The sequence below is a fragment of the Pristis pectinata genome, chromosome 2 (genome assembly GCF_009764475.1).
Source record: "Pristis pectinata isolate sPriPec2 chromosome 2, sPriPec2.1.pri, whole genome shotgun sequence".
Taxonomy (NCBI): domain Eukaryota; kingdom Metazoa; phylum Chordata; class Chondrichthyes; order Rhinopristiformes; family Pristidae; genus Pristis; species Pristis pectinata.
The window spans coordinates 13,366,133-13,438,221 of record NC_067406.1 but is presented as its reverse complement, the minus strand read 5'-3'; the positions used below and the strand labels follow the sequence as shown (position 1 = coordinate 13,438,221).

At 44.2% G+C, this 72,089-nt stretch overlaps 1 protein-coding gene across 1 annotated transcript; it reads left to right on the top strand.

Moving 5' to 3' along the window:
- The first annotated feature begins 28,347 nt into the window (after nucleotides 1-28,347).
- Nucleotides 28,348-60,428, top strand: LOC127585183 (UDP-glucuronosyltransferase 3A1-like). Its single transcript, XM_052042411.1, has 7 exons — nucleotides 28,348-28,485; nucleotides 33,374-33,472; nucleotides 45,363-45,477; nucleotides 50,316-50,847; nucleotides 54,397-54,622; nucleotides 57,238-57,457; nucleotides 58,852-60,428. Exons 1-7 carry the CDS (start codon nucleotides 28,404-28,406, stop codon nucleotides 59,147-59,149), a joined length of 1,572 nt encoding a protein of 523 aa, XP_051898371.1. The 5' UTR covers nucleotides 28,348-28,403; the 3' UTR covers nucleotides 59,150-60,428.
- The last annotated feature ends 11,661 nt before the right edge of the window (nucleotides 60,429-72,089 follow it).

Here is a 72,089-nt window from a genome sequence, read left to right as displayed (position 1 = left end):
CTGTGTAATGAACTGACCTATATGAGCGGTTTGTAAGACAAGTTTTTCACTGTACCTCGGTACGAGTGACAATAATAAACTAATACCAATATGAAGAATGTCATTCAGCTGGAAAGGGCGCAGAAAAGATTCATGAGGATGCTACCAGGACTGGAGGGCTTGAGTTATAAGTAGAGACTGGATAGGTTGGGACTTTTTTCCCTGAAGCATGGGAGGTTGAGGGGTGACATTATAGACATGTATAAAATAATGAGGGGAATAAAGTGAATAGTCACTGTCTTTTTCCCAGGTAGGGGAGTCTAAAACTAGAGGGCATAGATATAAGGTGAGAGGGGAAACATTTAAAGGGGATCTGAGAGGCAACTTTTTCACACAGATGGTGGTGGGGATATGGAACAAACCACCAGAGCAAGTGGTAGAGGCAAGTACAATCACAATGTTTAAAAGACATTTAGACAGGTACATGGATAGGAAAGATTTAGAGGGATATGGGCTAAATGGGGGGAATTGGGACTAGCTTGGGTAGACAACTTGGTCAACATCGACGAGTGGGCCTGAAGGATCTGTTTCCCTGCTGTATAATTCTATGACTCTATGATCCAGAGGTCAGAATTGAAGGATTTTAGATATCTCAAAGGGATATAAGGCTGGAAAAAGTTACAGAGTTAAGGAAGTGTGGGGACAGGGAAGGCTATAAAACTGAAATTTGAGAATTTTAAAATCAAGAGTGAACTGGGGACACGTGACTCGATAAGGACAGCGATGGTGGACAAATGGTCCTTTGTTTGAACTGGGACATGGACATGAGAATTTTGGTTCAAAGTTACAGAGGGATGCTGGCCAGGAGTGGACTGGAATGGTCAAGTCCAGAGGAAGCAAAGGTACACATGAGGTTTTCAGCAGCATTTGAGGGGTGGGGTTGCCAGAAGGTATGAACTTGTGTTAATGTAAAAGTAAACTGGATCTGATATAAGCACAAGTTGCTTTACTCCAAACCTAATGAAGAAACAGTCTGCAAGATTTAATAGCAAAGGCAAAACACAATAAAAAGTGAGGCAGAGTGGTGCAACAGAACAACATGGGGATGAGATTCGATGGATTTTTTCACATTGTATTCAATGTTTCCTAATTAAAAATTGTTGAAAAAAACAGAAATGAGTGCATTTGGTAATCAGAATTTTGTGAAATTTAACAAAGGACAATACCAATATTAAAGGACATTCTGTTTCAGAGATTTCCTGTTTAGATAGAACTACATCAGACTCTAATCACCATAGAGACCCAACAAGGGGTACTGGCTGGGGCGATCTTTAGAGTTGTTCCTACTTTGCTCCATAATTTTTTCAAGCAAGTCTTATTACGTGGGCAAGCAGGCTTTTCCCGGCACCCTTGACAGAGCTGGAATTGCCATGATTACTTTTGGTAGTTATGAATGAGGTGAAAGATTTTGAAGGAAGGCTTCAAATTCTCATTCCATTAGGCTGCCTAGTGACCAGATTCAGCAACAACAGGGAGTCAGCAGAAGGAGGCTGTTTAGCCCAACATGTCTGGGCTGGTTCTTTCAAATGTGGTTTTGCACCCTGGTTTTTACTCTATAACTCATCAATTTAATTATCTTTGAATGCATTTCTAATTACCTTTTGAAAGTTCCTATGAAATTCATTCCATCAGCCTTTCAGGTAGTCCATCATCTCGTACTAGGGGATGATCCAATAGTCTTATAACAGTGGAATAGAAACTGTCTTTGAGCCTGGTGGTACGTGTTCTCGGGCTTTTGTATCTTCTGCCTGATGGGAGGGGGGAGAAGAGAGAATGACCCTGGTGAATGGGGTATTTGATTATGTTGGCTGCTTTACCGAGGCAGCGAGAAGTGTAGACAGTCCATGGAGGTGAGGCCAGTTTCCATGATGTACTGAGCTGTGTCCACAACTCTCTGCAGTTTCTTGCGGTCTCGGGCAGACCAGTTGCCATACCAAGCCATGATGCATCTGGATAGGATGCTTTCTATGGTGCATCTATAAAAATTTGCGAGTGTCAAAGGGGTCATGCCAAAATTTCTTCAGCCTCCTGAGGAAGTAGAGGCACTGGTGCACTTTCTTGGCCGTGAAAACCATCTTTATTTCCAGTCCTTCCTAACCTTCCCTGTTCTATGCTTATGATGAGGAGACATAAAGAAGTGAGAGTGATCAGCTGGTTGAGTCGTAACAACAACCTTGCACTCAATGTCAGCAAGACCAAAGAACTGATGGTTGACTTTAGGATGGGGAAGTCGGGAGAACACACACCAGTCCTCATTGAAGGGTCTGTGGTGGAAATGGTGAGCAGCTTCAAGTTCCTGGGTATCAACATCTCGGAGTATCTATTCTGGGCCCAGCACATAGATGCAACCATGTCATGCCAGTGAATCTACTTTCTTAGGAGTTCAAGTAGATTCGGCATGTCATTGAAGACTCTGACAGACTCTCACAGATGTTTAGTGGACAGCATTCTGACTAGTTGCATCATAGTCTGGTATGGAAACTCCAATGCACAGGAACACAAGGGGCTACAGAGAGTGGTGGACTCAGCCAGTTCCATCATGGGTACAGCTCTCTCCACCATCAAGGACATCTACAAGAGTTGATACCTCAGGAAGGTGACATGCATCATTAAAGACCTCCACCATCCGGGCCATGCTATCTTCTCATCGCTGCGATTAGGCAGCATGTATAGGAACCTGAAGGCCGTCATCTCAAGGTTCATTAACAGCTTCTTTCCCACTGCCATCAGATTTTTGAACGGACCTGAGAAACCCTAATTATACCTTGGACTATACTTCCCTCAACTTACACTCATGTCATTATGTTCATTTTTGTTTATTTTGTCATGTAAGTTACGTGTAATTTATGTTAATTTATGTTTATGTAATATATGTTTGTAACGTATTGTGCTGCTGCTGCAAAAAGCAACTTTTCATGGCATTTATACTCTGGGTATGTATGTCCATGACAATAATACTTTCACCAATATACTACATGCATCCATCCCAGCAAGATCTTGTTAAAAAATGCTTTTGTCCTCTCTGCAGTGCCTCAGCTGGGGCATTGTGTCCATCACAAATTGTGGTGCCAGAGATGGACACAAAACTCCATCTGAGATTTATAATTTACTATGACCTTCTTGCCTTTGTACTCAATGTCCCTGTCTGTAAAGTCACGCTCTTTTAAATTAGCCTTGTCAGCCCAGTCCACCTGACATGGCAAAGCTGAGCTTGGAGAGGAATGTGACAAACAAAATTCTAAAGAACCAAGAACCTGGGCAGAAAATGCATCACTATTGCAGGTCATAAGAAACAGGAGTGGGAATAGGCTACAAGGCTCCTCAAACCTATTTAGATTCACAGTCGGATTCAGATTAGTTTATTGCCATATATACCAGGGTGCAATGAAATTCCTTGCTTGCGAGAAGCTCACAGAGTAAATTGTATACATGGTAATAATAAATACAGCAATAAGTACAGTGACGAGTGCAGAAGAACTAAATGGTGCGAGGATTGTAGTGCAACGATTCAGGAACAGCTTCTTCCCCTCCACCATCAGATTTCTGAATGGTCCATGAACCCATGAACACTACCTCGTTATTCCTTTTTTTTCAGACTATTTATTTATTTTTGTAATTTATAGGTTTTTCTGTTTTTGCACTGTACTGTGCTGCAAAACAACAAATTTCACCTCATATGTTAGTGATAATAAACCTGATTCTGATTCTGAATCTGAAGCAGTGCAAAAAGAAATGCTGAAGTGACAATAATGGAATAACTGAGAGAGGTAGAGTTAAGATGGGGGCGACACGGTAGCATAGTGGTTAGTGCAACGTTATTACAGCGCCAGCGATCGGGGTTCGATTCCCGTTGCTGTCCCTAAGGAGTTTGTACGTTCTCCCCGTGTCTGCGTGGGTTTCCTCCGGGTGCTCCGGTTTCCTCCCACATTCCAAAGATGTAGGGGTAGGTTAATTTGGGTTTTAAAATGGGCGGCGCGTACTCGTTGGACCGGAAGGGCCTGTTACCACGCTGTAAAACAAACAAACAAACAAACACATAAATAAATAAATAAATAAATAGATAAGAGTAGGAGAACCTGGCAGCTCCACCGGGAAGGGGATGTGAAAGAGGCGATTGGCTCAGAAGACCTATAACAGTGACTATGCGCCTTTTGAACAAAAGGGAAGTGGATTGTCACCATCCATCCTGACATCCACCAATGCAGCTGAACCCATGATCACAGTGGAGGATGTAAGGTCAGTCTTCCGGAGAGTGAACACGAGGAAAGCACCTGGCCCAGATCATGTCCCGGGCCGCGTGCTCAGATCTTGTGCTGATCAGCTGGTAGAAGTATTTGTGGATATATTCAACCTCTCCCTGCTTCAACCTCAGGTTCCCTCCTGTTTTAAGAAGACCACAATCATCCCGGTGCCAAGAAAAGCAAGGTAACATGCCTCAATGACTACCAACCAGTGGCTCTGACATCCACCATCATGAAGTGCTTTGAGAGGTAGGTCATGGCACGCATCAACTCCAGCCTACCAGACAACCTGGACCGATTGCAATTCGCCTATCGCCGAAACAGGTCTACAGTGGATGCCATCACCCTGGCCCTACGCTCAGCTCTGGAGCATTTTGACAGTAAAGACATATGTGTTAGACTATTGTTTATTGACTACAGCTCTGCCTTCAATACAATAATTCCAAGCAAGCTTGTCACCAAACTCCAAGACCTAGGACTCAATACCTCCCTCTGTAACTGGATCCTTGACTTTCTGACAAACAGACCGCAATCAGTGAGGGTAGGCAGCAATACCTCCGGCACGATTATTCTCAACACTGGTGCCCCACAAGGCTGCGTCCTCGGCCCTGTACTCTACTCCCTATACAATCATGACTGTGTGGCCAGATTCTGTTCTAACTCCATCTACGAGTTTGCAGATGATACCACCGTTGTAGGCCGTATCTCAAACAGCCATGAGTCAGAGTACAGGAAGGAGATAGAGAGCTCAGTGGAATGATGTCATGACAACAACCTTTCCCTCAATGTCAACAAAACAAAAGAGCTGGTCATTGACTTCAGGAAAGGGGGCAGTGTACATACACCTGTCTACATCAATGGTGCTGAGGTCGAGAGGGTTGACAGCTTCAAGTTCCTGGGAATGAACATCACCAACAACCTGTCCTGGACAAACCACGTGGATGCCATGGCCAAGAAAGCTCACCAGCACCTCTACTTCCTTAGGAGGCTAAAGAAATTTGGTTTGTCCCCTTTGACTCTCACCAACTTTTACTGATGCACCATAGAAAGCATCCTATCTGGATGTATCACAGCTTGGTATGGCAACTGCTCTGCCCAGGACCACAAGAAACTGCAGAGAGTTGTGGACACAGCTCAACGCATCACGGACACCAGCCTCCCCTCCTTGGCCTCCGTCTTTACCTCTTGTTGTCTTGGTGTAGCAGCCAGCATAATCAAAGACCCCACCCACCTGGGACATTCTCTCTTCTCTCCTCTTCCATCAGGTAGAAGATACAGGAGCCTGAGGGCACGTACCACCAGACTTAAGGACAGCTTCTACCCCACTGTGATAAGACTATTGAAAAGTTCCCTTATACAATGAGATGGACTATGACCTCATGATCTACCTTGTTGTGACCTTGCACCTTATTGCACTGCACTTTCTCTGTAGCTGTGACACTTTACTCTGTACTGTTATTGTTTTTACCTGTACTACATCAATGCACTCTGTACTAACTCAATGTAACTGCACTGTGTAATGAATTGACCTGTATGATCGGTATGCAAGACAAGTTTTTCACTGTACCTCGGTACAAGTGACAATAATAAACCAGTACCAATACCAGTGGGGAAGAAGCTGTTCTTGAGTCTGGTCATCCATGCTTTCAAGCTCCTGTACCTTCTCCCAGAAGGTAGAAGAGAGAAAAAGGAACAGACAGGGTGGCAGGCATCCTTGACGATACCATTAACCTTCCTGAAGCAATGTGAAGATGGAAGGAAGTGATGAACCTGTGATAGACCGGACAGTGTTTACCACTGCAGATTCCATTGGTCCACGTCAGAGCAGTTGTCATACCAAGCTGAGATGCAACCCATCAGGATGCCTTCTACAGAGCATCTGTAAAAGTTCGAAAAAATTCTCGTCGACAAGCTGACCTAGGCAAAAGAAATTCAGTATGTTCCCTTTGACACTCACCGATTTTTATCGATGCACCATAGAAAGCATCCTACCTGGCTGCATCATGGCTTGGTATGGCAACTGCTCTGCCCAGGACCGCAAGAAACTGCAGAGAGTTGTGGACACAGCCCAGTGCATCACGGACACCAGCCTCCCCTCCTTGGACTCTGTCTTTACCTCTCGCTGCCTTGGTGAAGCAGCCAGCATAATCAAGACCCCACCCACCTGGGTCATTCTTTCTTCTCTCCTCTCCCAGCAGGTAGAAGATACAGGAGCCTGAGGGCACATTCCACCAGCTGTATGGACAGCTTCTACTCCACTGTGATAAGACTATTGAACGGTTCCCTTATATGATGAGATGGACTCTGACCTCACAATCTACCTTGTTGTGACCTTGCACCTTATTGCACTGCACTTTCTCTGTAGCTGTGACACTTTACTCTCTGCTGTTATTGTTTTTACCTGTACTACCTCAATGCACTCTGTACTAACTCAATATAACTGCACTGTGTAATGAATTGACCTGCATGATCGGTATGTAAGACAAGTTTTTTCCACTGTACCTCGGCACAAGTGACAATAATAAACCAATACCAATACCAATAATAAATCTTCTCATTCACCTAAGAAAGTAAATATGTTGATGCGTTTCCTTGATCACCACATCAGTATGGGGGACCAGGTGAGGTTGCTGTTGATACAGAGGCCTGGAAACTTGAAGATGTCAACCATCTCTGCAGCATCTCCTTAGTGGGATCCAATTCACTTTTTGCCTCAAGCCTGTTTTATGCCTAATTCCCATTTATCCTAATTCCCTTAAAATACAAAAATCTTTTATGTCAACCTTGAACATACTCAACAATTGAGCAACTGCAGTCAAAGATTTTCACTGCTCTAAATGAAGATTTTTTGCTCATCTCAGTAACAAATGGCTGATCCCTTATTCTGAAGACCATGTTGATGGATGCAGAGTTTCGTGGCATGACGGACCAATCCCTTGACATCTACCCTATCAGCCCCTTTCAGGATCTTGTCACTTCTTATTCTTCTAAATTCCAGTGAGTTAAAGCTAATCTTCCACAATCTGTCCTCAGAACACATTTCCCTCATCTCAGAAAACTGGTACGTTTGTGGAACAAACTGCCAGAGAAAGTGGTTGAAGCAGGTACAGTAATAACATTTAAAAGACGCTTGAATAGATGCATAGATAGGAAAGGTTTAGAGGGATATGGGCCGAATGTGGGCAAACGGAATGAGCTTAGATGGGCATCTTGGTCAGCATGGATGAGTTGGGCTGAAGGGCCCTTTTCCACACCATATTACTCCATGACTCAATGACTCGAATTGTTCACTGAATAGAAATCAAAATAATAATGAATAACATGTGGAGAAATTGATAGAATTTAGAAGCAGACCACTTGGCCCACATAGAGATTGCCAGCTCAGCATGAAACTCCAGGAGTGTTAGTGAGGAAGATAGTGGAGGAGGTCCTACCTATCTTATCCTGACTAGATTTTATAGTGCGGAGATAATTTAGGTTTCGTTTTATGAGGAGCTTGTTCTAAATGGGCCTTAAGGATATTCGTTTATGTTTTTACAACATAAGAGGAAGCCATTCAGCCCATTGAGTCGATACCAGCTCTTAGAGCAAATTCTGCACTTCAGTGAGAGCATATATAGTTAAGAAAAAGACTTAAGGATGGTATTGTGTGGAATGTGTCCCAGTATCTAATGTGATATCACTATATTAAGATACTAAGCAACTGTGATCAATATGGGACTGTGGCCAATCACTGTGAAATGTCTGGTATCCTGGAGACGAAAGCCCAACTGCCCCAGCCTACACGCTTGCATCAAAGGCAGGCAATGCAATTAGCTCTCGCTTCTCATTCTGCCCTTTCTCTGACCTTATACAGATTTTCATCAGCTTTACCACGTCATAATTGAAGCCTCTCTACCTAAGCTTTCTGCCATTTACTTCGGACAGCACAATCAGAACCTAAGCAGCTCTTTCCTCTCCTGTCATCACAAAGCATAAAGGAAATGCTCAATGGTAGATGCAGTCAATCTATTAGCACTATTTCTTCAAGCTCTGGAAATAAAGGATTATTTTCAGGAAGAAAAGCCATCTCAGTCCTTTTTTAACTAAATTCAACCCTTTCTGTCCAGTATCACAAAAGAACCCAAAGTGAAGAAAGCTTTCTGATTTATCTGGCTCACCCATTCTTGGACACTGCTCAGATTGGCATTGAAGAAGATGCATCAAAGAATTTCAAGAATAATACCAGAACCGAGGAGTTATAACTATTCCTGATATAGTCATTTCTAGTAGTGCTGATGTAAATCAATCTTACACCTTCTCGAGCACTGATATATCTTTTACATAGAACATAGAACATTGCTTCTCCAAATGCCCATAAATCCTGTCTCTAAGAATCTTCTCCAGTAATTTGCCCACCATTGAAGTAAGACTCACTGACCTATAATTCCCAGGGTTATCCCTACTCCCTTTCTTGAACAGAGGAACAACATTTTCCATGCTCCAATCATCTGGCATTACTCCTGTGGCCAGTGAGGATGCAAAGATCATCACCAAAGGTGCAGCAATCTCTTTTCTCGCTTCCCGTAATAACCTTGGATATACCCCGTCCAGCCCTGGTGACTTAGAACATCGAACATTACAGCACGGTAGAGGCCATTCAGCCCACGATGTTGTGCCGACATTTTAACCTGCTCTAATTTCTATCTAACCTTCCCCTCCCATATAGCCCTCTGTTTCTCTATCATTCATGTGTTTATCTAAGAGTCTCTTAAATGTCCCTGATATATCTGTCCCCACAACCTCTGCCGGCAGTTCGTTCCACACACCCTCCACACTCTGTGTAAAAAATTACCTCTGACATCCCGCCATACCTTCCTCCAATCACCTTAAAATTATGCCCCTTCATGTTAGCCATTTTCGCCCTGGGAAAAAATCTCTGACTGTCCACTCAACCTATGCCTCTTATCATTTTGTGCACCTCTATCAAGTCACCTCTCATCCTCCTTCTCTCTAAAGAGAAAAGCCCTAGCTCACTCAACCTATCCCCATAAGGCATGCTCTCCAATCCAGGCAGCATCCTGGTAAATCTCCTCTGCACCCTCTCTAAAGCTTCCACATCCTTCCTATAATGAGGCAACCAGAACTGAACACAATACTCCGTCTGACCAGAATTCTATAGAGCTGCAACATTACCTTGCTGCTCTTGAACTCAATATCCAGACTAATGAAGGCCAACACACCATATGCCTTCTTAACAACCCTACCGACCTGTGCGACCTTGAGGGATCTATGGACGTGGACCACAAGATCCCTCTGTTCCTCCACACTGCTAAGAGTCCTGCCATTAACCTTGTATTCTGCCTTCAAATTCTACCTCCAAAGTGTATCATTTCACACTTTTCTGGGTTGAACTCCATCTGTCACTTCTCAGCCCAGCTCTGCATTCTATCAATGTCCTGTTATAACCTACAGCAAACTTCTACACTATCCACTACACCACCAACCTTCCTGTTATCTGCCAACTTACTAACCCACCCTTCCACATCCTCATCCAAGTCATTGATAAAAATCACAAAGAGCAGGGGTCCCAGAACAGATCCCTGCGGAACACCACTGGTCACCGACCTCCAGGCAGAATACGCTCCACCTACCACCACCCTCTGTCTTCTATGGGCGAGCCAATTCTGAATCCACACAGCCAAGTTTTCCTGGATCCCATGCCTCCTGACTTTCTGAATAAGCCTTCCATGAGGAACCTTATGAAACGCCTTACTAAGATCCATGTACACCACATCCACTGCTCTACCTTCATCAATGTGCTTTTTCACATCCTCAAAGAATTCAATCAGGCTTGTAAGGCACGACCTGCCCCTCACAAAGCCATGCTGACTGTCCCTAATCAGCCTATGCTTTTCTAAATGCCATAAATCCTGTCTCTAAGAATCTTCTCCAGTAATTTTCCCACCACTGAAGTAAGACTCACTGGTCTGTCATTCCCAGGGTTATCCCTACTCCCTTTCTTAAACAAAGGATCAACATTTGTCACCCTCCAATCATCTGACACTACTCCTGTGGCCAGTGAGGACACAAAGATCGTCGCCAAAGGTGCAGCAATCTCTTCCCCAGCTTCCCGTAACAACCTTGGATATATCCCGTCTGGCCCCGGTGACTTATCTATCCTAATGTTTTTCAAAAGTTCCAGCAAATCCTCTTTCCTCACATCGACATGCCCCAGCATATCAGTCTGTCGTACACCATCCTCACAAACGTCGTCTCTCTCGCTGGTGAATACCGAAGCAAAGTATTCATTAAGGACCTCCCCTTCCTCTTCCAACTCCAGGCACATGTTTCCTCTTTTATTCCTGATCGGTCCTACCCTCACTCTAGTCATCCTCTTATTCTTCACATATGTGTAGAACGCCTTGGGGTTTTCCTTGATCCTATTCACCAAGGACTTCTCATACCCCTTCTAGCTCTCCTAAGTCCATTCTTAAGCTCTCTCCTGGCTACCTTGTAACTCTGGAGAGTTACATCCTGTCTGATCCATGCTTTCTAAACCTTAGGTATGCTTCTTTATTTGATTAAATACACTTCTGTATTTGCAGGGAGTGTGGAAACGGGGCCAGTGTGTTTACAGGAAGTGTGGAAACGGGGCCAGTGCATTTACAGGGAGTGTGGAAATGAGGCTGGTGATCCAGATGCCAAACTATTACTGTTTCTGGACAATGAGATAGTGGATTCTCGGAGTTTTACTGTAATATGCCTGCGCTGTCTCATTCACGTGCTTCTTCTTTATTTTGTACCCCCAACTCTATCTCTTTCTACTCTAACTGACATTATTTGGCCAATTGCCACTCTGTGATTTGCTGTTTCTGGAAGCATTTGAATCTGCTGGTTTAGTTGCCCAGGTTCTTGATGGATTAGGTCAAATTTATTTCATCCAGCTCTTGTTTCAGACACTCTTATAAGTACTATTGTACGTTTTAGCTCCTATTATTCCCTGACCTAGTTAAGTTCTTTTACTTTTGAAGATAATACTGTTAGATAATTATTGGTTAGCCAAGTGTTTTGAATCACTCCAGGACCCATGAAGTCTCACTGCACTACTTGAGTTAAAACCTGTGCATGTTTGCATCCATGCTGATATCTCCGATATCTTTGTGTGTGTCTCCCTCTATGGGCTTAAAATCAAGTTCTAGTAAAGGTCAGAAAGAAATTTAGAGCAATAGCCAGTTCAGCATCACCTCCCTCCTCAGAAATCACAAGGGCACATTCTCTCCTAACACAAGCTCACCTTGGAGACACAGAGACTGCAGATGCTGGAACCTGGAATAAATCAAACTGCCGGAGGAACTGAGTGGGTCAGGCAGCACCTGTGGAGGCAAAGGGATGGTTGATATTTTGGATCGAAACTCTGCATCAGGTTTTGACCCAGAACGTGGACCATCCCTCTCCCCCCCACAGATGCTGTTTGACCAGCTGAGTTCCTCCATCTGTTTGCTTTTTGTACTCACTCACTTTCTGTTTGCACCTTTGCTGCTGACACCACTTTCACCATTTTCTTGCCAGCCACACCCAGCTGCAAAATGTACATCTCCTCCCGTGTCCTTGCTCAGTTAACCCCTAACACACGTAACTCTTGCTGTTCTATTACCAGCTTTTTATCATGTACCTGGTGACGTCCCCTACACATGCACTTAACTCAACTCTTTCATTCTCCTCATAGAGCAAGTTTTTCACACAGTGAGTGGCGGATGCCTGGAATGTGCTGCCAGGGGTGGTGGTGGAGGCAGATACGATTAGTTTAGTTAGGCATTTAATCACTAGTTTAATTAGTTCGGCACAACATTGTGGGCTGAAGGTCCTGTTCCTGTGCTGTGCTGTTCTCTGTTCTAAGTTCCTTTTGCAGAAGACAGTGTACAATGTGAGAGAGGATGATGGAGAGGTCGCCTTTCATCTTGGCATCACCCATATGGAGCATAGGGATGTGGTTCAGCGGAGGTCATGGCACTGGAGATGGGGAGTCTGATACTTCCACTGAGTTGATGGATCACAGATCTCTTGAGGTCCTGCCCAACTCACAAATTCAGACAACTTCAGACTAGTGTAGATATTCTTCCCCTCTGCCATCAGATTTCTAAACAGTCCATGAATGTATGAACACCACCTTGTTATTCTTTTTCCTTGTACTATTTATGTCTTGCACTGTATTGCTGCCACAAAACAACAAATTTCACATCATACAAGTCAGTGATAATAAAGCTGATTCTGATTCTTTGAGAGCTGCCTCAAATAACCTCTCACTGCCATCCTAACTCTTGCTTCTTAGTTCTTTTCTTCAGCCCCCTCACATCAGCAGTGCTCTGCTGGGCTGGCAGGTATGACGCAGGAGTTTATGTCCTCTGAGGGACCGCAGTAGTGCAGCTTATCCCTCCCAGGCATTAGCACAGAAAATGACCTGTTAGAACATGGAAAGGGATTGCCAGCATTTCACCAGCACCACTCAGAAATGCCACCTGAGATTTTGTGCTCTGGTCTCTGGAGTGGGGCTTGAACCCATAAACATAGAACATAGAACAGTACAGCACAGAACAGGCCCTTCGGCCCACAATGTTGTGCCGACATAGCTATTCCCTCCTACCTACAGAATGCTCATATATCTCTCTATTTTCTTCTCATTCATGTGCCCATCCAAGCCCCTCTTAAAAGCCCCCAGTGAATTTGCCTCCACCACCCTATCAGGCAAAGCATTCCAGGCATCCAGCACTCTCTCAGTAAAAAACGTGCCCCTCGCATCTGTTCTGAACCTACCCCCTCGCACCTTAAATGCATGCCGTCTGGTATTGGATCGCTCCTTTGACATTTGACTTATAGACTACAACAACCAAACTACAATTCATCCATAATTGCAACCCTGTGCTTGCTAACCAGCATTGATTCATAGTTAACCAATGCTTTGATTTTAAGTCCTTGTTTTCAAATTTCTCCATACTCTCACTCATCCTTCTCTTTACAACTATATCCAGGCCTATAACCTTCCCAACATCTTCTCTGCACTTTCCTACCTCTCTCAAGTATGTTCTGTTTTAATCACTTCACCATTGACACCATGCCTTCAGCTGTTAAGCTTTTTCAAAGCCTCTCCGGCATTTTTACCTCCCCTTTTTGCACTCTGAGGTCCCAATTGAGAGCTTGGGACTTATAAATATAAAAAAGTTCCTACGCTTATGAAAGTTGGTGTTATTCCAAATAGAGGCAACTTTAGGAAAAACAAATTATGTTAGTTCAACCTTGTTACGGAACAAATTGAGATTAGCTTTTTAAAGACATTTCTATGGAATTTAATAGCTTTGTCGCTATTGAATTTTACGAAATTTTGACCAATAGCCACAATCACAATGGTGGCATCTTAAGTTTGAGGCAAACATTTGCTGGCTCTTTTCCAACACTGTGGCCTTAGCTGTTACCTGTTGCATGGCAACAGAATTTGCCAGCCTGTTGGTTAAGAATGGTTACTTTGCATATTGCTTTCACTGCAATGATTTGATTTGGATCCTAAGGCATAGACTTCTGGGACATCTGAACCCTGAAATGGAATGTAAACCCACCACTCAGTGAGTGTCTCATCCCCACCCTAACCCCACAACCATGAGTCTGAAGCCTCTTCTCTTGCTTAAGCCCTATACAGATGTACACCACAGCTGCCCACTGATAGGTCTGGACTGAATGTTGTGAAAGTACGTGCTGAGGGATGCCCTGAAGCTCAGGGCAGCTGCTTCAAGGACTGTGTGGGGAGAGACCACAGTCTAGGGTCCTCTCACAACTGGACACTGAATGACTAGGTCCTGTGTAACAACCTCTCAAACGTTTCATTGATGAAATGTTTGGGAATAAAACATGACTGGTATTGGTTTATTATTGCCACTTGCACTGGGGTACAGTGAAAAACTTGTCTTGCATACCGTTCATACAGATCAATTCATTACACAGTGCATTGAGGTATACAGTGTAAAAACAATGACAGTACAGAGTAAAGTGTCATAGCTACAGGGAAGTGCATTGCAGGTAGACAATAAGGTGCAAGGTCACAACAAGGTAGATTGTGAGGTCAGAGTCCATCTCATCATATAAGGGAACCGTTCAATAGTCTTATCACAGTGGGATAGAAGCTGTCCTTGAGCCTGGTGGTATGTGCCCTCAGGCTCCTGTATCTCCTGCCTGATGGGAGAGGAGAGAAGAGAGAATGACCTGGATGGGTGGGGTCTTTGATTATGCTGGCTGCTTCACCAAGGCAGCGAGAGGTATAGACAGAGTCCATGGAGGGGAGGCTGGTTTCCGTGATGTGCTGGGCTGTGTCCACAACTCTCCGCAGTTTCTTGCGGTCCTGGGCAAAGTTGTTGCCACACCAAGCCGTGATACATCCAGATAGGATGCTTCCTATGGTGCATCGATAAAAGTTGGTGAGTGTCAAAGGGAACATGCTTAATTCCTTTAGCCTCCTGAGGATATAGAGGCGCTGGTGAGCTTTCTTGGCTGTGGCATCTACGTGGTTGGACCAGGACAGGCTATTGGTGATGTTCACTTCTGGGAACTTGAAGGTCTCAACCCTCTCAAATATAACGTTATGATCAGTATATTAAAGAAAATGATACCATGACCATTTGTCTAATTGTGTATTTTATGAAAATATAATTCATGAAAAATTACTGAGCTGCTTTGTGTTCCTCATGTAGCTCTACTGAAGATGGGATCATCTACATAGGTGTTCATGCAATGAATAGGCTGGCACTGCAGCCACTGGAAACGGCTTATCATCCAATGCTGCCCCTTAGATTCACTTGGGTCTGAATCCACAGAACTGGCCATGTTTGGACACATTCACAGAACTTGCCCTCAGTGTTGGCAATGGTTCTACAAAGCTACAACCCTAGCATGTTGTCCTGCTGTGGGAAGCAAGGGTCACAGAACTGCGCATTTTTCTCTAGTTGCCAATTTCCTGGCCCTTATTGCTATCTGCTGTTCATTCAATTCAACCTAAAGGGAGGACCTTCACCAGAAGGCCACAGTGGTGCAAAAATACCAACTTCTCAGGTGCAATTGGAAAGGAAATACATATCCATCTTGTCACCAAACATAACATCTGAAAAAAATTAATGCAGCCCGGTCTCTATTGACTCTGTCTACACATAATTGCCTTGGGAAAGCAGCCAATATAATCAACCATCCCTCCCACCCCGGTCATTCTCTCTTCTCCCCCCTTCCCATTGGGCAGAAGATACAAAAGCTTGAGAACACGCACCACCAGGATCAAGGACAGCTGCTATCCTGCTATTGTCAGACTCTTGAATGGACATCTTATATGATAAAGGTGAATTCTTGATCTCTCAATCTACCTCATCATGGCCCTTACACTTTATTTGTCTCCGTGCACTGCACTTTCTCTGTAACTGTAAAACTATATTCTGCACTCTGTTTTTTTGTCCTTTTGTACTACTTCAATGTACTCATGTATGGAATGATCTGCCTGGATGGCATGCAGACAAAAGCTTTTCACAGTATCCAGATATACGTGACAATAATAAACCAACTAATTACCAATCCTGTAAATGTATAAACCAAAAAGTACCCTTTGCCTACAGCCCTGTAAACCTTTTAAATATTTATCCAAGTTTTCTTTGAAAGCTATTATTGAGTGTGCTTTCTCTTCCCTTTCAGGTGATACATTCTAGATCAATCTTTCTTATGAAATGTTTCTCTCTCACACATCACCTCAGTATTTTTGGCAATTATCTTAAATTTCTAAATCATTTCAGCAAACCAGACAGAGTAATTTTCAGGGAACATTTCACATTAAATATAGTTCTTGGAGGTATATCAACTTTCGTCAGTGGTTTGACAAATTAACATGTTGCTCTTTATTAAGCACCAACTTTGATGCCTCCAGAATATAAAATAACAAGTGCTCCCAAGAGCTTTTGTTATAATCCTTTCATGCTTGGAGAGACTAGATTCAGGCAGGACTAACATTTTGCCCCTGTTCATTGTTGTGTTTTCCATTTTGTTCACAGCAGGTCAGACTTCCCTGAAGATTTCTATCAAGATATCTCTTTACGCAGATGACCTGTTACTTTATATTTCTAATCCAGAGGAATCTATCCCCGCAGTACTATCACTACTAGATCAGTTTAGTGTTTTTTCTGGCTATAGATTAAATCTTAATAAGAACGAACTTTTTCCATTAAATATGCAAACCCCAATTTATAGGCAATTACCTTTTAGATTGGTAACTGACTATTTTATATACTTAGGTGTTAAAATTACCAAGAAACATAAGGACTTATTTAAAGCTAATCTATTGCCTTTAATTGACTATGTTAAACAATTATTTACTAAATGGTCCCCATTATCTTTATCATTGGTAGGCTGAATTAATGCGGTTAAGATGAATATTTTACCAAAATTTTTATATTTATTTCAAGTGATTCCAACGTTCGTCCCGAAATCCTTTTTTGACACTGTTGATTCTAAAATTCTTTCATATATTTGGCAGAATAAAAACCCAATATTAAGTAAGAAATATTTACAAAAACTAAAAAAGGATGGTGGTATGGCCCTGCCTAACTTTAGATTATATTATTGGGCAATTAATATCAGATATTTAATTTTTTGGATACAAGATTCAGATGTAATTCAATGCCCCAAATGGGTACACCTTGAGCATCAATCAATACTTGGATTTTCATTAGTTTCTATTTTAGGAGCTTCACTCCCTTTTGCACTTACCAAATTAAGTAAACATATGATTAACCCAATTGTTAAACATACAATACCAATATGGTTTCAATTTCATAAACTTTTTGGATTGAATAAATTTAACCTGTCAAGTCCCATTCAATCTAATTATTTCTTTCACCCATCCAGAGTTGACTCAGCTTTTTCCATATGGAAAAGGAAGGGAATAGTATGTTTTCATGATTTATTCATTGATAACTGTTTCTCATCTTTTGAACAATTGTCTAACAAATACAATTTGCCTAGATCACACGTTTTTCGATATTTGCAGATTAGAAACTTTTTAAGAGCTACTATACCCTCTTTTCTGACACCTTACAAAACTGAAATTACGGAAAAAATTTAAGGTCTTAATCCTTATCAGAAGAGCTTGATAGCAATAATCTATGATTTAATTATGAAAATACGTCCAGAATCACTGGACAAAATTAAGAATGAATGGGAAAGTGAACTCCAGACATCTTTACCTACAGAGACTTGGAAGAAAATTCTTCATTTAGTTAAAATATCTTCAATGTGTGCCAGACACTCGTTGATACAGTTTAAGGTAGTTCACAGGACCCATATGTTGAAAGATAAGCTAGTTCATTTTTATCAACATATAAATCCTATATGTGACAGATGTAAATCGAATGTGGCTTCTTTGACACATATGTTTTGGTCCTGTCCTCTTTTGGAAAAATATTGGAAAGACATTTTCAACATTATTTCAAATGTATTGAAGATTGATTTACAACCTCACCTTATCAATGCAATTTTTGGATTACCAAGGATAGAGTCTGGCCATTTATCTGCTTCTGCTAACCGTATGATTGCCTTTGTTACATTAATGGCCAAACGATCCATTTTGCTTAAATCGAAGGATCCAATACCCCCTACTACTTTTCAATGGTTCTCTCAAACTATATCATGTTTAAACTTAGAAAAAATCAGGAGTGGTACTGTTGATCCTTCGCTTAAATTTGAAGATATTCGGAGTCCATTTATTCAATATTTTCACATGATATAGATCCCCTTTCAATAACCTTCCAACTTGAGAGGAACGGAGTTGATGACATAATATTGCTTTGTTTCTACTGAGAAATTTTAGTCCAGTCTTTTCTTTTGTTGTTTTTTGCAATTTTTCTGTTTAGCTTAGTTTGGTTTGATATATTGTTTATAATTTTTCTTATTGATTTGGGTTTATTTTTCTTTTTTTATTTATATAATAAGTCTTTTTCTTTCCTTTCTTTCATATTATATTCATTTACTAAGGGATCGTGGGATCTACAGATTTTTTTATATTTTATTGTTCCTTATGATTATCTATGCCATGATTGTTCTCCTGATCTCTTTGTATTACATCTACAAACATCGATGTTATATATTAATCTGTATTAATTTGAAAACTAATAAAAAGATTGAAAAAGAAAAGAAAGATTTCTGTCAGTGGTGTCTCTGTCTTGGAGTGCTGTGTGCATTTTTGGTCACCATATTATAGAAAGGATATGGAGCCAGAGGATTGGCGGCATGGTAGTGTAGCGGTTAGCAAAACGCCATTACAGCGCCAGCGAGCCGGGTTCAATTCCTGCCGCTGCCTGTAAGGAGCTTGTACGTTCTCCCCATGTCTGAGTGGGTTTTCTCCAGGTACTCCGATCTTTTCCCACATCCCAAAGACGTATGGGTTAGGAAATTGTGGGCATGCTACGTTGGCGCCGGAAGAGTGGTGACACTTGCGAGCTGCCCCAAGCACGTTCTCAGTAATGCAAAAAGATGCATTTCACTGTGTGTTTCGATGTATATGTGACTAATAAATAAATATCTTATCTTAAAACTACTTCCAAGGTTGATTAAGGGGAGTGCCAGAGTAGTAGTCAGAGATGAAATTACTGAAGAATCTTCCAATGAGGCTTTATGGGTGGAGCTGAGAGATAAGAAGGTGATGATTACATCATTGGGATTGCACTGTAGGACCCCAAATGGTCAATGGGAATTAACAGAACAAATACGCAGGGAAATTATGCAGCGTTGTAAGAATAATAGGGTTGTCATAGTAGGGGATTTTAACTTTGCTAATATAGACTGGGACTGCCATACTGTTAAGGGCTTAGATGGCGTGGAATTTGTTAAGTGTGTTTGGGAAAGTTTCCTTGGGCAATATATAGAGGGCCCTACTAGGGAGAGGGCAATGCTCGAACTACTCTTGGGTAACAGTGTGGGGCAAGTGACTGAGTTGACAGTGGGGGAGCACCTTGGGGCCAGTGACCATAGTTCTATTAGTTTTAAAATAGTTATGGAAAGGGACGGAAATGGTCCACAAGTTCAAGTTCTAAACTGGGGCAAGGCAAATTTTGACAGTATGAGACAGGAGCTTGCAAAGGTTGATTGGAGTAGGATGTTTGCGGGCAAATGGACCACAGGCAAGTGGGAAGCTTTTAAAGATGAGGAGTAGGGAACCTGGGATGATGAGGGATATTGAGACCCTGACCAGGAAAAAGAGGGACGCATGGGTCAGGTACGGGCAGCTGGGATCAAGTGAATCCCTGGAGGAGTATAAGAGATGCAGAAGTGTACTCAAGAAGGAAATTAGGAGAGCAAAAAGGGGGCATGAGATAACTTTGGCAAAGGGAAATCCAAAGAGATTTTCTAAGTATATTAAGGGAAAAAGAGTAACTGGAGACAGAATAGATCCCTCAAAGACCAAAGGGGACATCTTTGTGTGGAGCCACAGGAGATGGGCAAGGTCCTTAATGAATATTTCTCCTCTGTTTTTACCGTGGAGAAAGACATTAAGGCTTTGGAACTAGGAAAAGTAAAATGGGGAGGTCTTGTGGACAGTCCGCATTACAGCAGAGGAGGTGCTGGATGTCTTAAAAGGTTAGAAGGCAGACAAATCTTCAGGGCCTGACCAGCTATATCCAAGAACACTGTGCAAGGCTAGAGAAGAAATTGCAGGAGCCCTGGCTGAGATGTTTGTATCATCGTTAGCCATAGGTGAGGTGCCAGTAGACTGGAGGGTAGCGAATGGTGTGCCTTTATTTAAGAAGGGTGGCAAAGAAAAACCTGGAAACTATAGGCCAGTAAGTCTAACATCTGTGGTAGGTAAGTTACTGGAGAGGATTCTGAGGGATAAGATATACGTGTGTCTGGAAAGACAGGGGTTGATTAGGGGTAGTCAGCATGGCCTTGTGCATGGGAGATCATGTCTTACAAACTTGACTGAGTTTTGATGATATACCCAAGAAAGTTGATGAGGGCAGGGTGGTAGGCGTGGTTTATATGGACTTCAGTAAGGTCTTTGATAAGGTTCCACATGGTAGGCTGCTATGGAAGGATAGATCGCATGGAATCCAGGGAGAGCCGGCTAATTGGATTCACAATTGGTTTGATAGTAGAGAGTAGAGAGTGATGGTGGACGGGAGGCCCGTGACTAGTGGTGTGCCTCAGGGGTCAGCGTTGGGCCCGTTGTTGTTTCTCATCTATATCAATGACTTGGATAAGAATGTACAAGGCATGGTTAGTAAGTTTGAAGATGATACTAAAATAGTTGGTATAGTGGACAATGAAGACGGTTATCAAAAATTACATGGGGATCTTGATCAGCTGAGTAAGTGGCTCAAGGAATGGCAAAAGGAGTTTAATTCAGGTAAGTGCGAGCTGTTGCATTTTGGAAAGTCAAATCCAGGTGGGCCTTTCATAGTGAACAGCAGGGCCCTGGGGAGTGTTGTAGACCAGAGGAACCTTGGAGTACAGATACATGGTTCACTGAAAGTGGAGTCACAGGTAGACAGGGTGGTGAAGAAGGCTTTTGGCATGCTGGTCTTCATAGGTCAGGGTTGTGCAGGACCCTGGTGAGGCCACACTTGGAGTATTGTATTCTGTTTTGGTCACTCTGCTATAGGAAAGACGTTATTAAACTGGAAAGTGTGCAGAAAAGATTTACAAGGATGCTTCCAGGACTTGAGGGACTGAGTTATAGGGAGAGGTTGGTCAGGCTAGAACTTTATTCCTTGGAGTTTAGGAGATTGAGTGATGACCTTATAGAGGTGTATAAAATCATGAGGGGTATAGATATGGTGAATGCATTGTCTTTTTCCCAGAACTGTGGTATCAAAAACTAGAGGGCATAGGTTTAAGGTAAGAGGTGAAAGATTTAAGAGGAACTTGAGGGGCAACTTTTTTACACAAAGTGTTGTATGTATGTGGAATGAGCTGCCAGAGTAAGTGGTTGAGGCAGGTATAATAACAACTTTTAAAAGGCAGTTGCACAGGTACATGGATTACAAAGGTTTAGAAGGTTATAGGCCAAATACTGGCGAATGGGACTAGCTTGGGTGGGTATTTTGGTCGGCATGGACCAGTTGGGCCAAAGGGCCTGTTCCATGCTGTATGACTCTATGACTATGACAAAACCATAATTGTAAACAGATGGTTGTCATGAAAAATGAAAGGGCTTTTTACTCCCAAAAAGAAATAGATTTATTATCACTGACATATGATGTGAAATTTGTTGTTTTGCAGCAGCAGTACAGTGCAAGACATAAAATTACTATAAATTACAAAATAAATAAGTAGCGCAAAACAAAAGGAATAACAAAGTAGTGTTCATGGGTTCATGGACCATTCAGAAATCTGATGGTGGAGGGGAAAAAGCTGTTTCTGAATTATTGTGTGTGAGTCTTCAGGCTCCTGTACCTCCTCCTTGATGGTAGTAATGAGAAGAGGGCATGTCCTCTTCCCACTACAATTTGCCTACAGCCGAAATAGGTCTACAGCAGACACCATCTCCCTGGCCCTGCACTCATCTCTGGAGCATCTGGACAGTAAAGACACCTACGTTAGACTATTGTTTATTGACTACAGCTCCGCCTTCAATACTGTAATTCCAAGCAAACATCTCCAAACTCCTAGACCTGGGACTCAACACCTCCATTTGCAAATGGATCCTTGACTTCCTGACCAACAGACCGCAATCAGTAATGATAGGCAGCAACACCTCTGCCACAATTATTCTCAACACTGGTGCCCCACAAGGCTGCGTCCTCAGCCCTGTACTCTACTCCCTATACACTCATGACTGTGTGGCCAGATTCTGCTCTAACTCCATCTACAAGTTTACAGATGATGCCACCAGGCCAAACTTCAAACAACGATGAGTCAGAGTACAGGAAGGGGATAGAGAGTTTAGTGAGTTTAGAGAGTTTAGAGAGTTTAGTCTTAACATCAATCTTTCCCTCAATATCAACAAAACAAAAGAGCTGGTCATTGACTTCAGGAAAGGGGGCGGAATACATGCACCTCTCTACATCAACAGTGCTGAGGTTGAGAGGGTTGAGAGCTTCAAGTTCCTAGGAGTGAACATCACCAATAGCCTGTACTGGTCCAACCATGTAGTTGCCATGGCCAAGAAAGCTCATCAGTGCCTCTACTTTCTCTGAAGGCTAAAGAAATTCGATATGTCCCCTTTGACACTCACCTATTTTTATCGATGCACCATAGAAAACATCCTATCTGGCTGCATCGTGTCTTAGTATGGCAACTGCTCTGCCTGTGACCACAAGAAACTGCAGAGAGTTGTGGGCACAGCTTAGCACATCATGGAAACCAGCCTCCCCTCCATGGACTCTGTCTATACTTCTCGCTGCCTCAGTAAAGCAGCCAGCATAATCAAAGACCCCACCCACCTCGGACATTCTCTCTTCTCCCCCCTCCCATTAGGCAGAAGATGCAAAAGCTTGAAAGCACGTACCACCAGGCTCAAGGACAGCTTCTGTCCTGCTGTTATAAGACTATTGAATGGTTACCTAGTATGATAAGATGGATTCTTGACCTCACAATTTACCGTGTTATGACCTTGCACTTTATTGTCTACCTGCACTGCACTTTCTCTCTAAATGTTACACCCTATTATGCATTCTGTTATTGTTTTACTTTATATTACTTCAATGCACTGTTGTAATGAATTGATCGGTATAAATGATATGCAAAGCATGTTTTTCACTGTACCTAGATACATGTGACAATAATAAATGAATTTACCAATTTATCCTGGATGGTTGAGGGTCCGTAGTGATGGATGCCACCTTCTTGAGGTTCCCCTCTTGAAGATGTCCTCGATGGCGGGGAGGGTTGTACTTGTGATGGAGCTGGCTGAGTCTGCAGCCCTCTGCAGCCTCTTGCGATCCCGCACACTGGTGCCTCCATTGCTGAGGAGTTATCAAGTTGAGGAGGTATCTTAAAATGTTTTGATAGAACAAACTCCTCAGCTGGCAGTAATAAATATGATGTGTCAGGAACCAGCAACAAAAGAAACACACTGAGCATGATTCAGTGTTAATAACTATTTTATTAATTACTACTTATGATAAAACGTAAAATAAAAGTAAAAATGTTAGTATGTTAGAATTCAAAAATGTTAAACCTCGAACGTTAACCCCAAAACTAAACTCGTCGTGTGTGTGTGTGACAAAGTCCAAAACTCCCAGTTCCAGAATGGTTCTTAAAGTTCAGTTCCGCAAGCCATAAGGTGAAACATGAGCAAGGGCTTCTTCAACAACCACCGTTGTCTGAAGATAAGACATAGACGTAGAGAAACATAGGGAGAGTAAATACGAAATCCAAATGTTCCATGATGGAACCCAAATGACACTCCAGCGTTTACTCGGTAGTGACTTCCTCACCCCGAAAAGCATCCAAATCGTGGTCATCCATACACAAATACCTGTTTCCTTTGTTATGGACTCAGTGAAAGTCCCTTTAAGATAGAGCGTGTGTGTGTATGTGTGTGTGGGGCGTGCTTACGTCAATAGAAGATAAAGGACGTAATGACGTTGTTGAAGTAAGAAGAAGAAGAAGGAGAGAGAGAGAGAAGGGAGAGAGACACCAGCCTGCTTGTTTTCTCTATCGATGGATGAGAAACAATAACTGTGTTTGCCACTGAAATCCATGTATGGAAGTTGGAAGTAATCCGGTGGAGTTCACTTTGTTGCTGACCTGTAGAAGGAAACAGGTATTTGTGTGTGGACGACCACGGTTCGGATGCTTTTCGGGGTGAGGAAGTCACTACTGAGTAAACACTGAAGTGTCGTTTGGGTTCCATCGTGGAACATTTGGATTTCGTATGTACTCTCTCTATGTTTTTCTACATCTACATCTTATCTTCAGACAACGGTGGTTGTTGAAGAAGCCCTTGCTCATGTTTCACCTTATGGCTTGCGGAACTGAACTTTAAGAACCATTCAGGAACTGGGAGTTTTGGACTTTGTCACACACACACACGAAGAGTTTAGTTTTGGGGTTAACGTTCGAGGTTTAACATTTTTGAATTCTAACATACTAACATTTTTACTTTTATTTTACGTATTATCATAAGTAGTGATTAATAAAATAGTTTTTGACACTGAATCATGCTCAGTGTGTTTCTTTTGTTGCTGGTTTGTGACACCTTCTACAGGTCAGCAACAAAGTGAACTCCACCGGATTACTTCCAACTTCCATACATGGATTTCAGTGGCAGACACAGTTATTGTTTCTCATCCATCGATAGAGAAAACAAGCAGGCTGGTGTCTCTCTCCCTTCTCTCTCTCTCTCTCCTTCTTTCTTCTTCTTCTAACTTCTTCAACAACGTCATTACGTCCTTTATCTTCTATTGACGTAAGCACGCCCCACACACACCTACACACACACACTCTCTATCTTAAAGGGACTTTCACTGAGTCCGTAACAGATGTGAAGTCTCATCATTACATTATACTCTTTAAATTCATTTCATTGGTTTCAAAGGCAGAACACAAGACTATATCATTTCATTATTTACTTTCCTGCATGTGGATGTTGCTAGCAAGCCCATCATTTATATCTCATCCTTCATTGCCCTTGAGAAGATAGTTTGCATCTGAACCGGAGGGGAACCAATATTCTCGCCAGGAGGTTTGCTAGTTCTACTTGGGAGGGTTTAAACTAGAATGGCAGGGGGATGGGTAGCACAGCAGCAGGGCAACAGGTGGTAGGGTTGAGGGCAATGACGGTGGTATGACAAGTAAGACTGAAAGGAAGCGACAGGCTAACGTGGTGTGACGGATGAGCTGAAATGTATAAGGGCAACGATGGTAAGGTAAGGGAACCTTGGATGACCCAGGAGGTCCTAGTCTTGAAGGAAAAGGAAGTATATGCAAGGTTTAGGAAGATAAAATCAGATTGGGCTCTTGTGGAATATAAAGATAGCAGGGAAGTGCTCAAGCCGGTGATTAGGAAGACCAAAAGGGGCCATGAAATGTTCTTAGCGAGCAGGGTCAAGGATAGTCCCAAGGCATTTTATACATATTAAAAAAAAGGATACCTAAGGAGAGATTAGGTCCACTCAAGGATCAAAGATGGAACTTGAGCTTGGAGTTAGAGCAAGTGGCTAATGTATGAAATGTTACTTTGTGTTGGTATTTACTGAGGAGAGGGAATTGGAGGACAGTGAAATAGAATGGGGCATGTTAATGTGCTGAGACATTTGGAAATTAAGGAGGAGGTAGTACTTGGTCTTCTGAAAAGCATATGGTGGATAAGTCCCCAGGACCTGATGGCATATATCCCAGAATATTGAAAGAAGCAAGTGAGGAGATTGCTGGGGCTTTGACAAGGATCTTTGTCTCTTCACTAGCAACAGGCAAGGTCCTGGAGGACTGGAGATAGCAAATGTTGTGCCTTTGTTCAAGAAGAGAAATAGCGATAATTCAGGTAATTATAGGCCAGTGAGCCTCACGTCAGTGGTAGGGAAACTATTGGAGAGGATATTGAGGGATAGAATTTATGCACATTTGGAAAGGCATGAGCTGCTTAGGGACAGTCAGCGTGGCTTTGTGCAGGGCAGATCATACCTTACAAACTTGCTTGAGCTTTTTGAGGAGGAGACAAAGATGTTTGATGAGGGTAAGGCAGTGGACATTATCTACATGGACTTTAGTAAGGCATTTGATAAGGTACCTCATGGTAGGTCGATTCAGAAGATAAAGATGCATGGGAACCAGGGTGAATTGCAAGTTTGGATTTGGAACTGGCTTGACCGTAGAAGACAGAGAGTAGGGGTGGAAGGCTGGTATTCTGGCTGGAGGTCCGTGACCAGTGGTGTTCCATATGGATCAGTGCTGGAACCTCTGCTGTTTGTGATGTATATCAATGACTTGGATGAAAATGTAGATGGGTGGATTAGCAAATTTGCGGATGACACCAAGATTTGTGGACAGTGTAAAGCACTATCAAAGAATACAATACAGCAGGATATAGATCAGTTACAGATATGGGCAGAGAAGTGGCAGATGAAATTTAATCCAAGCAAGGGTGAGGTCAAATGAAAGGAGAAAGTATACCGTTAATGGCAGACCCCTTAATAGCATTGAGGTACAGAAGGGTCCTGGGGTCCAGGTCCATAGTTCACTGAAAGTGGATAAGGTGGTAAAGATTGCATATGGCACACTTGCCTTCATTGGCAGGGGTGTTGAATGTAAGAGTAAGGAAGTCATACCGCAACTATGTAAAACTTTAGTCAAACTGCACTTGGAGTATTGCATGTAGTTCTGGTCAGCCCAGTTAGAGGAAGGATGTGGAGACTGTGGAGAGGGTGCAGAAGAGGTTCACCAGGATGCTGTCTAGATTGGAAAGTATGAGCTATAAGGAGAGGTTGGACAAACGTGTTGTTCTCCTTCGAGCGTCGGAGGCTAAGGGGAGACCTGACAGAGGTTTTTAAGATTACCAAAAAGTGGTGGGTTGAGGCAAACAATACAGGTGCACTTCAGAGAACACTTGGACAATACAGGAAGGGGAAGGAAGTGGTGAGATGTGCAGATAAGTTAGATGAGAAAGAAGAATATGAGACTTGAGTGAAGGATAAGTATCTGTGTGGACATGTTTGACCAATAGGTCTGTGCCTGTACAGTGCTTTCTACTTTCTATTTCGTTCTATGGCTCTTTCTGAGATTACTTGAGCACAGATAACATTTGATCATTTTTGTGTGTAAATTAAGTATGATGTGTCCTTCACTAAAAGATGCTCTGAAACCTTGTGCCTTGAATTTGGTCCTTGTGGAACATTACAACAGATCAGAGAGATTGGGTCAAATGATTTGCTTTAGTGCTGTGAATTCTAGGTTCTTGGTTTTCCTGTAATAGTAATTTTATTTCTTAATCTGTCAGAATTTGAAAGACAATGTACTGTTTTTAGAACATAAAACAGTACAGCACAGGAACAGGCCTTTCAGCCCACAATGTCTGTGCTGACCATGATGCCAATTTAAACTAATCCCACCTGCCTGCACATGGTCTATATCCCTCCATTTTGCTTCTATTCACATGCCTGTATAAATGCCTCTTAAACTTTGCTATGGTATCTGCTTCTATCAATGCCCCTGGCAGTACATTCAAGGGCACTACCACTCTCAGTGTAAAAAACTTGACTCGTAAATCTCCTTTAAACCTTTAAACCAGCAAATCTCCCTGAAAGGATGTTGGTGCTTAAAGGGGAGAAGACAGAGCTTTGCCCAAAGCCGCCCCAAGTTGGCAGCTGGGCTGAGAACCTCAGACTAGATTTCTTCTCTGTCTCAACTTGCGCTAATGTTGTTACTTTTTTTTTGTTTATTTTCGCACATGTATAAATCATGTATACTTTATGTTAATTTAAGTTTATGTGAACTTACGAAAAACACTCTGATGCCGGATGAACTCAGCAGGCCAGGCAGCATCCGTGGAGAAAAGCAGGCGGTCAACTTTTTGTGTGTAAATTAAGTATGATGTGCCCTTGACTAAAAGATGGGCCTTTTTCAGGACTGGAGATAGGAAAAGGGGAAGCCCAATACATAGGAGGGAGAGCAGAGCAGTGATAGGTGGACAAAAGAGATCTGTTACCTAGATCTTAGAAGGGTGCTGACCCGAAACGTTGACCGCCTGCTTTTCTCCACGGATGCTGCCTGGCCTGCTGAGTTCCTCCAGCATCAGTGTGTTTTTCATCTAGATTCCAGCATCTGCAGTCCTATGTTCCTCTTACGTGAACTTATGTTTGTAATGTACTGTGGTGTGAGTGCAAAAAGATATTTATAGCCTATGACAGTAAACTTGAACTTGAGACCCTGAGGTGGGTGCGGCTTCAGGTATCCAATCAGGAGCCGGGCTGCAGACCCCGGGGATGTGGGCGTGGCCTCAGGCAGTGCCTCCCGCTTTGTCTGCTCGTTGGCAAACCCCAGTGACTGTGAGAAGGGCGTGGATGTTTTTCTCCCGCAGTTCCTCCTCCTTGAAATCTTGGTGAAAGTCTGATCTCACTCAGTTGCCGCCCGCGTCCATTTAGCGCCGACTAGCCGTCCGCCTGCAAACGTGTGGAACAACCGTGCAGGATGGCAAAGCAAACTTGGCTCGTCTTGTTAACGTGTGCATCTGTGGCAAACTGTGCAAAGCTGTTGACCGTGGCCCTGATGGGTAAGGAGTTCTTCCTGCTGTTTTCAAGTTGCAGTTTTTGTATCTGAAATACAAAGTGACGCTATTACAGCGCCAGCGACCCGAGTTCGATTCCGGCTGCTGTCTGTCAGGAGTCTGTACGTTCTCCCCTTGTGTCTGTGTGTGTTTCCTCGTACATACAGGTTAGGAGCTGTGGGCATGTTGGTGCCGGAAGAGTGGCGACACTTGCGGGCTGCCCGCCAGCATATTCTCAAGTTACGCAAAAAGATGCATTTCACTGTGTTTCGATGCACATGTGAAGAATAAATAAATTTCTTAACTTAAATGGGTAGAATTACATCGCAACACATCCTGTCACATATTCACTGCAGCGGGGTGGGGTGGTTGCCCCCAACTTCAACCTCATTAGAAGCAGGTCGTTCGAGCAGCCCGGTCAGTTCATGGGAATGCCCCGGACGTTTCCACATGACAGAAAGCCGTACGCTGCGGAAACAAACCTATCGACCCAGCCAGTTCTTGCCGAGCGACAACTCACTAAGGGCAATTTACAGTACCGTTGACTTTTTGTTTGGGGGGGGGGGGGGGATGCGGAGGAAACCCACGCAGTAGCGGGCGGAACGTGCGAACCACACCGACTGCAGCGAATGTCAGGATTGAACCCGAGTTGCAGCAGTTGGCGGCTGCTCAGACCCCCACTGAAACTTTTGCCTCTAACCTTTTTTTAGGACTTACTATATTAGTGACTTTATCACAAGCAAGTCGTTGTGCTCTTTCGGATAGATCCCGGTGCATTATTAAAGAGAGGGAAGGCGTTCGTTATTTGGTAACCCTGAACGATATTTATTGACTCAGCCAATATCATTGAAATCTGGCATTATCGCTTTGGCCCTGTGGGAGCTTGGTGTGTGGAAATTATCTTCCGCGTTTCCTGAAGTACCACAACTCTTTTTCAAAAGTATTTTACTAACTGTAGAAGTGCTTTGAAGTATCCAGAGATAAAGACATTTTATCTTGATCAGGACTTGCAAGCTCGTCCGCTCTCCGTTTTGAAGCACACTTGAAATCTTTTACATTAAAGGCAAAAGATTTTTTTAAGTAATAATTCTGCGGTTGGTATTTTAAGATGGGGGACTCTCTAGGTTCTATCAGGACTGGACAGAACTGTTATCCTCATGTGGGACTGGTTCACAAGGGATATTGAGGCTCTGGTCAGGAAAAAAGGAGGCATAGGTTGGATGCAGGCAGCTGGGATCAAGCAAGTCCCATAAGGAGTATAAGGGATGGAGGATTATACTTAAGAGGTGTTGGATTCAACTGTTTTAATTAGCTGTTTAACATGTATAGTGTTTAATACACCTCGTGGCTGCATAAGAAATGGCCACTTGCTAGCTTATTGGTTTGTCCATCAGGTGAATATGGGGTTTTTCATTGGTTGGTTTGGCCACAAGTATCTAATAGGTTTCCTGATTGGACTATTGTTAGCTAAAGAGCATCTCTTATCTCAGGTATAAAAGGTGTCCCTCTCTGGCTCTTCCTCCCCCCGGCCTGAGCTCATCTTTTGTTCCCTTTGTCTCGGCTCATCAAAGCCAGTGCCGTGTGCTCTGTGACTGTTTCTTTGTTTTAAACTTTTCCAATAAAACTTTGTGAAGCACCAAGTTGTTTTCAACTCATTCCTGGACTCCTGAAAGAACCTGTGGATTCGAAAATAACCGGATCCGACAGAGGGAAATCAGGAGGGCAAAAAGAAGACATTGGTATTGGTTTCTTATTGTCACTTGTACTGAGGTGCAGTGAAAAACTTGTCTTGTATACCGATCGTACAGGTCAATTCATTACACAGTGCATTGAGGTAGTGCAGGGTAAAAACAATAACAGAATACAGAGTAAAGTGTCACAGCTACAGGGAAGTGCATTGCAGGTAGTCATTAAGGTGCAAAGTCAAACAAGGTGGATTGTGAGGTCAAGAGTCTATCTCATCGTGTAAGGGAACTATTCAATAGTCTTATCACAGTGGAGTAGAAGCTGTCCTTGAGCCTGGCGGTATGTGCCCTCAGGCTCCTGTATCTTCTGCCTGATAGGAGAGGAGAGAAGGGAGAATGACCCGGGTGGGTGGCAGCACGAGGTATTGGCAGATAAAGTAAAAGAGAATCCTAAGAGATTCTATAATTATATTAAGAGCAAAGGTAACTAAGGGGAGAGTAGGTCCCCTGATGGATCAGTGTGATAGTTCATGTGTGGAGCCACAGGAGATGGGGGAGGCCTTAAAGGAATACTTCACAGTATTTACTGTGGAGAAGGTCATGGAAGTCAGGGAATTCAGGAAAGAAAATGGTCATATCCCGAAATATATCCACATTACAAAAGAGAAACTGATGGCGATCTTAAGGTGTTAATCTTAAGAAATTGTTGGGGCCCTGGCAGAGATATTTGTATCACTGTTAGCCAACAGTGAGGTACTGGAAGGCAGGAGGATGGCTAATGTTGTGCCTTTGTCTAAGAAGGGCTGCAAGGACAGTTAGCCTAACGTCGATGATGGGAAAATTACTGGAAGGGATTCTGAGGGACAGGATCTACCTGCATGTGGAAGGGCAAAGACTGATTAGGGATAGTGAACATGGTTTTATGTGTTGGGGAATCATGTCTCACAAATTTGAGGTTTTTTTCAGAGGTCACCAAGAGGATGATGGGGTCAGGGCAGTGGGTATTGTCTATATGGACTTCAGCAAGTTCTTTGACAAGGTCCATCATGGTAGGCTGGTCCGGAAAGTTAGATCAGTTGGGATCCATGGGGAGATAGCCAATTGGACACAAAATTGGCTTGGTGGTAGGTGGCAGAGGGTAGTGATGGAGGGTTGTTTTTTAGATTAGGAGACCTGTGACCACAAGGATCAGTGCCGGGTCCAGTGTTAACAATCTGGAAGAGAATGTAGGTGGCAATGTTCGTTAGTTTGCAGATGACACCAAAATTGGTGGTATAGTGGACAGTGAAGAAGGCTAAGGTTACAACAGGATGTGGATCAACTGGGAAAGTGGGCCAAGGAATGGCAGATGGAATTTAATTCAGACGAGTGCAAACGGTTTTATTTTGGGAAGTTTAACCAGGGTAGGACTTGCACAGTAAATGGCAGGGTCCTGGAGAGTGTGGTAGAACAGAGTCCTAGGGGTACAAATACATAGCACTCTAAAAGTGGTGACACAGGTAAACAGCATGGTGAAGAAGGTGTATGGCACCCTTGCCTTCATCGGTCAGGGCATGGAGTACAGGAGTTGGGACGTCATGTTGTATCCGGATAGGCTGGGCTGTTATTCCTGGAGCACGTGAGGCTGAGAAGTGACCTTAAAGAGGCTTATAAAATCATGAGGGAAATAGATAGTGGATGGTCACAGTTTTCTTCCCAGGTTAGGAGAGTCTAAAACTACAGGGCACAGCTTTGAGGTGAGAGGGGAAAGATTTAAAGGTGACTTGAAGGGTAAGTTTTTCACACAGAGGGTGGTGGTTATGTGGAACAAGCTGCCAGAAGAAGTGGTAGAGGTGGGTACAATTACAACACTGAAAAGACCTGTAGACAGACACAACTTCAATTCCACTCACTTTCTCCAGATCAAAGGTGTAACTGTGTGCACTCACATGGGTCCAAGCCACATCTACCCTTGTCTAGGATACATGAAACGGCCTCTTTTTCAGTCCTTCTCAGGCCCACTCCCTCAGCTCTTTTCCCCAAACATTGATGACTGGATTGGTGCTACTTCTTGGACTCGTACAGAATATAAACTTCATCAGTTTTGTTGCTAATTTCCACCCTACTCTCACCTTCACCTGGTCCATCTCTCACTTTTCCCTTTGGATCTCTCCATCTCGGGCAAACAACAAGCATCTCACAGATGCCAACAGCCACCTTGACTGTACTTCCTCCCATCCTGTCTCCTGCAAGCACTCCATTCCATTCTCCTAGTTCCTTTGTCTCCATTGCATTTGCTTGCATTGTGATACTTTCTACATGGGTGTCTCTGAAATGTCTTCCTTCTCCCACCACGGAAGTAGTCCCTTCAGCCCTACTTGTCCATGCTGACCTAGATGCCATCTAAGCTACTGTATTTGCAGTCTCTCTTCTGTATTCTGGCTTCTGCCCTCTTCCTTTCCAGTCCTGATGAAGGGTCTTAGCCAAAAACACTGACTATTCATTTCCCTCCATAGATTCTGCCTGATCTGCTGAGTTCCTCCAGCATTTTGTGTTCGTTCCCATCTAAACTATTCTCATTTGCCCATGTTTGGCCCATATCCCTTTAAACATTTCCTATCCATTTACCTCCAAGTACTTTTAACTGTTGTTCACGTACCTGCCTAATCCACTTCCTCTGGCAGCTAATTCCATATATGGACCACCCCCTTGGTGAAAAAGTTGCCCCTCAGGTTCCTATTAAATCTCTCACCTCTCACCCTAAACCAGTGTCCTCTAGTTGCTGATAGGAATGATCTGTATGGATGGCATGCAAAACAAAGTTGTTCACTGTACCTCAGTACATGTGATGATAATAAACCAACTTACCAATTTATGTTCTATGTTTCACATTCAACAGTGAATTTCTGGTATTCTCCACTCTGGACAATTGAAATGGCTCGAACATTGACTGTGTTCAAAGATTATAGATCTCTGCATATTAAAGGGATATGAGGCTAGGCAGGAAAATAGTGCTTGAGGTATGATACTGTTGAATGATGGAGCCTTGTCCAGAGGAGGAATGCTGTATCCCTGCTATTTCTTTTATATGTTTTAACATGTGCTGGGGTTACTAATTCATTCTGACTGGAAACAATCTCATTTCCTTTTGTGTAAATGCACTTTTGTCTTAGCATTATATTTTAAAAGGTTTAAATCTTCAGATTGTATGATTGTGAATGTATTCACAGGTGGAAGTCATACTTTTATGATGGATGAAATCTCAAACATCTTGGCAAGTGGGGGCCATAATGTGTTCAACTTCCACCAGATGGTCTATCTTTTAGATGGTGAGTTTTGTGACTTTACATGTATGTGTGCATGAATGCAGTGGCTTTTTTTTTAATCATGTTGTCATTTTTAAGAATGTGTGTGAAGCTGACAGGGCCAGCATTTATAGTCCTTCATTAAGTGCCCTTGAGGAGACAGTATTGAGCCACCTTCTAAAGCCACTGCAGTCCATCTGGTGAAGGTACTTTTATACTGCTAGTGGGGAGGGAGATCCCAGGATTTAGATGCAACAACAATGAACGAACGATGATATAATTCCAGTCAGGATAGTGTGTGATTTGGAGGGTAAGACCATAAGACAAAGGAGCAGAATTCGGCCATTTGGCCCATCAAGTCTGCTCCACCATTCTATCATGAGCTGATCCATTCTCCCATTTAGCCCCACTCCCTGCCTTCTCACCATAATCTTTGATGCCCTGCCTGCTCAGATACCTATCAATCTCTGCCTTAAATACACCCAATGACTTTGCCTCCACAGCTGCCCATGGCAACAAATTCCATAGAACCATAAAGCACAAAACAGGCCCTTCGGCCCACCATGTTGTGCTGTCCATCAAACCACCCTCACACTATCTAACCCTTTCCTCCCGCATATCCCTCTATCTCACGTTCCTCCATATGCCTATCCAACAAACTCTTGAACCTGTCCAACGTATCTGTCTCCACCACCACCCCAGGCAGTGCATTCCATGCACTAACCACTCTCTGGGTGAAAAACTTCCCCCTGACATCTCCACTGAACCTTCCACCCATAACCTTAAAGCCATGCCCTCTTTTCTTGAGCATTGGTGCCCTGGGAAGGAGGCGCTGTCTATCTATTCTTCTCAATATTTTATATACCTCTATCAAGTCTCCTCTCATCCTCCTCCTTTCCAGTGAATAAAGCCCTAGCACCTTAAACCTCTCCTCATATTCCATATGCTTTAATCCAGGCAGCATCCTGGTAAATCTCCTCTGCACCCTCTCCAACGCTTCCACATCCTTCCTATAATGCGGCGACCAGAACTGAACACAGTACTCTAAGTGTGGTCTAACTAGAGTTTTGTAAAGCTGCATCATCACTTCGCGGCTCTCAAACTCAATCCCACGATTTATGAAAGCTAACATCCCATAGGCCTTCTTAACTGCTCTATCCACCTGTGAGGCAACTTTCAGTGAACTGTGAATATGAACCCCCAGATCCCTCTGCTCCTCCACACTGCCAAGTACCTTGCCATTTACCTTGCACTCTGCCCTGGAGTTTGTCCTTCCAAGGTGTACCACCTCACACTTCTCCGGATTGAGCTCCATCTGCCACTTCTCAGCCCAGCTCTACATCCTATCAATATCCCTCTGTAAGCTCCGACAGTCATCCACACTATCCACAACACCGCCGATCTTAGTGTCATCCGCAAACTTACTAACCCAGCCTTCCACCCCCTCATCTAAGCCACCTATGAATATCACAAAAAGTAGAGGTCCCAGAACCGATCCCTGCGGGACACCACTAGTCACTGCCCTCCAATCCGAGGGCACTCCTTCCACCACAATCCTCTGCTTTCTACAGGCAAGCCAATTCCTAATCCACACAGCCAAGCTTCCCTGGATCCCCTGGCCTTTGACCTTCTGAAGAAGCCTACCATGAGGAACCTTATCAAACGCCTTACTAAAATTCATATAGACCACATCCACCACACTACCCTCATCAATCTTCCTCATCACCTCCTCAAAGAACTCTATCAGGCTTGTGAGGCAAGATCTTCCCTTCACAAAGCCATGCTGGCTGTCCCTAATCAGTCCATGGTTCTCTAGGTGTTCATAGATCCTATCTCTTAGAATCCTTTCTAACAGCTTATCCACCACAGACGTGAGACTCACTGGTCTGTAATTCCCTGGCCTATCCCTACTACCTTTTTTGAACAAGGGGACAACATTCGCCACCCTCCAGTCCTCTGGCACCATCCCCGTGGACAACGAGGACTCAAAGATCCTTACCAGCGGTTCAACAATCTCCTCCCTCACCTCTCGAAGCAGCCTGGGGAATATCCCGTCAGGCCCCAGAGATTTATCTGTCTTGATATTATTTAACAACTTCAACACATCCTCTCTCTTGATATCTACAACCTCGAGAACATTACCCTTACCAGCACTCCCTTCCGCGTCATCAAGACCCCTCTCCTTGGTGAATACTGAAGAGAAGTATTCATTGAGAACTTCTCCCACTTCCGCCGCCTCCAGGCACATTCTCCCACTTTTGTCTTTAATCGGACCTACCTTTACCCTAGCCATCCTCCTAACCTTCACGTACATGAAAAAGGCCTTGGGATTTTCCTTAACCCTACTAGCCAACACCTTTTCATGTTCCCTTCTAGCTCTCCTCAGCCCTTTCTTAAGTTCCTTCCTTGCTACTCTATATTCCTCATGGGCCCTGTCTGAACCTTGCTGCTTATACCTTATGTATGCTTCCTTTTTCTCCCTAACTAGTCATTTCACCTCTCTCGTCACCCATGGTTCCTTCACCCTGCCATTCCTTCTCTGCCTCACCAGGACATATTTATCCCTAACATCCTGCATAAGATCCCTGAACATCGACCACATCTCCATGGTACATTTCCCTTCAAAAAGGACATCCCAATTTACACTCCCAAGTTCTCTCCTTATAGCCTCATAGTTTGCCCTTCCCCAATTAAATATCTTCTTGTCCTCTCTGCACCTGTCCCTGTCCATGACAGTTTTAAAGGTTATGGAGCAATGGTCACTGCCCCCCAAATGCTTACCCACCAATAGATCTTTCACCTGTCCCGGTTCATTTCCTAAAACTAGATCTAGCATGGCACTCCCTCTGGTCGGCCTGTCGACATACTGCGTCAGGAATCCCTCCTGGACACATTTAACAAATTCCGTCCCATCTAAACCTTTGGCACTAAGCAGGTTCCAGTTTATATTTGGGAAGTTGAAGTCTCCCATTATAACAACACTGTTATTTTTGCTTCTCTCCAAACACTGCCTGCCAATCTGCTCCTCTATATCTCTACTGCTACCGGGGGGCCTATAGAATACTCCTAGTAGAGTAACTGCTCCTTTCTTGTTCCTTACTTCCACCCATACGGACTCTAGAGATGATCCTTCTACAACATCCATCCTTTCCACAGCCGTAACAGTGTCCCTGACCAGTATTGCCACCCCTCCTCCTCTTCTCCCCCCTTCCCTATCCCTCTTAAAACACCAAAAACCAGGAATATTCAATATCCACTCCTGCCCTGACGTCAGCCACATCTCGGTAATAGCCACAATATCATAGTCTCCCATACTTATCCAAGCCCTCAGTTCATCTCCCTTAGTCCTGACGCCTCTTGCATTTAAGTAAACACACTTCAGTCCAACTACCTTACTACTTTTATAGCCTGTATTCTGCTTCTCCTTCCCCAAAGCCTCTTTACCTGTTTGATCTAACTTTTCCCCATCCCCTTCTTCCTCTGACCTACTCCTCCGGTTCCCTTCCCCCTCATGAACTAGTTTAAACCCTCCCGAATCACCCTAGCAAACCTAGCCGCAAGGATATTGGCCCCCTTCTGGTTCGGGTGTAACCCGTCCTCTCTGTACAGGTCCCACCTTCCCAAGAAGAGGTCCCAATGATTCAGAAATCTAAAACCCTCCCTCCTGCACCAACCTCTCAGCCACGCATTTATCTGCCACCTCCTCCTGTTCCTGCCTTCATTATCGCATGGCACTGGCAGCAATCCCGAGATTGCTACCCTTGAGGTCCTGTTCCTCAGTCTTCTGCCTAGCTCCCTGAACTCGCTCTTCAGGACCTCATCCCCCTTCCATAGAAACCATAGAAAAACTACAGCACAGAAAACAGGCCATTTGGCCCTTCTAGTCTGTGCCAAAACATTATTCGGCTCGTCCCATTTACCTGCCCACAGCCCATACCCCTCCAGACCTCTCTCGTCCATGTATCTATCCAATTTAAGTTAAGAGCGAGCCCGCATTTACCACATCAGATGGCAGCCCATTCCACACTCCCACCACTCTTTGAGTGAAGAAGTTCCCTCTAATGTTCCCCCTAAACCTTTCCCTTTTCACCCTAAAGCCATGTCCTCTCATACTTATCTCTCCTAATCTAGGTGGAAAGAGCCTACTTGCATTAACCCTGTCTATGCCCCTCATCATTTTATAAACCTCTATCATATCTCCCCTCATTCTTCTCCGCTCCAAGGAATAAAGTCCTAACATGCTCAATCTTTCCTTATAACTCAACTCCTGAAGACCCGGCAACATTCTTGTAAATTTCCTCTGCACTCTTTCAATCTTACTGACATCCTTCCTGTAGTTCGGTGACCAGAACTGCAAACAATATTCTAAATTTGGTCTCACCAATGACTTATACAACCTCACCAAAACATTCCAACTCCTATACTCAATACTCTGATTTATAAATGCCAGGATGCCAAAAGCCTTTTTGACAACCCTGTCTACCTGTGACTCTACTTTCAAGGAATTATGTATCTGAACTCCCAGATCCCTTTGTTCCTCCGCACTCTTCAGTGCCCTACCATTTACTGTGTATGTCCTCCCTTGATTTGTCCTTCCAAAATGCAACACCTCACACTTGTCTGCATTAAATTCCATCTGCCATTTTCTAGACCATTTTTCCATTTTGTCCAGATCCCTCTGCAAGCTTTGAAAGCCTGAAGAGGGATCTGGATCCTTCCTACCTATGTCGTTGGTGCCAACATGGACCACAACTTCTGGCTGCTCTCCCTCCCGCTCAAGAATCCTGTGGACCCGATCAGTGACATCCCGGACCCTGGCACCTGGGAGGCAACATACCATCTGGGATTCATGCTCACTGCCACAGAACCTCCTATCTGTTTCCCTGACTATCGAGTCCCCTATCACTACCGCATGTCTCTTTCCCACCCTTCCCTTCTGAGCAACAGTACCAGTCCCAGTGCCAGAGACCTGGCTACTGCTGCTAGGCCCCTGCAGGTCATCCCCCTCAACAGCCTCCTAGGCGGAAAACCTGTTACTGAGGGGAACAGCCTCCGGGGTTCCCTGCTCTGTCTGCCTGCCTGACTTCTTCTTCCTCTTCCCTCCCCTGACAGTCACCATTCTATCTGCATCCTGAGATGTACCTGCTCTAAGGGGGGTGACTATCTCTTGATGGACCGTGTCTACATAACTCTCTCCCTCCCTTATGCTGCGCAGTGTTTGTAGCTGCGACTCCAGCTCATCAACTCTGAGCCGAAGTTCCTCCAGCCTCAAGCACTTACTGCAGATGTGGCCATCTTGGACCGCAGCAAGGTCCACGAGTTCCCACATCAAACAGCTGCAGCACACCACCATGTCCTCTACATGACTACCTTTTCTCTCCCCCTAGTTAATCCCACCTACAAATCTATAATAGACAACAGGTAAACCTTACCTTTACCTACTTACCAGCTACTTACCCTCCTTGCCCCTTCACGCCAAAGCCCCTTGAGCCAAAGCCCGACCACTCTGCTGCCTCTCACTCCACTGCTCGCTCCAATGCTGCCCGCTCTATAGGCTGTTTGCTTTTTTAAGTTGCCAGCACCGCACCTGCGCAATCCAGCCCCCACTCGACCGGTTAGAAAAAACTTTTAAAACACTTACAAAAGCAAGTTATAAAAATCTAACCCTTACACTTAAAACCCTAACAAAAGCTAACCCTTTTTAGCGACTCACTGTCCGGGCAAGCGAACCAGCTCAGCAGTCGGGTTACACGGCATCAGAGCGGCGAGGCCCGAGATGGCGGTGGGCCTTTGTCTTCCCCGAGCGACGGGGAGAACCCGCGCGCGGGAAAGACTTGATGACGTAGCACATACGTCATTGCCGTTGGGATTGGGCGGGAACAGTCTCTCTTAAAAAGGCCTGCGCAAGGCGGGAAAATAAACCAGTTCTGTTCTGAAACTCTACGACTAGCGTCTTGTGTTCATTCCGCGGTAGCAACCGCTACATTGGTGACCCCGACGGTCCAAACGGATTTTGGACCTGCACAATGCACGGCAACGCAGCATCCAACGCAGTGGCACTCAAGCTGCCCACCTTTTGTTCGCTTCGTCCCAGCGTCTGGTTTCACCAGGCCGAAGCGCAATTCCACCTTCGGCGGATCACCTCCGACTCCACAAAGTACTACCATGTAGTCAGCTCTCTGGACCAGGAGACAGCCGCCCAGGTCAGTGATTCCATCCAGTCCCAGCAACCGGGCGACCATACCCCAGAAACACAGACGACGACACTGCCAACCAACTGTGTTTCTACAATCAGAGGTGGGGCGCGGAGGCCCGTCGATGCTGCCCACCCTGCAAGTCAGGGAAACGCCAGCGCCAGCCGCCGCTAACAGCTACGGCGGCTGGCCACCGACAAAGCCTCCTATTCGTTCGGGACAAGCAGTCCGGGCGGCGTTTCCTCGTCGATACTGGAGCAGAGGTCAGTATTTTGCCCCCGACCGGCCGCGACACTCGTAACAGGTAACAAGGTCTGGTACTCAATGCCGCAAACGGCACAACGATACGAACTTTCAGTACCCGTACACTTCAGTTACAATTCGGCGGCAGCCATTTCACCTGGACCTTCACCCTTGCCACCGTCGCCCGACCACTCCTAGGAGCCGATCTCCTTCGGGACCACAACCTGTTAGTCGACCTGCAAGGGAAACGGCTAGTCCACTCCACAACCTTCCAGACCTACCCCCTGGGAGAAACCAGCCTACCAGTCCCGTGCTTGGACTCCATTTTCCTGTCCAGCAACGAGTTCACCAAGCTCCTAGCTGAATTCCCATCAGTTTTGGCACCTCAGTTTACGAATTCTATGCCCAAACATGGGGTCCAACACCACATCATTACCACAGGGCCACCACTTCATGCCCGAGCTCGATGACTACCTCCAGACAAGCTCCACCTGGCAAAGGAAGAGTTCCGTCGCATGGAGGAGCTGGGGATTGTTCGCAGGTCAGACCACCCCTGGGCCTCCCTCCTGCACATGGTCCCCAAAGCCACCGGCAGGTGGAGGCCCTGCGGCGACTACTGCAGGCTGAATGACGCCACCACCCCGGACCGCTATCCCATCCCTCACATCCAGGACTTCGCAGCGAACCTACATGGGGCCCACATCTTTTCCAAAGTGGACCTCGTTCGGGGATACCACCAAATCCCGGTCCATCTGGATGACGTCCCCAAAACTGCAATTATCACCCCATTCGGCCTTTTCGAATTCCTTCGAATGCCATTCGGCCTTAAGAACGCCGCGCAGACCTTCCAGCGGCTGATGGACACGGTAGGCCGAGACCTGGACTTCATGTTCATTTACTTAGATGACATACTAATCGCCAGCCGTGACCGCCAAGAACACCTTTCCCACCTCCGCCAGCTGTATTCCCGTCTCCGTGATTTTGGCCTCACAATCAACCCGGCCAAGTGCCAATTCGGGCTTGACTCTATCGATTTCCTCAGCCATAGAATCACCAGTGACAGAGCCACACCCCTACCTGCCAAGGTGGACGCTATCCGCCATTTTGCCCGCCCCAGCATGGTCAAAGGCCTACAGGAATTTCTGGGGATGGTCAACTTTTACCATCGGTTCATCCCTGCAGCAGCCCGTATCCTGCGCCCTTTGTTCTGGCTGATGGCTGGTAAGGGCAAGGACATTGCCTGGAACGACGAGGCTGCGGCTGCCTTCGTTAAGGCCAAGGACGCCCTAGCAAACGCCACGATGCTTGTACACCCTAGGACAGACATCCCAACTGCCCTCACGGTGGACGCATCGTGGTAGTGGAGTACTGGAACAACTAATCGAAGGCAGTTGGCAACCCTTGGCATTTTTCAGCAGGCACCTTAGACCACCTGAACTGAAATACAGCGCTTTTGATCGGGAACTTTTAGCGCTGTACGTGGTGGTCCGGCATTTCCGGTACTTTTTGGAAGGCAGGCCTTTCACCGCTTTCACTGACCATAAGCCTTTGTCCTTCGCCTTCTCCAAAGCCTCTGATCCCTGGTCGGCTCTCTGATCCCTGGTCAGCTCGTCAGCAGATATTTGTCCTATATTTCCGAATTCACAACAGATGTCCAACATGTCTCTGGGAAGGACAATGTTGTTGCTGACGCACTTTCCAGACCAACCATCCACAGCTTGTCCCTGGGTATCGACTACAAGGCCCTGGCTGCCGCACAGCAAGCCGGCAACGAACTGCCCAGCTACAAAACCGCAATCTCGGGCCTGCAGCTCCAAGATTTCTTGGTTGGTCCTGGTCAGCAGACCCTCCTTTGCGACATCCCAACAGGTCAACCCCGCCCTATAGTTCCTGAAGCCTGGCGGAAACGCGTTTTCGATTCGATACATGGGTTGGCGCACCTGTCCATCAGATCAACTGTTTGACTGGTCGTCAGCAAGTTCATCTGGCATGGCCTGTGCAAGCAGGTCAGAGAGTGGGCCAGGAATTGTCAGCACTGCCAGACATGGAAAATCCAACGACACACCAAGGTTCCGCCACAGCAATTCGAGCCTACCCATAGAAGGTTCGACCACATCCACGTCGACCTTGTAGGCCCTCTGCCGGTTTCAAGAGGGGCTCGGTACCTCCTTACCATCGAGGACCGGTTCACGAGGTGGCCAGAGGCAACCCCTCTATCTGACATCACAACTGATTCCTGTGTCCGGGCACTGCTCACAACTTGGATCTCACGTTTTGGTGTTCCAGCTCACATCACTTCAGACAGAGGCACACAATTTACCTCCAGCCTTTGGTCTGCATTAGCGAACATGCTGGGGATGCAGCTGTACACCACCACGGCCTACCACCCTCAATGAAACGGGTTAGTGGAACGTTTCCACTGCCATCTGAAATCAGCCCTGATGGCCTGCCTGCAGGGTCCTAACTGGGTTGACAAACTGCCTTGGGTCCTGCTCGGCATACGCATGGCCCCCAAAGAAGACCTTCACGCTTTGTCAGCTGAACTCGTGTACAGAGCACCCCTGGTCGTCCCAGGGGATTTCATACCCTCCTTTCAGGACCAAGGGGAACAACCCACGGCAGTCCTGCAAAGACTGCGCGAGAGGCTCGGCAACTTGGCCCCGATTCCCACTTCGCGGCATGGCCAAGCCCCGTCCTGTGAACCCAAAGAACTACGAGACTGTCGGTTTGTTTTCGTTCACAGGGGCACACCTCGGGCACCGTTGGAACGACCATATGAGGGGCCATTCCAAGTCATCAGGATTAATGGGTTCACCTTTATTTTGGACGTTGGGGGCAGGGAACAGGTCTTCACGACAGACCATCTCAAACCAGCCCATTTAGATCTGCAACAACCGGTCGAGGTTTCAGCACCGCAACGCAGAGGCCGACCTCCTAAGCGGCAGCTAATGCAGCCCGCGGACCTTGGGGACCGTCTCGCCGGTTCTGGGGGGGGTTGTGTAGCGACTCACCGTCCGGGCAAGCGAACCGGCTCGCCAGTCGGGTCGCGCGGCGTTGGAGCGGCAAGGCCCAAGATGGCGGTGGGCCTTCATCTTCCCCGAGCGACAGGGAGAACCCACACGCGGGAAAGACTTGATGATGTAGCACATACGTCATTGCCGTTGGGATTGGGCGGGAACAGTCTCTCTTAAAAAGGCCCGCGCAAGGCGGGAAAATAAACCAGTTCTGTTCTGAAACTCTATGACTAGCGTCTTGTGTTCATTCCGCGGTAGCAACCGCTATACCTTACACTTAAAACCCTAATAAAAGTGATGAAAAGAAAAAACTTAGCTGCTCCGAAGTCCTCCAAACCGAAGCCCTCGAGTCCTCCACAGATTCCACAGATAAACTGGCAGATGGTGGTGATCCTCTGCACTTGTTGCCTTATCATTCTTGGCGATAGAATCCATTGATTTTGCAGGAGGTGTTAGAGTAGTCCATGTGAGGAACTGCAGCGCATTTTGTAGATGCCATTGTTTGCTGGTTGTGGATGGGGAGCCAGTCAGGTTTTCTCCTGCACGGTACTGAATCAGAATCAGGTTTATTATCATTGACCTATGTCATGCAATTTGTTGTTTTGCGGCAGCAGTACAGTGCAAGACATGAAGGCATAAAAATTACTATGTTACAAAAATTAATAAATAGTGCAAAAGAGGAATAACGAAGTAGTGTTCATGGGTTCATGGACCGTTCAGAAACCTGATGGCAGAGGGGAAGAAGCTGTTCCTGAAATGTTGAGTGTGGGTCTTCAGGCTCCTGTACCTCAATGGTAGGCATGTCCTGGGTGGCGAGGGTACTTAATAATGGATGCTGCCTTCTTGAGGCACCACTTTGAGTTGCATCAATATTGAGTCATAAAGTCATACAGCATGGAAACAGGCCCTTCGGCCCAACTGGCCCATGCCTTCCCATCTCTGCTAGTCCCACTTGCCTGTGCTTGGTCCCAAGTATTGCTGGATTGCACTCATCTTCCTGATTTTCTGTGGAAAGGCTTCATTTATCAAGGTGTTGCGAATTTAATTGAACATTTGCGGCCATTCCAACTTCTGACCTTAAATTTTTTAAAAAATTTTATTTCCAGCCTGGTAACAGGCCCTTCCAGCCCAACGAGTCCGCGCCGCCCATTTTTTTTAAACCCCGAATTAACCTACCCGTACGTCTTTAGAACGTGGGAGGAAACGGGAGCACCTGGCGGAAACCCACGCAGACACAGGAGAACGTACAAACTCCTTACAGACAGTGACAGGAATCGAACCCCGATCGCTGGTGCTGTAATAGCATCGCGCTAACCACTATGTTACCATGCCGCTTAAGGTAGATGGAAGGCTATTGATGAAGCAGCTGAAGATGGTTGGCCCAGGGACGTTGCCCTGAGAACCTTCCGCAGTGATGTCCTGGGACTGGGATGGTTGTCCTCCAACAACAACAACCACCTTCCTTTGTGTGAGGTATAATTTCATCTTTTTTATTTTCCCCTCATTGAAGCCCGTTGACTTCAGTTTAACCAGGGCGCCCTTGATGTCACATTTGGACAAATGATTCCTCGATGTTAAAAGTAGTCACTCTTGCCTCCTCTCTGGATTTGGCCCTTTAATCCATATTTGGACCAAGGCTGAGGTTCCTTGCAAATCTGTGACCTACGCCTCGATAAAAGACAAGGGCTGCATCTCCTTTTGCTGTTATTTTGCCATCCATTCAGCCTGTGACTGAGTAACTGTGGGGCTGAGAGAATCAAATGCATTAATTCTTGGTTCTGCCCTAATCCAATGCAAATCCATGCTCAGGCCACCTGAGTCATCTGAATGATAACCTTTTGCATTCAAGGTGAAGTGAAGGGAAAATTAGTGTTCTCACCCCAAGTTGTAACCCAAGTACCATCATGAAGCACTATATTCATAAGACCACACTTAGATTGTTGTGCTCAGTTCTGGTTGCCGCACTATAGGAAGGATGTCATTAAGCTGGAAAGGGTGCAGGAAAGATTCACGAGGATGTTACCGGGACTGATGGGTTTGAATTGAAAGGAGAGGTTGGGTAGGCTGGGGCTGTTTTCACTGGAGCGTAGGAGACTGAGAGGTGACATTATGGAGGTATATAAAGTCATGAGGGGCATAGATAAGATCTTTTTCCCAGGGTAGGGGAGTCTAAAACTGGAGGACGTAGATTTAAGGTAAGAGGGAAAAAATTTAAAGGGGATCTGAAGGGTAACTCTTTCACACAGAGGGTGGTGGGTATGTGTAAAGAGCAGCCAGAGGAAGTGGTAAAGGTGGATGTAATTAAAACATTTTAAAGGATGTACATGGATGGAAAAGATCTAGAGGAGTATGGGCCAAATGCAGGCAATTGGGACTAGCTCAGATAGACAACCTGGTTGGCATGGACATGTTGGGCTGAAGGCCCTGCTTTCTGCGTTGTATAACAAATATTTTGGCTTTCAGGACCAAAGACCACACGAGGTAATTATACATATATCCCTTGGACCATTGGAGGAAATTACCCAGAAATGCACAGAAAAGTAAAGCAAGCATTTGCGCAGAATGCTCTTCGAGGAGAGTAAGTATATAATTTAAATGAACTTTTTATTTTAAAGGGAAATTGCAAATTGCACTTGACGCATCAGGGGGAAAAAAAATCACTGTTTCAGCATGACAGCCACACCCTTTGTAAGAGCAACATTCCTCTTGTTCATTGGCCGCAAGAAAGGCTTTAAATGGCTTTGATAGCCTTTTGTATTTTAGAGAAGTATGAAACTCTGCAGGATTTCCACAAAACATACAAGTTTTCAAAAACAAGCACACATTCCACAAGGCAAAGACCAAAAGCACGGTGAGAGGTTTGAATATTCACTATGAGAGGAAACCTTGGCTTTGTCTACCTATATTGTACTTTTTCCGTAACTGCATGTAACTATATTCTGCATTCTATTTTTTTTCCTTTTGTACTACCTCAATGTACTTGTATATGCAATGATCTGTCTGGATGGCACTCAGACAAAAGTTTTTCACTGTATCTCAGTACATGTGATAATAATAAACCAATTACCAACTTGCAACGTATATCAAGATCTACACAAAGTTACTTCAGGCAAGGAAAGCATTTAAGAGCAAAGCTGCTTCTTAAAATTAAAAGTATTGAAATAGCAGGCTTGATGCTCTATTTACATCAGAGCAAGATAAGATAAGACATCTTTATTAGTCACATGTACATCAAAACACACAGTGAAATGCATCTTTTGTGTAGAGTGTTCTGGGGGCAGACTGCAAGTGTCACCACGTTGCCGGCGCCAGCATAGCATGCCCACAACTTCCTAACCCATACGTCATTGGAACGTGGGAGGAAACTGGAGCACCCGGAAGAAACCCACGCAGGCACGGGGAGAACGTACAAACTCCTTACGGACAGTGGCTGGAATTGAACCCCGGTCGCTGGCGCTGTAATCGCGTTACGCTAACCGCTACACTAGACATTGATGAATATCCCACAGAAATTAGCATTGAATTGGGGATGTGTATTTGTCATAATTAAAATCAACAGATTAACAATTATGAAGAAATAATACCATTAAAAGAAGAAAAATCTCCACCATCAGATGTTTTCCAGTTAACAAAAGAGATAAGAACATTTATCTCGAAATTGAATGGCTTAGTGCTGGAGTTTTCATTGCTCAATGATCCAAAAGTGATGTGACCTGCAGTAACCCACATTAGCAATCATTTCTGGGTAAAATTGTAAAATTGGACCAGGCGTCTCCAGTCATGTCGTTCTCTACCGTGGCAACGTTTTCCAGTGTAAGTTGCACACATGTTGACGTCACTCATCCTTCAACAGACACTTGAAGCCCTCCTGTCATAAATTGGCGCATTCAGTCAGGTCTGCAAAGGGACTGCTAGGCTGTGACAAAAAAATAAAAAAGCACAACCCATTGAGTTTTACATTCTGAACACCATTTAAAGGCCTCTCTGTTCAAAGTGAGACATCATAAGGCGGTTAGAAGGAGCATAGCGTGCTCTATGGAGAACATGACTATAAAAGAACTTATTTAGTGGTTGCATTTTAGTGGTCTCCCTGCCCATGAGGATATGGAGGACCCTCCTCCAGTCTGGTGGCTTGTCTCCTGTTGCAGACTTGATCTGTGTGTGGAGTGGGGCAGCAGTCTAGGGGGAGGAGGGATTATGGGAAAGACTGTTAAAGAGCAATACTTTTTGTACCATAGAGGTCACCTTAACTTATTGGGTGATATCGCTATTTCCTTTTTTCTGGCATTGCTCCATTGTATGTGTGCCCTGCCATGTACCTTTTGCACCAAACTCTGTCCTCTCTTGCTGCTGTTGTCTTTTTGCTCATGGGGAGTCTGCCTTTAGGTAGTTGACAGACTACTCTGAATGCTGCCCAGGACCAATGACAATGAGGGTCTGGAGTCGCATATAGGCCAGAGTGGAAACAGAGAGCAGATTTCCTTCCCTGGATTGACATTAGTGAATGAGATGGATCTTTAATTACAGTCCAATAGTTTTGCGTTCATCTTTAGTGATGACCTTTTTATTAAATGCCAGCTTATTAATTGAATTTAAATTCCACAGCTGCCATGGTGTGAACTGATCTCAGATCTCTCATATAGGAGTTCAGTAAGTTAACTGTTGCATCACCACTGTACTGGACTTGTATCTGAATACAAAGGATTAAATTACTTGTAGAGATTATGCAAACTAAGGTTGCATTCTCTGGAATATAGGAAGTCCATGCATGATTTACATAGAACAGGACAGCACAGGATCAGGCCCCATATGAGTTTTCAGTATATAATGGAGAATTCATAAGGTAGATACAATTAATTTTTGGATTGGGACAAGGAGACACAGCTAAAAACTAGAAGTGTAGTTAGGAAGCACTTCTGTATGCAAATGGTGCTAAAAGTTGAAAACTGTCTTTTCCAGAGGGCAGTCAATGCTAAGTTAATTGTTAACTTTCAAGTAAGTTTAATGCCAACCAAAATGAACCCAGACCTTGGAAATTCCTGTGAATTTAGGTTTGGTCCATTCCATTTGGGGAAAAATGTCAGAAGATAGATATCTTTATTAGTCGCATGTACATTGAAACACGCAGTGAAATGCATCTTTTGCTTAGTGTGTTCTGGGGGCAGCCCCCAAGTGTCGCCACACTTCCGGCGCCATGATAGCACGCCCACAGCTTCCTAACCCGTACGTCTTTGGAATGCGGGAGGAAACCGGAGCACCCGGAGGAAACCCACGCAGACACGGGGAGAATGTACAAACTCCTTTCAGGCAGTGGCTGGACTTGAACCCGGGTCGCTGGCGCTGTAAAGCGTTACACTAACCGCTACACCACCGTGCCATGGCAATGCTTCAAAAGGTGGAATTTGTTGCTATCTTAGTTCCAGTGTCAGCCTTTCAAGACTTTTCTTTGTGTTGAGGCTCCTGTTGGGAAGCATGAAATTGAGAAATGCTGCCTCTGCATGAAATGTTCCTCTAGTTGCTTGCTTTGCTGCAACTACCCCAGTCTTGCAGCCTTGCATCCTTTAGCTCTTGTTTTCTTTTATTGTAACCTGTTGAAAGTTTACCCAAACACGTGCTAGTTGGATTTTAGGGGCTTAAGTGACTGACAGGACTGACAGACTAGCTCCTTAACTGATGGAACTGGTAGAATTGACAAATCATGAGGAGGACAAATTAGTTGAATTAGATTAAGTTGGGGGCAGAGAATGAAATAACTGGAGGGAAAGGCTGATTAGATTAAAAGAAAAAGAAAAGCAAAAAAAAGAGTAAAATTAAATATGTTTTGGAATCTCAAGAATAATGCATTGCACTTAGGGATTAAAACAGAAAGTACTGAAAGTATTCAGCAGGTCAGACCGCATTTGTGGGAAGAGAAGCTGTTAACATTTCAGGTTGAAGACCCTTCGTCAGGACTGGGAAGGAGAAAAAAGTGCTTCGTGGTGGAGTTTTAAGGCCATTTATGAAAAGCATGTAAATTGACCAACTAGCTCAGAAATTATAACCATCTCTGGACCCACTGTTCAATTTTCACATTAATAATGAAATGCATTATTAACACACCCAGCAAGATATAGACCTGTCACAGGCAATCCTCACGCTGCGAGGGAAGTAGGGAGTGGAGGTTGCATTCCCTGAAAAGCATCTGTATCATGATTTTCTGTTACACGAAACCAAATCATCTGCACTAGCGTTAAGAAATGTGAGCTGAAAATAAAATAAAAATCGACCTATAAGTTCCCTGAGTGGAATTTTTATTCTGTATCTCAGTGATTTGTGAATTCCGTAAGGACAAATCTCTGTTACCTGAACTGCTATTCGGAGCAGATCACCTGTATGAGGTTACAGATAATGAACTAAATTTGGGGTATTCAATAATTTGTGGAAAGTCAAAGATAGAGGCTTGAAGACTGTTTTATTTGCTGCTGTAAGATCAAGGATTACTGGTTATATTGAGTTACTAGATTACATGTGTGGTATACGATTCTGCTCAATTCTGACAAAGGTTCAAGTTACTTTATTGTCATTCACCATATGCTATAAAAACACATGGAGGAACGAAATGTCATTTCCCCTAGACTCACACAACAAAGGACATATATAAAACAGAACACATACAATAAACACAGACGAAGTAAAATTGTGCAAGTACAAATAGTGTAAAAAACGGTATATACAGAATACAAATTTAGTGCAGAGTTAGTGCAAAACCAAGTTGGACGAAGAAAATACAGAACTCATTGTGTTGCACTAATTGTATAAACATGTTCGGCAGCAGCCAAAGTTCTTATACACTGTTGTGCAAACCAGGACTTTTGACGCGGCATTTGTCTGAAACTGTCTCCAGGGTATTCAGGAGCCTGACAGCCTGGGGGAGAAAACTGTTGTACAGTCTAGTGGTTCTGGCCCGAATGCTTCAGTACCGCTTGCCAGACAGCAGTGGGACAAATAGGTTGTGGGAGGGATGAGAAGGGCCATCTACGATTCTGCAGATCTTGTGTGTGCATCGTGTGTTGTAGATGTCCAGGATGGAGGGAAGAGGTACTCCAATGATCTTTCCCGCTGTACTCGCAATTCTCTGCAGAGGCTTACGGTCAGAGATGTTACAGTTACTGTACCAGACAGAGATGCAGCTGGAAGGTGGGGGAGGGCAGGTTTGCTCTCTCCAGCCGCTGTAAAAAGTGGAGACGCTGCTGTGCCTTCTTGGCGAGGGAGGAGATGTTGGTTGACCAGGAAATGGGTAGATGTTCTAATAAGTATTTCTAAATCAATTTTGAGGTCTTATCAATGAGCCAAGACACATGATAAACTCAAGCTCCTTAAACACTGAAAGCTAGCTACAGTTGAATAAAGTTGTCCTTTGTTTTTTCTCCGAAACAGATATTCTATTCATTGGTTCCTCACTATCCTGAATTTGCATGCTTACGAGTGTGACGAGCTGTTATCAGATTCTGAAGTACTGACCAGACTAAGGAATGAAAACTTTGATCTGCTGGTGATCGAGGCCTTTCATTTCTGCACCTTGCTGTTGGCTGAGAAGCTCAAGGTGCCTTTTGTTGCCGTCTATGGCACCTCATCCTACAATGCGCGCTATATTCACATGCCGTCAAACCCCAGTTACGTGCCTGCCTTTATGTCTCATTTGTCGGATTCCATGACCTTCCTCGGACGCCTCCAGAATGCCTGGGTGCTACTGCGGAACTATTTTGAAGGTCAGATGTGCTTTAATTCCTTCAACAATGTTATCAGAAAGCATTTCTCAGGCGAAGACATAAATCTGGAGGACCTGCATCATAAAGCGGAGCTCTGGATCTATAACACGGGCTTCTCTTTGGAATACCCTCGACCGTTGCTGCCCAATGTGGTCTTTGTTGGTAGTTACCTTTCTAAACCTGCTGAGCCATTGCCTCAGGTAGGTACTGATGCTGTACATTTCACACGTGTGGTCCCTGCAGGGTATTAAGATAAGATAAGATATCTTTATTAGTCACATGTACATCGAAACACACAGTGAAATGCATCCTTTGCATAGAGTGTCTGGGGGTAGTCCGCAAGTGTCGCCACGCTTCTGGTGCCAACATAGCATGCCCACAACTTCCTAACCTGTATGTCTTTGGAATGTGATTGGAAACCGGAGCACCCGGAGGAAACCCACGCAGACATGGGGAGAACGTACAAAATCCTTGTAGACGGCGGCGGGAATTGAACCCGGGTCGCTGGTGCTGTAATAGCATTACGCTAACCTCTACACTACCTTGCCTGCCTACAGTATAGTCATTACTGGAGGTCCTGACTTTTGATCAGGAGGGATGTGTTTCAACCCCAATCCCACCATTGGTTATTTAAATTTGTCGTGGGTTACATATAGAGAAATTAAATTTAGATTCATTGACGATTACAGCACAGAAAGATGTACATAAATGACTTGGATGAAATCGTGCATGGGGTGAGTTAGTAAGTTCACCGACGATACAGAGATTGGTGGCATGGTGGATAGTGTAGAAGATCACTAAAGGCTACAGAGTGATATAGATCAATTGCAGATACGCGTGGAGAAATGGAAGATGGAGTTTAATTTGGCCAAATGTGAGCTGTTGCACTTTGGGAGATAAACATAAAGACAGGACACTTAACAGTGTTGATGTACAGAGGGATCTTGGGGTCCAAGTCCTTAGCTCCATATAAGTGACCGCACAGGTTGATAGGGTGGTAAAGAAGATGTATGCCATGCTTGCCTTTATTAGTCAGGCAGTGAGTTGAAGAGTCGTGTTCCACTTTATAAAACTCTGGTTAGCCCACATCTGGAGAATTGCATTCATTTTTTGTCGCCCCATTATAGGAAGGATGTGGAGGCTTTGGAGACAGTACAGAAGAGGTTTACCAGGATGCTGCCTGGATTAGAGGACATGTGCTAGAAGCAGAGTTTGGGCAAACTTGGGCTGTTTTCTCTGGAGCAACGGAGTCTGAGGCGAGACCTGATGGAAGTTTATAAGATTACGAGTGGCATAGATAGGGTAGACAGCTGATACATATTTCCCAAGGTCGAAATGTCTAATTCTAGAGGGCGTGCATTTAAGGTGAGATGGAGTAAGTTCAAAGGGGATATGCGGGGCAAGTTTTTTCCACAGAGAGTGGTGGGTACCTGGAATGTGTCGCCAGGGGTGGTGCTGGAGGCAAGTGCGATAGAGGTGTTTAAGAGGCTCTTAGATTGGCGCATGAATTGTGCAGAGAATGGTGGAATATGGACATTGTGTAGATAGAAGGGATTCATTTAGTTAGTTGTTTAATTACTGGTTTAATTAGTTCAGCATCACATTGTGAGCCGAAGGACCTGTTCCTGTGCTGTGTAAGAGTCCCTTCAGCCCACTGACTCCGTGCCGACCATCAACCACCCATTTACACCAATCCTACATGGAATTGGTTTATTATTATCACTTGTACTGAGGTACAGTGAAAAACTTGTCTTGCATACCGTTCGTACAGATCAATCCCGTAGAACCATAGAACCATAGAACAATACGGCACAATACAGGCCCTTCGGCCCACCATGTTGTGTCGCCCTTCAAACCACACCTAAGACTGTCTAACCCCTTCCTCCCACATATTCCTCTAACTTAAATTCCTCCATATGCTTATCTAATAATCTCTTGAACTTGTCCAATGTATCAGCCTCCACCACCACCCCAGGCAGTGCATTCCATGCACCAACCACTCTCTGGGTGAAAAACCTCCCTCTGACATCTCCCTTGAACTTCCCGCCCAATACCTTAAAGCCATGTCCTCTTGTTTTGAGCATTGGCACCCTGGGTTCATTACACAGTGCATTGAGGCAGTACAGGGTAAAAACACTAACAGAATACAGAGTAAAGTGTCACAGAAGAGAACATTATTAGTAATTCTTAGAGACATAGAATTTAAATTTAAAGAGCAGAATGTCTATATACTAATGCAGAGTAAAGTGTCACAGTTACAGAGAAGGTGCAGTGCAGGCAGACAATAGGGTGCAAAGCCATACAAAGTAGATTGTGAGGTCAAAAGTCCATCCTATCATACTAGGGAACCATTCAGTTGTCTTATAACAGCGGGATAGAAGCTGTCCCCGAGACTGGTGGTACGTGCTTTCAGGCTTTTGTATCTTCTTCCAGATGGGAGAGGGGAAAAGGGAGAATGGCCAGGGTGGGAGAGGTCTTTGACTATGTTGGCTGCTTTACCGAGGCAGCGAGAAGTATAGAGAGAGTCCATGGAGGGCAGGCTGGTTTCCGTGATGTGCTGAGCTGTGTCCACAACTCTCTGCAGTTTCTTGTGGTCCTGGGCAGAGCAGTTGCCGTACCAAGCCCTGATGCATCCAGATGGTGCATCGATAAAAGTTGGTGTCAGCATTAATCCCATTTTTTATTCTCCTCACATTTTCATCAACTTCCCCCAGATTCTACCAGTCACCTACATACTAGAGGTGTCGTGACAAGGAAGGGTGGAAGGTTGGAGGTGAAAAGTGGGTCATCCATCAGTTGACAACCTTTGTTATTACAAAGGAAGTAGTCTGCAGTTTGGGTCATCAACTCTTCATCCCCACAGATCCTCTCTGACAAGGTTTGCTGTTAAGCAGCAAGGAAGCAGTGATGAATACCAAGGATGATTCTGCATGGAGAATCATAACGGTAGCCTTTAAAAATAGAGTCAGGCAATTTACGGTTGATGTCAGGTAGCACCTCTTGCAAAGGTGAGTGGAAATGTTCAGCTCCCTCCCATAAAAGCTGTTGAGGTAGCAGATCAATGCATCTTTACAAAACGAGAGATTATTGAACTTTTGTTAGTTGTGTAACCAGAGCTGTATAAAACTTTGGTTAGGCTGCAGTTTTGGTCGCCCCATTACGGGAAGGGTGTGGAGGATTTGGAGAGGGTTCAGAAGAGGTTTAACCAGGATGCTTCCTAGATCAGAGTGGCGGAGGCTGAGGGAAGACCTGATAAAAGTTTATAAAATTAGGAGAGACGTAGGGTAGGGAGCCAGAATCTTTTTCCCAGGGTAAGGATGTCAGATACTAGAGGTCATAGCTTTAAAGTGAGAGGGGAAAGTTTAAAGAAGGTGTGTGGAGTAAATTTTTTAACAGAGAGAGTGGTAAGCACCTGGAACATGCTGCCAGGGGTGGTAGTGGAAGCAGATATGATAGTGGTGTTCAAGAGGCTTTTGGATAGGCAGGGAATATGCAGGGAATGGAGAGATATGGATCATGTGCAGGCAGAAGGGATTAGTTTAATTTGGCATCAGTCTTGGCCTAGACATTGTGGGCTGAAGGGCCTGTTCCTGTGCTGTACTCCATGACAGCAGAGTTCAGACAACATCCATGAACTGGCCTGAGCTTGACTGAATGACCCAATTTTTGATCCTGTGTTACAACATCACAATCTGGAATTGCTGAGGGTGTGAACTGTAATTTTAATGGGTTTTTATTTTCATATATAGGAAATGGAAGACTATCTAACAGGCGACCAGGGCTTTATTATAGTTGCGTTGGGGACCATGGTGGAGTCAATTGCAGATCGGCACCTGATTGAGAAGATGACCAGAGCTTTCTCTCGGTTTCCACAGAAGTTCATATGGCGATTCAACAACAACTCCTGGCCTTCTGACATCAGCCTGCCAGATAATGTGAAAATATACAAGTGGCTTCCGCAGAATGACTTGCTGGGTAAGAATGGGGTGACGTGAGAGGGGAATAAAAATGCCTGGAAAACAGAAAATGTTAGAAACACTCAGCAGTCAGGCAGCATCTGGGGAGGGAGAAACATCATTAAAGATCAATAACCTTTCATCAGGATTGAGGTTGAACCTTTTATCCAAGATTTGATCTGCAGCACAGTACAAGTCTATCAGTGCTTGCATCATAAACAGAAATCCATTGCCTCTGTCTACACTTCCCACTGCCTTGGGAAAGCAGGCAACATAATCAAGGACACCTCCAACCCTGGTCATTCTCTCTTCTCCCCACAGCCCCACACCACCCCCCCCCCACCCCCCTTCCATTAGGCAGAAGATGCAAGGCTTAAGATCAATGGTTTAAGAGGCATTTAAACATGCAGACGAGCAGGCAGAGAATGGAGGGATGGACCATATGCAGGCAGATGTGCAGTTTAACTTGGCATCATGTCTGGCACAGACATGGTGGGCCGAAGGGCCTGTTCCGTGCCATATTGTTCTCTGTTCTATGACACGGGATGGGTGAAAGTCAGTGAATCAGTCATTCCAATGTCTACATTTAGCCTTCCGTGGGTGAAGGGGTTTACTGACACATATTAAGTTAAATTTCAAAGAGTTCCTTACAAATAATTGTGCAGTCAATGACTTGAACTATGCTTTGGATTTTTTAATTATAAATTATCAGGGCAAATTGAAAAATGATAATGAATAGGACAAAGACATGGCATTTGTTACATGCAAGTATGGGAACACAATTCCTATCACACCTTGGTCTGTTATAACCATCACCATTTGGGAATTGAGAAGAAACTTCTTTGCCCAAAGTAGGGTGAGAATGTGGAACTTCCTGTGACAAGGAATGATTGTGGCAAATGATGTAAAAAATGTGGTGAATATGTTGTTAAAAGGAGGCTGGATAAGATGTTATGGGGTGGTGGGGAGGGAATGAAGGGTTCTGCTGGGGCATTTAGATGGGGAGAGATGGGAGAAGGTTTGAGCAGAGCATAAATGTCATCATGGTCACAGCCTGTTTCATTGTCCAATATTATACGTTATCTTTTACACTGCATAGTAAGGCATTTGACAAGGTTCTGCATGGTAGGTTGGTCCAGGACATTAAGGCGTATGGCATCCAAGGCGAGCTGGCTAATTGGATCCTAAATTGGCTTGGTGATGGGTGGTAGAGGGTGGTGATGCAAGGATGCTTCTCGGATTGTCATTCTCTGACCAGTGATATAGTACAGGGATCAGTGCTGGGATCCTTATTGTTTGTGATATACTGTACATTAATGACTTGTATATAGATCAGGTGGAAAGTTGGGTGGAGCACTGGCAGATGAAATTTAATCCCGACAAGAGTGAGGTTGTTCGACCTCACTTGGAGTACTGTGTGCAGCCCAGTCACCACACCATAAGGAGAGAGTGCAGAGAAGGGCATAGGTTTAAGGTGGAAGGAAGGAGTTTTAAGGGGGATGTGAGGGGAAAGCTGATATTTGGGTGTTTGATATTTGGAACTCACTGCCAGAAGATAAGATAAGATAAGATATCTTTATTAGTCACATGTACACCGAAACACACAGTGAAATACATCCTTTGCATAGAATGTTCTGGGGGCAGCCCGCAAGTGTCGCCACACTTCCGGCGCCAACATAGTATGCCCACAACTTCCTAACCTTTACGTCTTTGGAATGAGGGAGGAAACCGGAGCTCCCAGAGGAAACCCATGCAGGCATGGGGAGAACGTACAAACTCCTTACAGGCAGTGGCCGGAATTGAACCCAGGTTGCTGGCGCTGTAATAACGTTACACTAACCACTACACTTAGATAAAATCAGTAAGTTTAAGAGACATTTAGACAGATACTTAAATAGATAAGGCATAGAAGGATACTGAGCAAATGCACAGGCAAATGGGATTCGTGTAGATGGGCAAGAAGGTCAGCATGCACGTGATGGGCTGAAGGACCTGTTTCCGTGCTGTACGACTCGACGATCCTATCATAATTGCTGGGTCAAACTGTTTGCTTTGTTGGGAGTGCCTTTGTTGGGTGACACATTGGTGTAGCTGGTAGAGCCGCTACCTTGAGGTGCAAGACCCTGGTCCAATCCTCAGCCTGAGTTCTGTCTGTGTGGAGTTTGCACATTCTCCCTGATTCATGTGGGTTTTCCCCAGGTGCTCCAGTTCTTTCCCACGTCTCAAAGGTATGCAGTTTGGTCGGTCTAATTGGCAACTGCAAATTGCCCTTAGCACGTCAGTGAGTGGTAGAATCTGGGGGGCGGGGGGGAAGTGTAGATGGGGAGAATAAAATGGGATTGATTTAGGATTAATGTAAATAGTGGTTGGTGATCAGTGTGGATTCGGTGAACTGAAGTGCCTATTTCCATGCTGTATCTCTTCATAACTCCATGCCTTCACCAGAAGGATTACAGAGAGTCAAACTCAACACCAGTTTGTCAAAGGCAACCACACATGGGCAATAAATGTCAGCTATGCGTCCATTGAGATATACTAAGAATGATTTTTAAAAAAAATATCTTCTTGCAGAGCAGGCTTTATAATTGCCTATCTGGGAGCAGTGTGATTGGTCAAATAATACTTTGCATGTAGGACACCCACAGGTTCGAGCATTCATTTCGCATGGTGGGATAAACAGTTTGCACCAGGCTGTGTACCATGGGGTCCCAGTGCTGGGGCTGGCACTCTTTTATGACCAGCTGGATAACATCATCCGCCTGGAGAGCAAAGGAATGGCCCTTCGTGTGTCTGTGAGAGAGCTGGAAGAAGAGACTTTAGTCACAAAGCTGACACAACTATTAACAATTCCCAGGTAACGTCTTTCAACTTAAACAGACAGCACATGGTGCATTTTGTTTCTAAGCAATGAAGAGAATTTAGAAAGGCTATATTTTGTTGCAATCCCACAGCGCAAAATGAGACCATTCAGCCCATTTGAGCTTTGGTCAGCTCTTTGATTTATTCCATTGGTATTATTCTCCTGCTCTTTCCCTGCAGCCTTACAAATATTTTGTCTTTTATAGTATTTATCAAATTCCCTTCTTAAGTTATTGCCATCACCCTTTAAGGTTGTGCTTTTGTGAGTATGAACTTGCAAAATATTTGGGGGCAATATTTTTCAATCATGAATTTTAGTTGTTTGTGATAGCATCATCTTTTATCCGAATGTTAAGATTGTTTTGGTGTTAAGTTGTGCATGGTGCTCATCTGCCAATGTTAGCTATGGCTCACTTGGAAGCCCCCGTGCCTTGGTACTGAGGGTTTTGGGTTTAGATCCCAATTCAAGTTCCTGGCGTCAACATCTCGGAGGATCTATTCTGAGCCCAACACATTGCTGCAATCACGAAGAAGGCATGCCAGTGGCTCTACTTCATTAGGAGTTTTTGGAGACTTAGTATGTCACTAAACACTCTTGCAAATTTCTACAGATGTATAGTGGAGAACATCCTGACAGGTTGCATCACAGCCTGGTATGGAGGCTCCAATGCACGGGATCGCAAGAGGCTGCAGAGCGTTATAGCCTCAGCCATCATGGGCACAACAGTCCCCACCATCAAGGACAGCTTCAAGAGGTGGTGCCTCAAGAAGGCGGCATCCATCACTAAGGACCCTCACCATCTGGAGCATGCCCTCTTCTCGTTACTACCATCGGGAAGGAGGTACAGGAGCCTGAAGACCCACACTCAGTGATTCAGGAACAGCTTCTTCCCCTCTGCCATAAGATTTCTGAATGGTTCATGAACCCATGAACACTACCTCATTATTCCTTTTTTTTGCACTATTTATTATTTTTGTAAATTATAGATTTTTGTCCTTGCACTGTACTGCAGCTGCAAAACAAATTTCGTGTGTTTGTCCATGATAATAAATCTGATTTCTGATTTCCAAAGGTTTGTCCCCCCTCCAAACAACATTTCTACAACCTCTTCCAGCCCTAGGGTGTTCAAAATCTCTTTGCTCCATTACCTTTTACACTCGACTGATTTCATTCACTTCAACATCTTCGTCTCTCTGCGATTCCATCTCTTCCTTCTCAACCTCTCTTTTAAGATGCTCCTTGAAAGTTATATTTTTGGTCATCTGTTTGGTCTGACTGATATTCTGTCTCAGATTTTGTCAAATTACAGTTGATAACACTTGTTCTAAGTGCTGTGGGATATTTCATTATACAAGAGGTGCTATGTAAATATTGTTCTGTCTTTTCAGCTTCAAACAGAGTGCCCTCAGGACGAGTAAGCAGCTAAGATTCCAGCCATTCACTGCGGCAGAACTCACCAACAGGTGGATTGAATCCATTCTGAAAGTCGGAAGCGGGGAACACTTAAAGCCTCATTCTTACCAAATGCCTACCTATCAGCTGTACTTACTGGACATCTGTGGCTTTGCATTGGCGGCTGCAGTGTTGATCATATTCTGTGCCTACAAAGTCCTCAGGAGCCTGATACACCAAGCCATGGCAAGATTTCATCCCACCAAAGCTGGAGAGAAGCAGAAAACCACATAGGGGAGATGTATCATCAAAGCTTCTGGGGGCGCTGGTTTGCATTTCTGCATTGTGGCAGTGAGCTACTTTGCTTCCCACAGCTAGAATGTTTCACAAGGTCTGGAAGGAGAGGTTTTTATTCTAACACATAGATGCCTAGAAATTGCTTCCTGGATAGTGACAATGCTTTGTACTTTGCCTCTGAAATTAATGTTTAGGCAAAGGTAACTAACACAAAAGGAAAATTTGCACCTTTCACAACTCTCACCATGCATTGCACAACCAATGACATAATGTATGGTCACTGTTGTATTGTGGAAAACACTGCAACCAGTTTGTACACAGGAAGCTCCAACAGTGTGCAAATTAGCAGATTGTACGTTTAGAACATAGTATAATACAGCACAGGAACAGGACCTTTGGCCCACCATGTCTGCGCCGAGCTAATTATGCCAATGACAACCTAATCCCTTCTATCTACACAATGTCCATATCCCTCCATTCTCTGCACAGTCATGTGCCCATCCAAAAGCCTCCTAAATGTCTCTATCGTATCTTCCTCCACCACCACCCCTGGCAGCGCATTCCAGTATGTCCAGGAAAGCTTTCTAAAGCAATATGTAGATGGCCCTGCTAGAGGTTATATTTAGAGGCTACACTTGACCTCCTCTTAGGAAATGTGGATGAGCAAGTAGTTGATGTGTCAGTGAGGGTGGGGGGGGGGGAACTTTGGGACCAGTGATCATAATTCTCTCTCTCTATGTCTGTCTCTCTGCCTCTCTCTCTATCTCTCTCTCTCTCTATGTCTGTCTCTCTCTTTCTGTCTGTCTCTCTCTCCCTCACTATGTCTGTCTGTCTTGCTCTCTCTCTCTCTCTCTCCCTCACTGTCTGTCTGTCTGTCTCTCTCCCTCTCTATGTCTGTCTCTCCCTATGTCTGTCTGTCTGTCTCTCTCTCCTTCTCTATGTCTGTCTCTCCCTATGTCTGTCTGCCTGTCAGTCTGCCTGTCTGTCTGTCTGCCTCTCCCTATATCTGTCTGTCAGTCTCTCTCTCTCTCCCTCTCTATGTCTGTCTCTCCCTATGTCTGTCTGTCTGTCTTTTCTCCCTCTCTATGTCTGTCTGTCTCTCCCTGTCTCTCTCCCTCTCTATGTCTGTCTGTCTGTCTCTCATATATACTGGAGATTAGCCTGTAAGTTAAATATAAACAAATATATCACAGATTCATAGTAGTGTATAGGACAAGAGCCTTTTGGCCTATTGTGAATGTGTTGTCATGAGTTGCAGACCTCTACCACTGAGTGCAGGGCAGAAGTCCCCAACTGTTAATCCTCTCGACAATTACTTTAACTCTGTATCCCTTGATTTCAGTATTACATGAAATGAAACCTTCCTCTGCAGTCTACCCAGCCTCTTTATAATTGTACTTGCTATAATTAACTCTCCCCTCAGCCTCTGCTGTGCAAATGAAGGAAACCAATGGGACATGCAGGGAAATAAAAGATGAGTCCAGAGGAGGTATAATAGCAATATAGAGGCATTGAAATTTATAGCACAATTAGCACTCACCATGCCCTTGCTGATGTTACGGACTCAGTGAAAGTCCCTTTAAGATAGAGAGTGTGTGTGTGTGTGTGTGTCGCGCTTACGTCAACAGAAGATAAAGGACGTAATGACGTTGTTGAAGAGGTCAGAAGAAGAAAGAGAGAAGGGAGAGAGATACCAGCCTGCTAGTTTTCTCTATCGATGGATGAGAAACAATAACTGTGTCTGCCACAGAAATCCATGTATGGAAGTTGGAAGTAATCCAGTGGAGTTCACCTTGTTGCTGACCTGTAGAAGGAAACAGGTATTTGTGTGGACGACCACGATTCGGATGCTTTTCGGGGTGAGGAAGTCACTACCAAGTAAACACTGAAGCGTCGTTTGGGTTCCATCGTGGAACATTTGGACTTCGTAATTACTCTCTATGTTTCTCTACATCTACGTCTTATCTTCAGACAACGGTGGTTGTTGAAGAAGCCTTTGCTCATGTTTCACTTCATGGCTTGCGGAACTGAACTTTAAGAACCGTTCCTGGACTTGGAGTTTGGGACTTTGTCACACACACGAAGAGTTTAGTTTAGGGGTTAATGTTCAAGGTTTAATATTTTTGAATTTCTAACATACTAACATTTTTACTTCTATTTTTCGTATTATCATAAGTAGTGATTAATAAAATAGTTTTTAACACTGAATCATGACTCGGTGTGTTTCTTTTGTTGCTGGTTCGTGACACTGACCAATGGAGTTATTAGGTTATTCCCATTCCCCAGGTCTTGGTCTGTAACCTTATAAACTGCAGTGCTTCTAGTGTTCATTCTTGCCCTCTTTAAATGCAGTGAGGTGTTTTGCCTTCATCACCCTTACAGGCAGTTATTTCTGAGATTGGACCAGGACAGACTGTTGGTGATGTTCACTCCAAGGTGTCACGAACCAGCAACAAAAGAAACACACTGAGCATGATTCAGTGTTAAAAAGTATTTTATTAATCACTACTTATGATAATACGTAAAATAAAAGTAAAAATGTTAGTATGTTAGAATTCAAAAATGTTAAACCTCGAACGTTAACCCCAAAACTAAACTCGTCGTGTGTGTGTGTGTGACAAAGTCCCAAACTCCAAGTTCCGGAATGGTTCTTAAAGTTCAGTTCCGCAGGCCATAAGGTGAAACATGAGCAAGGGCTTCTTCAACAACCACCGTTGTCAGAAGATAAGACGTAGATGTAGAGAACATAGAGAGAGTAAATACGAAATCCAAATGTTCCACGATGGAACCCAAACGACACTTCAGTGTTTACTCGGTAGTGACTTCCTCACCCCGAAAAGCATCCGAATCGTGGTCGTCCACACACAAATACCTGTTTCCCTCTACAGGTCAGCAACAAAGTGAACTCCACCGGATTACTTCCAACTTCCATACATGGATTTCTGTGGCAAACACAATTATTGTTTCTCATCCATCGATAGAGAAGACTAGCAGGCTGGTGTCTCTCTCCCTTCTCTCTCTCTCTCTCCCCTTCTTCTAACTTCTTCCACAACGTCATTACGTTCTTTATCTTCTATTGACGTAAGCACGCCCCACACACACATACACACACACTCTCTATCTTAAAGGGACTTTCACTGAGTCCGTAACACCTCCCACCTAAAAAAAAGTTTTTCCCAAGAAAAATTTAACCGCGCATACAGTTAGTAATGTTAAGAATTATCATGCTACACAACTACAGACTATCAGATTAGTACAGATGTATGTTTCCCATTTAACATCGGGAAAGACAATCAGCAATCACATTATCTTTGCCTTTAATGTGAGTTTTCATGAGATCAAACTCTTGCAAAATTAAACTCCAGTTTAACAGCCTTCTGTTCTTGTTTTTGACTCGGCTCAGAAACACCAGTGGGTTATGATCTGTATATACAGTCAATGGTTTCTGAGCGGTGCAAACATATACACTGAAATGTTGCAAGGCTAAAACAAGCGACAGTAATTCTTTCTCTATGGTGGAATAATTCTTTTGATGCTCATTAAATTTCTTTGAAAAGTAAGCAACCGGATGGTCAATATCATCAAGGTCACCCTTCTGCAACAACACAGCTCCTGCAGCTTCATCACTGGCATCTACTGCTAATGAAAATGGCTTTTCAAAGTCAGGTGTTTTGAGCACAGGATGGTAGCATAAAATGGCTTTCAGCTTCTCAAATGCTTCTTGACAAGAATCTGTCCAAACAAACTTTACTCCCTTCTTCAGAAGATTAGTTAGGGGAAGAGCAATATCAACAAAATTTTTACAAAATTTTCGATAATATCCAACCATTCCCAAAAATCTTCTAACAGTCCTCGTACCTGTGGGAATAGGGAACTCAGATATTGCTTGAACTTTTGCCTGAACAGGAGCTTGCTTGCCTTGACCTACAACATAACCAAGATACGTCACAGTGGCATAGCCAAATTCACTTTTAGCCAAGTTAACTGTAAGGTTAGTCTTGGAAAGTCTTTCAAACAACCTTTCTAACGCAGAGATGTGATCTTCCCAAGTATCATTCCCGTCACTAAGTCGTCAATGTAGGCATCTGTATGTTTTAACCCATGAATCACTGAATTAATCATTCTTTGAAATGTTGCCGGAGCATTTTTCATTCCAAATGGCAAAACATTGTATTCATACAATCCAGAAGGGGTTACAAAGGCTGAAATCTCCCTTCCTTTATCTGTTAATGGAACACACCAGTACCCTTTTAATAGGTCAATCTTTGTAAGAAATTTTGCCTTTCCCACTCTGTCTATGCAATCATCCACCCTAGGAATAGGGTAAGCATCTGACTTTGTTACAGCATTCACTTTCCTGTAATCTGTGCAAAATCTAACAGTTCCATCAGGTTTAGGTACAATAACACAGGGCGAACTCCAATTTGAAGTAGAATGTCTAATAATATCATTTTCCAACCTGTATTTGATCTCCTGATCAACAAGTTTACTTTTTTCCACATTCATTCGATATGGGTGTTGTCTCGTTCAGCCTCTATCTTTGCCAGCTGCACCTGTGCCTCAGAAATTGCTATTTCACTGCCAGGAAACTGTTTTAACACTTCCTTCTCAAACACCTTCTTTTCCACATCATGGCCAGCTATCAGTCTCTGAATATCTGCCTTTCTCATAGACTGCTTTACTTCTGTAAGGTTTAACCTTGTAGCAATCTTTATCAGATCATCCTTTTTCGCCACCTCCAATCCCTTTTGGGTTGGTGACTCCAAAAATGCCTTAATATCCATTGCTGCTGGTTTCCACACACACAAGCCAATTAAAAAGAATTTATCAGACCTCCCTCAAAAATCTTTGGATTGAATCCCGAAAAAAATCTCGTCAATCTGGGGAACGATCCCAGACGACACTCGTTAATCTTTGGATTGGATCCCGGACGAGCCCCCAATTTTGTCACGAACCAGCAACAAAAGAAACACACTGAGCATGATTCAGTGTTAAAAACTATTTTATTAATCACTACTTATGATAATACGTAAAATAAAAGTAAAAATGTTAGTATGTTAGAATTCAAAAATGTTAAACCTTGAACGTTAACCCCTAAAACTAAACTCTTCGTGTGTGTGTGGCAAAGTCCCAAACTCCAAGTTCAGGAATGGTTCTTAAAGTTCAGTTCCGCAGGCCATAAGGTGAAACATGAGCAAGGGCTTCTTCAACAACCACCATTGTCAGAAGATAAGACGTAGATGTAGAGAACATAGAGAGAGTAAATACGAAATCCAAATGTTCCACGATGGAACCCAAACGACACTTCAGTGTTTACTCGGTAGTGACTTCCTCACCCCGAAAAGCATCCGAATCGTGGTCGTCCACACACAAATACCTGTTTCCCTCTACAGGTCAGCAACAAAGTGAACTCCACCGGATTACTTCCAACTTCCATACATGGATTTCTGTGGCAAACACAGTTATTGTTTCTCATCCATCGATAGAGAAAACTAGCAGGCTGGTGTCTCTCTCCCTTCTCTCTCTCTCTCTCCTTCTAACTTCTTCAACAACGTCATTACGTCCTTTATCTTCTATTGACGTAAGCACGCCCCACACACACATACACACACACTCTCTATCTTAAAGGGACTTTCACTGTGTCTGTAACAAAGGAACTTGAAGCTCTCAACCCTCTCAACCTCAGCAACATTGATGTAGACAGGTGCATATACACCGCTCCCTTTTCTGAAGTCAATGACCAGCTCTTTTGTTGACATTGAGGGAAAGGTTGTTGTCATGACACCCTGTCACTAAGCTCTCCATCTCCTTCCTGTACTCTGACTCGTCGTTATTTGAGATACGGCCTACTACGGTGGTATCATCTGCAAAGTTGTAGATGAGTTAGAGCAGAATCTGGCCACGCAGTCATGAGTGTATAGGGAGTAGAGTAGAGTGATTACTGGGTGAAAATATGTCCATACCTTCATTTGCAGATAAACATTAAATCTTCTATGAGAATTTACTGCACTCAGTGTAATGTAACATAATTATTTATCTTTTGATGTATAAAAATTTGGTGGCGGCTGGATCCAATAATATGTGTGCTCTATGAATTTGGCTGAAATGGGGTGTGATCACAAAACAGTGCAAGCATCTTGAATAAAGATGTCCAGCTCTCACCTCTCCATCTGGCACAAAATTGGGATCTCTCCTGGGGGAAGTATGACCTGTACAAAAAGGACGGGTTACACCCGAACCCGAAGGGGCCCAATATCTTAGTGGGCAGGTTTAATAGAGCTGTTAGGGAGGGTTTAAACTAATTTGGCAGGGGGATGGGAACAGGAGTGATAGGGCTGAGGAAGGGGAAAACAGCAATAAATCAAAGATAGCGCGCACTAAAGAGGACAGGAAGGACAGGCAGGTGATGGGGCAAATTTGCAACCAGTGTGATGAGTTGCAGTGCAATAGAGTTGCAGTGCAATCAAAGCAAAGAGTACGCAATGCTGGACTTAAAATATTATACTTAAATGCACGCAGCATAAGAAATAAGGTGGATGATCTTGAAATACAGCTACAGATTGGCAGGTATGATGTTGTGGCCATCACTGAGACGTGGCTAAAGGATGGATGTCTTTGGGAGCTGAACGTCCAAGGATACGTGGTGTATTGGAAGGATAGGCAGGTAGGCAGAAGGGTTGGCATGGCTTTGCTGGTAAGAAATATTACTAAATTATTAGAGGTGACAAAGAATCGGAAGGTATAGAATCTTTATGGGTTGAGTTAAGAAATCGCAAGGGTAAAATGACCCTGATAGCAGTTATATACAGGCCTCCAAACAGCTGCCGTGATGTGGACTACAAATTACAACAGGAAATAGAAAAGGCTTGTCAGAAGGGCAATGTTATGATAATTGTGGGGGATTTTAACATGCGAGTGGATGGGGAAAATCAGGTTGGTACTGGATCTCAAGAGAGAGAATTTGTAGAATGTTTATGAGATGGCCTTTTAGAACAGCTTGTTGTTGAGCCCACTAGGGGATCAGCTGTACTGGATTGGGTATTGTGTAATGAACCAGAGGTGATTAGAGAGCTTAAGGTGAAGGAACCCTTAGGAGGCAGTGATCACAACATGATGAGTTCACTTCGAACTTTGAGAAGGAGAAGCTGAAATCCGATGTGTCAGTATTTCAGTGGAGTAAAGGAAATTACAGTGGCATGAGAAAGGAACTGGCCAAAGTTGACTGGAAAGGGATACTAGCAGCAAGGACGGCAGAGCAGAAATGGCTGGAGTTTCTGTGAGAAGTGAGGAAAGCGCAAGACAGATATATTCCAAAAAAGGACACAACCGTGGCTGACAAGAAAAGTCAAAGCCAAAGTAAAAGCAAAGGAGAGGGCACACAAGAAAGCAAAAATTAGTGGGAAGATAGAGGATTGGGAAGCTTTTATAAACTTACAAAAGGCAACTAAGAAGGTCATTAGGAAGGAAAAGATGAACTATGAAAGGAAGCTAGCAAATAATATCAAAGAGGATACTAAAAGCTCTTTCAAGTATATAAAGAGTAAAAGACAGGTGAGAGTAGATATAGGACCGATAGAAAACGACGCTGGAGAAATTGTAATGGGAGACAAGGAGATGGCAGAGGAACTGAATGAGTATTTCGCATCAGTCTTCACTGAGGAAGACATCAGCGGTATACCGGACACTCAAGGGTGTCAGGGAAGAGAAGTGTGTGCAGTCACAATTACAACAGAGAAGGTACTCAGGAAGCTGAATGGTCTAAGGGTAGATAAATCTCCCGGACCAGATGGAATGTACCCTGGTGGAATGTTCTGAAGGAAGTAGCTGTAGAGATTGCAGAGGCTTTAGTAATGATCTTTCAAGAATCAATAGATTCTGGCATGGTTCCGGAGGACTGGAAAATTGCAAATGTCACTCCGCTATTTAAGAAGGGTGCGAGGCAGCAAAAAGGAAATTATAGACCTGTTAGCCTGACATCGGTGGTTAGGAGATTGTTGGAGTCGATTGTCAAGGATGAGGTTACGGAATACCTGGAGGCACATGACAAGATAGGCTGAACTCAGCATGGTTTTCTTAAAGGAAAATCCTGCCTGAAAAACCTGTTGCAATTTTTTTGAGGAAATTACAAGCAGGATCAACAAAAGAGATGTAGTGGATGTTGTGTATTTAAATTTTCAGAAGGCCTTTGACAAGGTGCCACACATGAGGCTGCTAAACAAGATAAGAGCCCATGGAATTACAGGAAAGTTACGAGCATGGATAGAGCATTGGCTGACTGGCAGGAAACAGAGAGTGGGAATAAAGGGATCCCATTCTGGTTGGCTGCTGGTTACCAGTGGTGTTCTGCAGGGGTCCGTGTTGGGGCTGCTTCTTTTTACGTTGTATATCAACAATTTTGATTATGGAATAAATGGCTTTGTGGCTAAGTTTGCCGATGATACAAAGATAGGTGGAAGGGCGGGTAGTATTGAGGAAACGGAGAGTCTGCAATGAGACTTGGATAGACTAGGAGAATGGGCAAAGAAGTGGCAAATGAAACACAATGTTAGAAGGTGTATGGTCATGCACTTTGGTAGAAGAAATAAATGGGCAGACTATTATTTAAATGGGGAGAAAATTCAAAATTCAGAGATGCAAAGGGACTTGGGAGTCCTCATGCAGGATACCCTAAAAGTTAACCTCCAGGTTGAGTTGGTGGTGAAGAAGACAAATGCAATGTTGGCATTCCTTTCCAGAGGAATAGAATAAAAGAGCAGGGATGTGATGTTGAGCCTCTATAAGGCATTGGTAAGACCTCACTTGGAGTATTGTGTGCAGTTTTGGGCTCCTTATTTAAGAAAGGATGTGCTGATGAAGGAGAAGGTTCAGAGAAGATTCACTAGAATAATTCCAGGAATGAGAGGGTTAACATATGAGGAACGTTTGACGGCTCTTGGGCTGTACTCCTTGGCATTCAGAAGAATGAGGGGGGACCTCATAGAAACATTTTGAATGTTAAAAGGCCTGGACAGAGTAGATGTGGCAGAGTTGTTTTGCATGGTAGGGGAGTCTAGTACAAGAGGGCACGACTTCAGGATTGAAGGGCGCCCATTCAGAACAGAGATGCGGAGAAATTTCTTTAGTCAGAGAGTGATGAATCTGTGGAATTTGTTGCCATGGGCGGCTGTGGAGGCAAAATCATTGGGTGTATTTAAGGCAGAGATTGATAGGTATCTGAGTAGCCAGGGCATCAAAGGTTAGGGTGAGAAGGCGGGGGAGTGGGGCTAAATGGGAGAATGGATCAGCTCATGATAGAATGGCAGAGCAGACTCAAGGGGCCGAATGGTCTTAAAACTTGGAGGAATAGTGAACTGTGAGGGGAATATAATAGATTTCAAGAAGGGATAGACAGGTTGGTGGACTGGGCAGACATGACAGATGAAATTTAGTGTTGAGAACTGTGAAGGGTTATAGTAGGAAGACCATAAGATCTAGGAGCATATTTAGATCATTTGGCCCATCGAATCTGTTCTGCCATTCTATCATGGCTATATTTTTTCTCAACCCCATTCTCTCACCTTCTCCCTGTAATCCTGAACCCCCTTACCAATCAAGGACCTATCAGTCTGTTCCTTAAATACACCCAATGACCTGGCCTCCACAGAAGAAGGAGAAACACCAATGCAGCCTTTACACTTCAGATAAAATGTGTTCAAAAACAGTGATTTGGCGGAATATGTGTATGCTTTTGCTATCTCTATTATTTATAGAGCACAAGTGGAAGGAGGTCATGAGGAGCCTTGATTAAAATATTGCTACAAACCAAAAAAGGGTGATCGCTTTGGTGGGATTGTACTAAAGGCCAGCCCAATAGTCAATGGGAATTAGAGCATATATGTAGGGAAATCACAGAAAGATGTAGAGAATAACAAAAGGGGTTGCAATAGTAGGTGATTTTAACTTCCCTAATATTGACTGGGCCTGCCTTATTGCTAAGGGAGTAGATGGGGCAGAATTTGTTAAGTGCATCCAGAAAAGTTTTCTGAAGCAACACGTAAATGGCCCTACCAGGGAAGGACCTACACTTGACCTCCTCTAAGGAAATGAGGCTGGGTAAGTGAGCGATGTATCAGTGGGGAACCATTTTGGGACCAGTGACCATAATTTTATTGGTTTCAAGATAGCCATGGGAAAAGATAGGACTGGTCTTCAAGTTAGAATCCTAAATAGCGGGAAGGCTAATTTCGATGGCTTCAAACAGGAACTGTCAAAAGTTGCATGTATAGTGATGTCTGGAAAGTTAGGAGGCTTTTAAAAGTGAGATAGTAAGAGTTGAGGGTCAGCATGTATCTGTTAGAGTAAAGTGGTAAAGGGCAAGGCTGGCAAGATTGGGGAACTTTAGTTGATGAGGAAAGTTGAGGCTCTGGTCAGGAAAAAGAAAGAAGCATATGTCAGGTGTAGGCAGCTGGGATCAAGCGAGTACCTTGAGGAGTATAAGGGATGTATGAATACACTTAAGAAGGAAATTAGGGGGGCAAAAAAAGAGCCACAAGATACCCCTGGCAGAGATTTTTGTATCTTCGATAACCACGGGCGAGGTACTGGAAGACTGGAGGATAGCTAATGTGTTTTTTTTGAAGCCAGGGAACTACAGGCAAGTGAGCCTTCAGTCAGAAGGGATTCTGAGAGACACGATTTATGGATGATCCACATGGTTTTGTATGTGGGAAATCATGTCTCACAAATTTGATTGAGTTTCTTGAAGAGGATTGACGAGGGCTGGTTGATAGACATTGTCTACTTGGCCTTTAGCAAGTTCTTTGACAAGGTCCCGCATGGTAGGCTGGTCTGGAAGCTTAGAGAACACAGGATCCAGGGTGAGCTGGGCTGCAAATTGTTGGTTAGGCTGAACATGGAGTATTGGATGCAGTTCTGGTCACCAAACTAGAGGAAAGATGTGATTAAGCTGGAGAAGGTACAGAAAAGATTCACAAGGATGTTGCCTGGATTAGAGGACTTGAGTTGTAAGGAGCGATTGGATAGGCCAGCTCTGCTTTCTCCAGTACAAAGGAGGCTGAGAGGTGACGTGATAGAAATATATAAATTATGAGAGGCATAGATGGGGTAGATGGCTGTGATAGGAGAGTCTAAGACTTTTTCCCATTATTGAGTGATCCAATATCAGAGGGCATGCATTTAGAGGGGGTAGGTTCAGACATGAGGGGTACGTTTTCTCCTGAGAGAGTGGTGGATGCCTGGAATGTGTTGCTTGATAGGGCGGTGGAGGCGAATTCATTGGGGGCTTTTAAGAGGGGCTTGGATGGGCACATGAATGAGAGGACAATGGAGGGATATGGGCATTCTGTAGGTAGGAGGGAATAGCTATGTCAGCACAACATTGTGGGCTGAAGGGCCTGTTTTGTGCTGTACTGTTCTATGTTCTAGAGGGCATAGGTTTAAAGTTAGAGGGAGGATGTTAAGAGGGGATGTCAGGGGTAAATTTTTCACACATAAGAGTATTGGTATCTGGAATGAGCTGCCAAAGGAGGTGGTGGAGGCAGGAACAGTACCAACATTTAAGAGGCATTTGGACAGGTACTTGAATTAGCAAAGCATAGGAGGATATGGAATTATTGCAGGTAAGTGGGATTAGTAAAAATAGGTATGGTGGTTAGCAGAGATGCAGTGGGCCGATGTGCCTGTTTCTATGCTGTACAACTCTATAGCAGCTGTATGGCCAAATGTGAGATGTTGCACTTTGGCAGATCAAATGGCATGACCCTTAACAGTGTTGATGTACAGAGGGATATTGGGGTCCAAGTCCATAGCTGCCTGGAAGTGGCTGCACAGGTTGATAGGGTGGTAAAGAAGGCAGATAGCACACTTGCCTTTATTAGTCCTGGCACTGAGTTCAAGCGTCGATAAGTTATGTTGCAGCTTTATAAAACTCTCGTTAGGCTGCATCTGGAACATCACATTCAATTCTGGTTGCCCCATTATAGTAAGAATGTGGAGGCTTTGGAGAGGGTGCAGAAGAGGTTTACCAACATGCTGCCTGGATTAGAGGGCATGTGCTATAAGGAGAGGATGGACAACTTGGGTTGTTTTCTCTGGAGCGGCAGAGGCTGAGGGGAGATCTGATAGAGGTTTATAAGATTATGAGAGTCATAGATAGAGTAGAAAGCAGGTATCTTTTTCCCAGGGTCGAAATGTCTAATACTAGAGGGCATACATTTAAGGTGAGGGGGGTAAGTTCAAAGGAGGTGTGCAGGGCAAGTTTTCTTTACACAGAGTTGTGGGTGCCCAGAATGTACTGCCAGGGCTGGTGGTGGAGGCAAATATTCAAGAGGCTCTTAGATAGGCACATGAATGTGCAGAGAATGGAGGGATATGGACATTATGTAGGCAGAAGGGATTTGTTTAGGTAGGCATTTAATTACTAGTTTAATTAGTTTGGCACAACATCGTGGGCTGAAGGGCCTGTTCCTGTGCTGTTCTGTTCTATGTTCTGTAGTATTGCATCGTGTTCTGGGTATCATTCTTTAGGAAGAATGTGAAGCTTTTAGAAATGTTGCAGAAGAGTGTCCGGGGATAAAGAACTGCAGTAATATGGATCAACTGGAGAAGCTGGGATTGTCCTACTTGGTGCAGTGGAGGTCACAAGAGGATTTGATAATAGTAATTAAAAGCATGAGGATCTAGGCAGAGCAATTTTTGAGAAAATGATCTCATTGACAAAAGTGTCCAGAACCAGGGGAGATGAGAAAATACTGTCTTCAGAATACACTGGTTTATTATTGTCACGTGTACCGAGGTACAGTGAAAAACTTGTCTTGCATACCGTTCGTACAGATCAATTCATTACACAGTGCATTGAGGTAGTACAGGGTAAAACCAATAACAGAATAGTCGTGGAGACACATTCAATATTAGGATTCAGAAGCAAGCTGGAGAAATA

What these genes read in the sequence shown, in the direction of transcription:
- LOC127585183 (XM_052042411.1), top strand. Translation starts at nt 28,404, where the DNA reads ATGGCAAAGCAAACTTGGCTCGTCTTGTTAACGTGTGCATCTGTGGCA. An exon ending in CTGCTGAGCCATTGCCTCAG is followed by an intron (nt 50,848 to 54,396) that starts GTAGGTACTGAT and finishes TTTCATATATAG; the next exon opens with GAAATGGAAGACTATCTAAC. An exon ending in CAACTATTAACAATTCCCAG is followed by an intron (nt 57,458 to 58,851) that starts GTAACGTCTTTC and finishes CTGTCTTTTCAG; the next exon opens with CTTCAAACAGAGTGCCCTCA.